General features: G+C 44.4%; 3 protein-coding genes across 6 annotated transcripts; 2 read left to right on the top strand and 1 right to left on the bottom strand.

Annotated features, from left to right (window-relative positions):
• Positions 1-34020: 34020 nt before the first annotated feature.
• Positions 34021-41246, bottom strand: CCDC32 (coiled-coil domain containing 32). The gene is made up of 4 exons (XM_073348775.2): positions 40677-41246; positions 39552-39807; positions 38145-38301; positions 34021-37031 (listed from the first exon to the last, which is right to left on the bottom strand). Exons 2-4 carry the CDS (start codon positions 39793-39795, stop codon positions 36893-36895), a joined length of 540 nt encoding a protein of 179 aa, XP_073204876.1. The 5' UTR covers positions 39796-39807; positions 40677-41246; the 3' UTR covers positions 34021-36892.
• LOC140913078 (protein-L-isoaspartate(D-aspartate) O-methyltransferase) lies at positions 40857-54770 on the top strand. 4 transcript variants are annotated; one of them, XM_073348771.2, is made up of 9 exons: positions 40857-41025; positions 46974-47121; positions 48096-48200; positions 50622-50653; positions 51209-51313; positions 52357-52477; positions 53607-53692; positions 53912-54081; positions 54440-54770. In XM_073348771.2, the coding sequence occupies exons 2-9, from the start codon at positions 47004-47006 to the stop codon at positions 54450-54452; spliced, it is 750 nt and encodes a 249-aa protein (XP_073204872.1). In that variant the 5' UTR covers positions 40857-41025; positions 46974-47003; the 3' UTR covers positions 54453-54770. The 4 variants fall into 4 exon arrangements, with proteins under 4 accessions (XP_073204872.1, XP_073204873.1, XP_073204874.1 ...); XM_073348772.2 differs by lacking the exon at positions 40857-41025 and adding an exon at positions 41076-41448; XM_073348773.2 differs by lacking the exon at positions 40857-41025 and adding an exon at positions 41606-41948.
• A 2880-nt stretch (positions 54771-57650) lies between these two features.
• RPUSD2 (RNA pseudouridine synthase domain containing 2) lies at positions 57651-64363 on the top strand. Its single transcript, XM_073348770.1, has 3 exons — positions 57651-58121; positions 59273-59569; positions 63153-64363. The coding sequence occupies exons 1-3, from the start codon at positions 57651-57653 to the stop codon at positions 63933-63935; spliced, it is 1551 nt and encodes a 516-aa protein (XP_073204871.1). The 3' UTR covers positions 63936-64363.
• Positions 64364-70878: the final 6515 nt, after the last annotated feature.

Raw genomic sequence — 70878 nt, 5'->3', positions numbered from 1 at the left:
TACATGCTATTATAGTGTATGTATAATCTGAAGAAAATGTGAGATGCAGTGTGTATCTGCTTCCCAGTGGCCACTCCAGCTACTCAGAGGCTGCCCCCTGGAAAAGACTGTTTATGTGCACAGGGATGGCTTGGGAATCTTCCCTGGAGATCAGTAGGAAGCTTTCATGGAGGTACTCTGCAATCCTTTGCAAAAAGTTTCTGGGGAGGGCTGCCCATTTCTTCTACCACCGTAGGACACTTTCCCACGCCACTCCAGTATATTAACTCTTCTGGCATCATTACAGCACACAGCATGGTAGCATAAGGACCAGGTCTGTACCCAGAACCTTGCAGCACCTGTTCCCTTACCACTTCTGTTATCAGTCTCCAGAGGCTATCACATAGCATCACCTAGGGGAAACAGGAAATTTTCATTACAAGTGCTCATACCAGAAACAATAGAGTCTTTGATCTCCCACCCATGGTGACTTCTAGGTCTCTCAACCATGCTTTTCCCTAACATGCTGGTGGTTTGGTTGGCACGGATTGGCATTGACCACAGATTCTGCAAGTCCAGGGTGACTATTACCAGCAGCGTTAAGGGAAGGAGGTGGATGGGCTTCCTGTGTTCTTTTGTAGCCGCAAACCCCACCTCCTGGAGTCACCTGGGACAAAGACCACAATTTGGGAGTCTTAACGCTGGTCCGTAGTCTCAAAGCAACGTATTGCTAGGGGGAGGGGGCATTGTCCACCTATGCTCCCAATGCAGATTTCCCCAAGTTGTCCACCATGGCTGGAACAGCAAACCTGTTAGTTGAATAGCTTAGGAGTCTGATTATGGCCTGGCTTGCACTTTAGTGTAATAAGGGGAATATTTTTTAAATAGGAACCTTGCACTAGACCCAGGGTATGTGCTGACAATGGTTGCCTTGTGCTTTGCATGCCTTACAGTGGAAACCTTGTCCTTCAGCACATCCTTCACGCCAGCACAGAGGTTTTCGCGGATTAGAAGATAGGGGAAAAAAAGGACAAGTGGTGACATATTCAGCAAGATAATGAACACCTCTTGGACAGCTGAGACGAAGCTAAGAGCCTGGAGGATTTCATTGTCTGAAAAACTGGATATGGACGTGGAAAGCAGGAGAGCATCCCAGGAACATGAGATGCTGTGGAATATGAAGGACCAGTCAGACATGTTGAGCTTCAAGAAAATACACTTGAGGCTAGACTCCCTCTGCAGCTCCTGCAGAACTGCCAACAAGCATCATCCTGTTCCAAATTCCCCTCCCGCAAACATTCCAGGAGGTGGGGGAGAAGTTCAGCATCCTTTCCACTCAACACCAGGGGAGGGTACCAAGAACAAAAGGCAGCCATTTGAAGGCGATTGATGGTCAAGACTACTCTGCTGTCACAGACAAGCTGACTTGGTTTCTCCCCTCCCAATTTTATCACACCATTTGCCCCAGGTTAAATTATTTTAGTGTTCTTTAAGTTTCTTTGTGTGTGCAATAAAAGTAAATGTTTCAAGAATGAAATGCTTTCTTTATTCCAATCAAGGGGATTTGGGTGTGGGGAGGAGGTATAGGGAAACTGATGTAACTGAGGGGATGGTATGGGAAGGCATAACACAGATAAGGGGCGCACGTTACTGTGGTGGCCGGCGTACGGCTTCATGAGTCATGGGAGCAAGGGGAAAGCTGGGTCTCCCAGGATCATGATTGGCATGTCAACATCATCAATAGTTATTTTGCAGTCTGGAAAGCAAGTCCCGGATTGTGGCTTTCTGAACAGACCAGTGTTCCTAAAGATACCCGCGTTGTGCACCTTTCCTGTCCATCCCATGTTGATGTCTGTAAAATGCCCCCTGTGATCTGTTAAGGAAAAGTTGGCACATGTGACTCCATTTTGGTTTGGGGCCCACTATTGTCTAAAAGCAAGCACATCATGCACCAGGAGGAGTGTTCCTTAGATACTGCAGTCCTGTGAAAATCCTCCTCCTCCTTGTCTCCAGCCTGCCTTGACTCCCGGTATCTGTTCTTTGTCAGTCCCTAAACTCCCTATCTCCTGGCCTTTGATGTGAGGCCTCCCATCCTGATAATAAAAGTTACTGATGCATGGCTTTAGGACCATGCTGTGTAATTAACATACTAGTTTAGCACCGAGGAATGCACCAAGCAGGGATAGGTGGTAGATAAGAAAAGGGTTTGTTTATTGGCTAAGGTTTCCGATGCACGAGGGCAACATGCTTTGCTAAAAAGTATATAACCTTTGTATAATCTGTATTCGGGGTCCCCTCCTGGCTAGCAGGGGGGGCACCACGCTCGAGCGTAATAAACTTAGTATTTTTTGGGAACTCTGCAGTTGTGGACTTTGTTTATGTGCCTCAGGGTATGTCTACACTATGGAATAAGGTCGAATTTATAGAAGTCGGTTTTTTATAAATCGGTTTTATATATTCAAGTGTGTGTGTCCCCACAGAAAATGCTCTAAGTGCATTAACTCGGCGGAGTGCTTCCACAGTACCGAGGCTAGAGTTGACTTCCGGAGTATTGCACTGTGGATAGCTATCCCACAGTTCCCGCAGTCTCCGCTGCCCATTGGAAGTCTGGGTTGAGATCCCAATGCCTGATGGGGCTAAAACATTGTCACGGGTGGTTCTGGGTATATATCGTCAGGCCCCCGTTCCCTCCCTCCCTCCGTGAAAGCAAGGGCAGACAATCATTTCGCGCCTTTTTTCCTGAGTTACCTGTGCAGACGCCATACCACAGCAAGCATGGAGCCCGCTCAGGTAACCATCACCCTATGTCTCCTGGGTGCTGGCAGATGCGGTACGGCATTGCTACACAGTAGCAGCAACCCCTTGCCTTGTGGCAGCAGACGGTACAGTACGACTGGTAGCCATCATCGTCATGTCCGAGGTGCTCCTGGCCACGTCGGATGGGAGTGCCTGGGCAGACATGGGCGCAGGGACTAAATTTGGAGTGACTTGACCAGGTCATTCTCTTTAGTCCTGCAGTCAGTCCTATTGAACCATCTTATGGTGAGCAGGCAGGCGATACGGATTGCTAGCAGTCGTACTGTACCATCTTCTGCCGAGCAGCCATGAGATGTGGATGGCATGCAGTCCTTCTGCACTGTCTGCTGCCAGCCAAAGATGTAAAAGATAGATGAAGTGGATCAAAACAAGAAATAGACCAGATTTGTTCTGTATTCATTTGCTTCCCCTCCTCCCCCTCTAGGGGACTCATTCCTCTAGGTCACACTGCAGTCACTCACAGAGAAGGTGCAGCGAAGTAAATCTAGCCATGTATCAATCAGAGGCCAGGCTAACCTCCTTGTTCCAATAAGAACAATAACTTAGGTGCACCATTTCTTACTGGAACCCTCCGTGAAGTCCTGCCTGAAATACTCCTTGATGTAAAGCCACCCCCTTTGTTGATTTTAGCTCCCTGAAGCCATCCCTGTAACCAGTGTCCTCAGTCACCCCTCCCTGCGTCAGAGCAACGGCAAACAATCGTGCATCTGAGAGTGCTGTCCAGAGCAGTCACAATGGAGCACTCTGATGGGGCTAAAACATTGTCGCGGGTGGTTCTGGGTACATATCGTCAGGCCCCCATTCCCTCCCTCCCTCCGTGAAAGCAAGGGCAGACAATCATTTCGCGCCTTTTTTCCTGAGTTACCTGTGCAGACGCCATACCACGGCAAGCATGGAGCCCGCTCAGCTCACCGTCACCCTATGTCTCCTGGGTGCTGGCAGACGCGGTACGGCATTGCTACACAGTAGCAGCAACCCCTTGCCTTGTGGCAGCAGATGGTACAGTACAACTGGTAGCCGTCCTCGTCGTGTCCGAGGTGCTCCTGGCCACGTCGGCTGGGAGCGCCTGGGCAGACATTGGCGCAGGGACTAACAAGAAGGGTTTCTTCAGGTATGTTGGCAACAAGAAGAAAACCAAGGAATGTGTGGGCCCCTTACTGAATGAGGGAGGCAACCTAGTGACAGAGGATGCGGAAAAAGCTAATGTACTCAATGCTTTTTTTGCCTCTGTCTTCACTAACAAGGTCAGCTCCCAGACTACTGCACTGGGCATCACAACATGGGGAATAGATGGCCAGCCCTCTGTGGAGAAAGAGGTGGTTAGGGACTATTTAGAAAAGCTGGACGTGCACAAGTCCATGGGGCCGGACGAGTTGCATCCGAGAGTGCTAAAGGAACTGGCGGCTGTGATTGCAGAGCCATTGGCCATTATCTTTGAAAACTCGTGGCGAACGGGGGAAGTCCCGGACGACTGGAAAAAGGTTAATGTAGTGCCAATCTTTAAAAAAGGGAAGAAAGAGGATCCTGGGAACTACAGGCCAGTCAGCCTCACTTCAGTCCCTGGAAAAATCATAAAAAGAAAAGGAGTACTTGTGGCACCTTAGAGACTAACCAATTTATTAGAGCATAAGCTTTCGTGAGCTACAGCTCACTTCCTCAGATGCATATCGTGGAAACTGCAGCAGACTTTATATATACACAGAGAATATGAAACAATACCTCCTCCCACCCCACTGTCCTGCTGGTAATAGCTTATCTAAAGTGATCATCAGGTGGGCCATTTCCAGCACAAATCCAGGTTTTCTCACCCTCCACCCCCCCCCCACAAATTCACTCTCCTGCTGGTGATAGCCCATCCAAAGTGACAACTCTTTACACAATGTGCATGACAATCAAGTTGGGCTATTTCCTGCACAAATCCAGGTTTTCTCACATCCCCCCCACCCCCAGACACACACAAACTCACTCTCCTGCTGGTAATAGCTCATCCAAACTGACCACTCTCCAAGTTTAAATCCAAGTTAAACCAGAACATCTGGGGGGGGGGGGTAGGAAAAAACAAGAGGAAACAGGCTACCTTGCATAATGACTTAGCCACTCCCAGTCTCTATTTAAGCCTAAATTAATAGTATCCAATTTGCAAATGAATTCCAATTTAGCAGTTTCTCGCTGGAGTCTGGATTTGAAGTGCTAATAAACAATGGTCACATAAACACCACCCTATACCGGAAACCTACTGACCGCTATTCCTACCTGCATGCCTCCAGCTTTCACCCTGACCACACCACACGATCCATCGTCTACAGCCAAGCTCTGCGATACAACCGCATTTGCTCCAACCCCTCAGACAGAGACAAACACCTACAAGATCTCTGTCAAGCTTTCTTACAACTACAATACCCACCTGCTGAAGTAAAGAAACAGATTGATAGAGCCAGAAGAGTTCCCAGAAGTTACCTACTACAGGACAGGCCTAACAAAGAAAATAACAGAACGCCACTAGCCGTCACCTTCAGCCCCCAACTAAAACCCCTCCAACGCATTATTAAGGATCTACAACCTATCCTAAAGGATGACCCAACACTCTCACAAATCTTGGGAGACAGGCCAGTCCTTGCCTACAGACAGCCCCGCAACCTGAAGCAAATACTCACCAACAACCACATACCACACAACAGAACCACTAACCCAGGAACCTATCCTTGCAACAAAGCCCGTTGCCAACTGTGCCCACATATCTATTCAGGGGACACCATCACAGGGCCTAATAACATCAGCCACACTATCAGAGGCTCGTTCACCTGCACATCCACCAATGTGATATATGCCATCATGTGCCAGCAATGCCCCTCTGCCATGTACATTGGTCAAACTGGACAGTCTCTACGTAAAAGAATAAATGGACACAAATCAGATGTCAAGAATTATAACATTCATAAACCAGTCGGAGAATACTTCAATCTCTCTGGTCACGCAATCACAGACATGAAGGTCGCTATCTTAAAACAAAAAAACTTCAAATCCAGACTCCAGCGAGAAACTGCTGAATTGGAATTCATTTGCAAATTGGATACTATTAATTTAGGCTTAAATAGAGACTGGGAGTGGCTAAGTCATTATGCAAGGTAGCCTGTTTCCTCTTGTTTTTTCCTACCCGCCCCCCCCCCCCCCCAGATGTTCTGGTTTAACTTGGATTTAAACTTGAAGAGTGGTCAGTTTGGATGAGCTATTACCAGCAGGAGAGTGAGTTTGTGTGTGTCTGGGGGTGGGGGTGGGGGGGATGTGAGAAAACCTGGATTTGTGCAGGAAATAGCCCAACTTGATTGTCATGCACATTGTGTAAAGAGTTGTCACTTTGGATGGGCTATCACCAGCAGGAGAGTGAATTTGTGGGGGGGGGGGTGGAGGGTGAGAAAACCTGGATTTGTGCTGGAAATGGCCCACCTGATGATCACTTTAGATAAGCTATTACCAGCAGGACAGTGGGGTGGGAGGAGGTATTGTTTCATATTCTCTGTGTATATATAAAGTCTGCTGCAGTTTCCACGATATGCATCTGATGAAGTGAGCTGTAGCTCACGAAAGCTTATGCTCTAATAAATTGGTTAGTCTCTAAGGTGCCACAAGTACTCCTTTTCTTTTTGCGAATACAGACTAACATGGCTGTTACTCTGAAACCTGGAAAAATCATGGAGCAGGTCCTCAAAGAATCAATCCTGAAGCACTTACATGAGAGGAAAGTGATCGGGAACAGTCTGCATGGATTCACGAAGGGAAGGTCATGCCTGACTAATCTAATCGCCTTCTATGATGAGATTACTGGTTCTGTGGATGAAGGGTAAGCAGTGGATGTATTGTTTCTTGACTTTAGCAAAGCTTTTAACACGGTCTCCCACAGTATTCTTGTCAGCAAGTTAAAGAAGTACGGGCTGGATGAATGCACTATAAGGTGGGTAGAAAGTTGGCTAGATTGTCGGACTCAACGGGTAGTGATCAATGGCTCCATGTCTAGTTGGCAGCCGGTGTCAAGTGGAGTGCCCCAGGGGTCGTTCTTGGGGCCGGTTTTGTTCAATATCTTCATAAATGATCTGGAGGATGGTGTGGATTGCACTCTCAGCAAATTTGCGGATGATACTAAACTGGGAGGAGTGGTAGATACGCTGGAGGGGAGGGATAGGATACAGAGGGACCTAGACAAATTGGAGGATTGGGCCAAAAGAAATCTGATGAGGTTCAATAAGGATAAGTGCAGGGTCCTGCACTTAGGACGGAAGAACCCAATGCACAGCTACAGACTAGGGACCGAATGGCTAGGCAGCAGTTCTGCGGAAAAGAACCTGGGGTGACAGTGGACGAGAAGCTGGATATGAGTCAGCAGTGTGCCCTTGTTGCCAAGAAGGCCAATGGCATTTTGGGATGTATAAGTAGGGGCATAGCGAGCAGATCGAGGGACGTGATCGTCCCCCTCTATTCGACATTGGTGAGGCCTCATCTGGAGTACTGTGTCCAGTTTTGGGCCCCACACTACAAGAAGGATGTGGATAAATTGGAAAGAGTCCAGCGAAGGGCAACAAAAATGATTAGGGGTCTGGAACACATGACTTATGAGGAGAGGCTGAGGGAACTGGGATTGTTTAGTCTGCAGAAGAGAAGAATGAGGGGGGATTTGATAGCTGCTTTCAACTACCTGAGAGGTGGTTCCAGAGAGGATGGTTCTAGACTATTCTCAGTGGTAGAAGAGGACAGGACAAGGAGTAATGGTCTCAAGTTGCAGTGGGGGAGGTTTAGGTTGGATATTAGGAAAAACTTTTTCACTAGGAGGGTGGTGAAACACTGGAATGCGTTGCCTAGGGAGGTGGTGGAATCTCCTTCCTTAGAAGTTTTTAAGGTCAGGCTTGACAAAGCCCTGGCTGGGATGATTTAATTGGGGATTGGTCCTGCTTTTGAGCAGGGGTTTGGACTAGATGACCTCCTGAGGTCCCTTCCAACCCTGATATTCTATGATTCTATGACTAAATTTGGAGTGACTTGACCAGGTCATTCTCTTTAGTCCTGCAGTCAGTCCTATTGAACAGTCTTATGGCGAGCAGGCAGGCGATACGGATTGCTAGCAGTCGTACTGTACCATCTTCTGCCAGGCAGGCAAGAGATGAGGATGGCTAGCAGTCGTACTGTACCATCTTCTGCCGAGCAGCCATGAGATGTGGATGGCATGCAGTCCTTCTGCACCGTCTACTGCCAGCCAAAGATGTAAAAGATAGATGGAGTGGATCAAAACAAGAAATAGACCAGATTTGTTTTGTACTCATTTGCCTCCTCCCCTGACTAGGGGACTCATTCCTCTAGGTCACACTGCAGTCACTCACAGGGAAGGTGCAGCGAAGTAAATCTAGCCATGTATCAATCAGAGGCCAGGCTAACCTCCTTGTTCCAATAAGAACAATAACTTAGGTGCACCATTTCTTATTGGAACCCTCCGTGAAGTCCTGCCTGAAATACTCCTTGATGTAAAGACACCCCCTTTGTTGATTTTAGCTCCCTGAAGCCAACCCTGTAAGCCGTGTCGTCAGTCGCCCCTCCCTCCGTCACAGCAACGGCAGACAATCATTCCGCACCTTTTTTCTGTGCGGACGCCATACCAAGGCAAGCATGGAGGCCACTCAGCTCACTTTGGCAATTAGGAGCACATTAAACACCACACGCATTATCCAGCAGTATATGCAGCACCAGAACCTAGCAAAGCGATACCGGGCGAGGAGACGACGTCAGCGCGGTCACGTGAGTGATCAGGACATGGACACAGATTTCTCTGAAAGCATGGGCCCTGCCAATGCATGCATCATGGTGCTAATGGGGCAGGTTCATGCTGTGGAACACCGATTCTGGGCTCGGGAAACAAGCACAGACTGGTGGGACCGCATAGTGTTGCAGGTCTGGGACGATTCCCAGTGGCTGCGAAACTTTCGCATGCATAAGGGCACTTTCATGGAACTTTGTGACTTGCTTTCCCCTGCCCTGAGGCACATGAATACCAAGATGAGAGCAGCCCTCACAGTTGAGAAGCGAGTGGCGATAGCCCTGTGGACGCTTGCAACGCCAGACAGCTACCGGTCAGTTGGGAATCAATTTGGAGTGGGCAAATCTACTGTGGGGGCTGCTGTGATGCAAGTAGCCCACGCAATCAAAGATCTGCTGATATCAAGGGTAGTGACCCTGGGAAATGTGCAGGTCATAGTGGATGGCTTTGCTGCAATGGGATTCCCTAACTGTGGTGGGGCTATAGACGGAACCCATATCCCTATCTTGGCACCGGAGCACCAAGCCGCCGAGTACATAAACCGCAAGGGGTACTTTTCGATAGTGCTGCAAGCTCTGGTGGATCACAAGGGACGTTTCACCAACATCAACATGGGATGGCCGGGAAAGGTGCATGACGCTCGCATCTTCAGGAACTCTGGTCTGTTTCAAAAGCTGCAGGAAGGGACTTTATTCCCAGACCAGAAAATAACTGTTGGGGATGTTGAAATGCCTATATGTATCCTTGGGGACCCAGCCTACCCCTTAATGTCATGGCTCATGAAGCCGTACACAGGCAGCCTGGACAGTAGTCAGGAGCTGTTCAACTACAGGCTGAGCAAGTGTAGAATGGTGGTAGAATGTGCATTTGGACATTTAAAGGCGCGCTGGCGCAGTTTACTGACTCGCTTAGACCTCAGCGAAACCAATATTCCCACTGTTATTACTGCTTGCTGTGTGCTCCACAATATCTGTGAGAGTAAGGGGGAGACATTTATGGCGGGGTGGGAGGTTGAGGCAAATCTCCTGGCTGCTGGTTACGCACAGCCAGACACCAGGGCGGTTAGAAGAGCACAGGAGGGCGCGGTATGCATCAGAGAAGCTTTGAAAACCAGTTTCATGACTGGCCAGGCTATGGTGTGAAAGTTCTGTTTGTTTCTCCTTGATGAAACCCCCCGCCCCTTGGTTCACTCTACTTCCCTGTAAGCTAACCACCCGCCCCTCCTCCCTTCAATCACCGCTTGCAGAGGCAATAAAGTCATTGTTGCTTCACATTCATGCATTCTTTATTCATTAAATAGGGGGATGACTACCAAGGTAGCCCAGGAGAGGTGGTGGAGGAGGGAAGGAAAATGCCACACAGCACTTTAAAAGTTTACAACTTTAAAATTTATTGAATGACAGCCTTCTTTTTTTGGGCAATCCTCTGTGGTGGAGTGGCTGGTTGGCCGGAGGCCCCCCCCACCGCGTTCTTGGGCGTCTGGGTGTGGAGGCTATGGAACTTGGGGAGGAGGGCAGTTGGTTACACAGGGGCTGTAGTGGTAGTCTGTGCTCCAGCTGCCTTTGCTGCAGCTCAACCATGCTCCAGTGTATGGTTGAGCTGCAGCAAAGGCAGCTGGAGCACAGACTGGTTTGGTCCTCCAGCAGCCTCAGCATTGAATCCTGCCTCCTCTCATCACGCTGCTGCCACATTTGAGCTTCAGCCCTCTCTTCAGCCTGCCACTTACTCTCTTCAGCCCACCACCTCTCCTCCCGGTCATTTTGTGCTTTCCTGCACTCTGACATTATTTGCCTCCACGCATTCGTCTGTGCTCTGTCAGTGTGGGAGGACAGCATGAGCTCGGAGAACATTTCATCGCGAGTGCGTTTTTTTTTCTTTCTAAGCTTCACTAGCCTCTGGGAAGGAGAAGATCCTGTGATCATAGAAACACATGCAGCTGGTGGAGAAAAAAAAAGGGACAGCTGTATTTAAAAAGACACATTTTATAAAACAGTGGCTACACTCTTTCAGGGTAAACCTTGCTGTTAACATTACATACATAGCACATGTGCTTTCGTTACACGGTCGCATTTTGCCTCCCCCCACCGCGTGGCTACCCCCTCAACCTTCCCCCCTCCCTGTGGCTAACAACGGGGAACTAATTGGAGCACCCATGGGGAAAAAATGGTGGGTGCTGAGCACCCACTGGCAGCCAGCTTCCCCACCCACCCAGCATCTCCTTCCTGCCAGCGGCCCCGCCAATCAGCACCTTCCCCTCCCTCCCAGGGCCTCCCGAAGCTGTGATCAGCTGTTCTGCTGCATGTAGGAGGCGCTGGAGGGGCAGGAGTAAGGGTGGGGTGAGCTCAGGGGAGGGGGCAGAAAGAGGTGGAGTGGGGGTATGGTGGGAAGAGGCGGGGTGGGGATGCGGGCTTGAGGGAAGGGATAGAGTGGGGTGGGGCAGAGTGAGGGTGGGAAGAGGTGGGGCGAGGGTTTGGGGAAGGATGGAGTCGGGGTGGGGGTCTGGTGCATAGCCAGGACGGGTTAAGCACCCACCACCAACAGATCAGAAAATCAGTGCCGCTGTTTCTTGCAGCTATGACAGGTTTGACCGTATCCTGGACGTTGTTTAGGTTGGTGCCTCCTTCCACTTCTAGAACATTCTTTCACATGATCATATGTTTTAACTTTAGTAGTTTCACTCTATTTTTCTCCAGAGACTTGTTTTTTTTATTTTTTCTTATTAAGTCTATATTCACATTAGTTTGTTTTCTTTCTAAAATGTTCAATCATTGTTGATTAAGTTCAGCAGTTTGGCAAATTCTCACTGTTTATTCTAGATTTAGATCTGGCTTTTCAAACAGTCTATTACACTGATATCTTTTTTTATGTCCATCACAATTTGATCTTTTATCATTAACTCGGATTCTGGACTTCTTATCTTTAGATCTCAAAAGTCTCATTCTCCATCTGACTTCTTGAGTGAAAATGAAATCTTTCAAATGTTACTTTTCCTTTTGATAAACAGAATTCCTCTTTTTTTTTTTAAGACAAACTCATAGTCAGCTCATTCTCTAACATTAAATGCCGATGCATTATATGCTGAAATTGTTTCATTACCTGCAATATTCAAAAAAAAATAGGAATCTTTTATTCATTTTCCTTATGAGTAGATCCTGATGGCCTCAAAAATAAATCAAATTCTTGTTTAAACCTTTTCCAATTTTCTGCAGCATTTCTCAACATTTTTGGAAATGTAGGAACTCTTTATTGATCCATCTTATTACATTCAAACTTGCTTTTCACTTCTGAGTAACTTTTACTTCAAGTTTTCTTCTGGGGTTTGGTTTTGTTTTTTTAACTTCTTCCTTCGCTCCTGGTACTACTTGTTGTTTTATATTCAAGTAATCCACTAGTCTTAATAATATTTCAGTGCTAGTAATTTAACAATCTTTATTAGATACATAGTTAACATATATACAGAGCATCTTAATTCAGGTCAATCTTTCAGTCTTATCTAAAACCAACTGCCTGCTCCCACTGTCAGCTCCCACACCCTGGAGACTCTGTTCGTTCTCTGAATGCCACAGAAACACCACACCTAGTACAATGCCAGATCTGAATCAGCAGCATGGAGTCAGCCCAGGTGGCCAACATGGCAACTTCACTTTTTCTCTCCAGCCTGCACCCCTCTCTCAACAGGGTGTCAGTGACAGTAATACAGTATTTCCACTGAATAAGAGAAATCGTGGTTTCAGGCAGAGGGAAAGCTGAGAGAAGCAAAGCTGGAAATGCTGTTAAGTGCAGAAGAAATGTATTTCCGGCAAGACAGTACAGTTGAATTTCCAGAGGACTTTATGGGGGTTTTATCATTTCTTTTAAATCAGTGGATCATTAATAGTGTGCACATCCCTAAGGAATCCATTTAAAACTTTCACCACACAAACCTACCTCCTGGTAGACTTCCAAGTCCCAGGCTGAGAGAGCAGGCATAGCCACGTGAGAATGAGAAAACACCATCTCTGACCAGTTCCCAAGAATACTAAATTCAGACGTTATTCCACGAACTCTCAATCAACAGGAGTTCTTTGTTCTGTTATTTAAACTAAATACAAACAGTACCACTGGCAGAGGCACCAACACATAGAAATCTGTTGTGGATTTGCATCTGGTCTTATGTTGTCTGTATAGTTGGCTTCAGAAATAATACAAACAAACAACCAAAGCACACATTTCAGTTAAATAAGTACACGGTGTAACCTTTGCTGTTAACAGTCACCATGGCAATCAATAAATTTGAAAAGCTCTCAGCCTTTCAAAGATATGCCATCAGACAGAAATGTCAGATTATTGCCCTGGACTTGTTCTTCCCCATGAAATTCAAGAGTTTTTCTCATTTTGATTTTGCTTTGCAGAAAAAACAAATCCTTGTTTCTCTTTGGGATTCACTTTGAAGCAAGTTCTATTAACTACTGAACAAGTCACTAGTTGATATTTAACTGGATCTGTGCTGAGTCATCTTCTGCAACAGGAGTTTCTTGACATTGGTGTCATTGTCCATCAGCAGCCTTGTAATGACATCAGCCTCAAGATACCAGGAGACGTCCTTCTCTCCAACCAAAACCATCCAAAACATGGAATGGCCACCTACATCAGGCTGAAACTAAAAGACATAGCCAAAGCACTGCCAACAACGGACAACAGTTTTGTGATCAGTATCGAGTTGGTGAGCTGACAATAAATAATGTGTATAAGCTGCTCAAGTGGCAGTGGCCCTTCCCAGCCCTATCAAAATCACAACACCCATCCATGAACATAGAAACAGCAATACAGAGGGGTCAAGGGACTTGCCCAAGCTCACGCAGAGCAGGTAAGTGGCAAAGCAAAGATCAGAACATAGTCTCCTAACTCCATGTCCCATCTATTAAGACACAGTGCCGCCCTAATCAGAGAGCAGGTTAGCTGGATGGATAAAAGCTGAATGATTTATGACATGTTTCCTAAGCCTTATGCTGCTAACAGAGGGTCTCCCTAGATACTGTCATCACAGGCTGTGATTGCTGCTCAAGCAGACATATCAACCTAGTGCTAATTTAGTTAGCTCAGATCCCAGAGCAGTAAAGCTACCAGCAGCATGTGTGTCAGTACAAGCTGTATGAGCCCACCCAGAGCCCAGGGTAATTACTCATGGTGCAAGGCTGCCATGAAGCACCCACTGCCACAGCCTCACTACTCAAGGCCCTGAGCTAGCTGGACAAAAGTTAATTCAGAGGTGTCTACTCTAGCTGCAGTCACTCCCTGTGATTACAAAAAGACCCAGAGACTCTCCAGTAGGGGCCTTTGCTTTTGTAGGAAGATTGGAGTTCTATCCTGATTGCAAAGGCGGAGTTTGGGGCTGGGGAGAGCATTGCCCCCCTCTCCCCCAACTGCAAGCCTCAGGCAGGCAGCCTGAGTGTGCAATGTAATGAGTTCTGCAGAGGACAGGAGAATGCTGCTTCCAGCTTGCACCCCTGAGGCAGGGAGTCCGAATTTTGTTTCTAAACAGAGTGATTAACAGGTGGTTAAGATAAGAAAGGGCTGTTAGGATGTTTCCTAAAGTTAAATGATCTGTTCCAAGCTTGGTGAGCTGCAAAAAGTAAGTAGCTTAAAAGATAGAGAGTATTTGTAGATTTTTTTTACAATTGTTTCAATTGTTGTATTCAAGAGGTAATAACAAAGTTATTAATATCTTTCTTTGCAAAGATAACTGATTTTTTAGACAAAAGAAATGCAGTAGATCTAATCTGCCTGGATGCTAGTGAGGCATTTGATACAGTTCTACATGAGAAATTATTAGTTAACTTGGAAAAGATGGGGATTAATATGAGAACTGAAAGGTGGATAAGGAACTGGTTAAAGGGGAGACTGTCAGGCTAGAGTGAGGTTACCAGTGGAGTTCCTCAGGGATCAGTCTTGGGACCAATCTTACTTAACATTTTTATTACTGACCTTGGCACAAAAAGTGGGAGTGTGCTAATAACATTTGCAGATGACACAAAGTTGAGAGGTATTGCCAGTATGGAGGAGGACCAGAATATCATAGAAGAACTGAAGGACCTTGAAAATGGAAGTAATAGAAATGGAATTAAATTTAATACTGCAAAGTCCAAAGTCATACATTTAGGGACTGTGACAGGGTCAGGCCAGATGGCTACAGGAGAGTGGTAGAAGGCAGATATATTAGCCCCAGGTTAAGTAGGTCCCTTTTCCCTGTAAGGTAACAGGGAAGGTTCCAGAACAATCAGGAACCTTCTGGAGACAATTAAGACAGACAGGCTGATTAGAACACCTGCAGCCAATCAAGAAGCTTCGAGAATCAATTAAGGCAGGCTAATCAGGGCACTTGGGTTTAAAAAGGAGCTCACTTCAGTTTGTGGTGTGCATGTAAGGAGCTGGGAGCAAGAGGCGCTAGGAGCTGAGAGTGAGAACACGGACTGTTGGAGGACTGAGGAGTACAAGCATTATCAGACACCAGGATGAAGGTCCTATGGTGAGTATAAAGAAGGTTTTGGGAGGAGGCCATGGGGCAGTAGCCCAGGGAGTTGTAGCTGTCGCACAGCTGTTCCAGGAGGCATTCTAGACAGCTGCATTCCACAGGGCCCTGGGCTGGAACCCGGAGTAGAGGGTGGGCCTGGGTTCCCCCAAACCTCCCAACTCCTGGTCAGACACAGGAGGAGTTGACCTGGACTGTGGGTTCATGAAAACAGCCAAACTGAGGGCTGCCGTGAAGCTCCAAGGTGAGAAAATCCGTCAATAAGCGCAAGACCCACCAAGGTAGAGGAGGAACTTTGTCACAGGACTAACCATAAGAATTTTTGCTATAAGCTGGGGACTTATCAGTTCCAAGTGACAGAGGAGGAGGAAGATCTGGATTTACTGGTTGATCACAGGATGACTATGAGTCATCAATGTGATGCAGCTGTGAAAAAGGCTAACGCGGTCCTGGGGTGCATCAGGCAAGGTATTTCCAGTAGAGACAGGGAACTGTTACTACCATTATACAAGGCATTGGTGAGACCTCATCTAGAATACTGTGTGAAGTTCTGGTCTCCCATCTTTAAGTTGTTCAAAGAGTTGTTCAAACTGGAACAGGTTCAGAGAAGGGCAACCTAGATGATCTGAGGAATGGAAAACCTACCTTTTGAGAGGAGACTCAAAGAGCTTGGCTTGTTTAGCCTAACCAAAAGAAGGCTGAGGGGAGATATGATTGCTCTCCATAAATACATCAGAGGGATAAATACCAGAGACGGAGAGAAGTTATTTAAGTTAAGCACCAATGTGGACCCCAGAACAAATGGATATAAACTGGCCATCAACAAATTTAAGCTCGCAATTAGGCGAAGGTTTCTAACCATCAGAGGAGTGAAATTATGGAGCAGCCTCCCAAGGGGAGTAGTGGGGGCAAAAAAAACCTAACTGGCTTCAAGACTGAGCTCGATAAGTTTATGGAAGAGATGGTATGATAGGACTGCCTACAATGGCATGTGGCCCATCGACGACTGCCAGTAGCAAAAATCCCCAATGGTTGGAGATGGGACACTAGATTGGGAGGGCTCTGAGTTACTCCAGATAATTCTTTCCCAGGTATCTGCCTGTTGGGTCTTGCCCACATGTTCAGGATCTAACTGATTTGGGGTCAGTAAGGAATTTTCCCCTGTGTCAGATTGGCAGAGACCCAGTGGGGTGGGGGTTTGCCTTCTTCTGCAGCATGGGGCATGAGTCACTTGCAGGTTTAAACTAGTGTAAATGATGGATTCTCTGTAACTTAAAGTCTTTACATCATGATTTGAGGACTTCAGTAACTCAGCCAGAGGTTAGTGATCTAATACAGGAGTGGGTGGGTGAGGTTGTGTGGCCTGCATTGTGCAGGAGAATAGCCTAGATGATCACAATGGCCCCTTCTGACTTTAGTAAGAGTATCTGAGTAAGAATATACATTACAATTTAAACCTAACCAGTGTCCCTTAAGTGACTTGCCACAAGATGTCAGAACATGTTAGTATTAGAGCTGAGTGGGTCTAATATTTATTTAATTTTCTTTCTTGATGTAGGAATTAGATACAATGCTCCTATCAGATAATTACTAAGATATTATCTGAATTTGCCCCCCACAGGCGTAGCCCTGCCCCCCCAAATATAGAAGTCAAATTATGCCTATGCCTTACTGTTGCTGTGAAGTGTTTGGATCTCTATCATGTGCAGCACAGATGACAATCAAGAAGGCCCAGGTTGCTGTGGATTTGTTACAGTATGTCTCTATGCATCAGACCTGCAACAGGATAACAGAGGAAGATCAGAACAATTCGGGCCAAAATTTTCACACATGGCCTCTGCTTCTGGAGCGATGTGAGTGCTCAGCAACTCTGAAAATCAGATCCAAAGTGTCTCAAGTTGGGCACCTAAAGTCAGAGGTCACGTCTGAAAGCATTGTCCCTGAATCTCTGCATACCTCAGTTTTTCCAGCCACCAAATGACAATAATAATTATTTACCTCACAATCAAGTGTAACGCTTCATTCCTTAATATTGGTAAAGCCCATCAAGAGTCTCAGATGAAAGAACATATAGAAGTGCAAGCTTTATGATCATCATTATTATATACTGTTGCCAGTCCATGCATTAATTATACTGATTTGGGCTATTTAAATACACGGTAGCTATCTTCTTTTCATTTCTTGGTGGATAAGCATTTAGTTTGTTTGTTTGTTTGTTTAAGAAAATAGAATCATCACTGGAAACCTGCAAGTATTCTAAGAGCACGTACATGGCATGCTAATAGTACAGTTCATTTATCAACAGGGATCCTAGTTTTCTGTGATTTAAAAAAAAAACAAATTTCTCTTATAAACAAATATCTACATATTTCCATGATTAAAATGAAACAATGAACTTTAGTTTCCCTCGCTACAATATATATAGGTATCAGCTGAACACAGCGTTTTACTGATATACAGTAGAACCCTATTTATCTGAGCCTCTTTTATCCAGCTCTCCATATTAACCAAACCACCAGCGGCCTGGGGATGACTGCGGCGGGGGCTCAGGCAGACCACCCCAGGTGGCGGGGACTCAGCAGGCTGTCCTGGGTGGCAGGGACTCAAGCAGACCACGCCAGCCATGCCACTATCAGATCCGGGCTGTTGGTGGTTAAGTTAGTACAGAGAGATGGATAATGGAGGCTCGGGTAAATAGGGTTCTACTGTACATGTTTTTATTTTTTCACAAAATGTACCCAATTTTATTGTGTGCAGCTCCACTGCTCGAGAGATCACTTTCCCCCACCTATCCCCCAATTAGTTTTTATGTAGAAGTCAGAGACAGACGCTGTGTTGTGCTAATTTGTTTTTAGTCAAACACCGCTTTGCCTCCTACTTATGTTTAAAAAATTCTCATCAAATAAAGCAAATTAATTTAGAAAGGATTGTTGAATAATGAATCACGTTAGCTTTGTAAATATGACCACCTCTGCCATGAAGCCATTCATTTGTCTTTAAGCGTGATGTATTGTTGTATAAGCTTTTCTGTATGCATGCCCTTTGCCAACAACCTAGTGCTTTGCCAACAACCTTCCTGTTTACCAGCCATAGATTATATTTTGCTTGACTGTTGTTTTCTCTTGGTTATTATTACAGTTCTAGGGATGTTTGAGAATGTGAGCAGGCTAGTAAGCAAGCTACTTATTCACTGGCAATACGTCTCTTTGACAGTTAACATGGACTAGGCATGTCACATTAGTAAATGAAGTGCCATAGCCAACTGCAGTTTACCCCACTGGGCCTGATCTTCCCCTCACACTGGTTTTACACTGGTGTAACTGCACTGATTTCAATAGAATTACTTCTTATACTGTTGTGTGAGAGAGCAGAAACAGACCCAGTGCAGGAATTCATCTTTGGTGCTGGAGGCAACGGGGCCAAAGGCAGGAATAAGCACACTCAGAGATTTGTCCCTGAACAGAACACCATCACTCTGTTCAGAACAGGCTCTGCCAGCTCTGTTCCCCCTGCAAAGCCCCCTGGAGCAGGGGGCAAGAGAGATGTCAGAAGTAGATCTGAGTGGGCCGGAGGAGGCAAGAAGAGGCATTGCTGTGCCAATCTTACACCCTGATGATTCCCACCGCGGGGGCCATGGCAGTGATGAGGAGGGAGCGTTTACAAATTAGAGCACCCCTGAGGGCTGCTCTAGCCTGCCCCAGGGGCTGAACCAACTAGCAATCCCTGAAAAGAGGTGGAACAAATTACCTCCCCTCAGTTGGTGTGTCAGCCTATGGAGGACCCTCAGCCAGTAGGGAAAGAAGGCTGAATATTCCAAGGTGAGTTCCCAAAAGAAGTCTGGATGTTACGAGCAGCCCAAAATGATGCTCCTACAGAACATTCCAAATGACTCAGAGGACCAGGGTCAGGGATGCCTTGTGTTCCTTTCTGTAGGCCAGGGTGTACTAGTGGTACAGCAATGTACTGTAACAAGGAAATGAATGAAATGTGGGTTCATAAACACTTTGATAGTATGAGGGAAAATGTATTTTGAGATCAGGGTGTAGTGGTGTCTTGTAACCAAAGTAAGAAATGAAATGTGCTGATGAAAACACTTTATGAGGAACTGATGTGATTGAGGGGAGTTGTACTGCAGTGACATTTTTTCAGATGAATTTTGCATCATAAAAACTTTCATTGATTCAACATAAGAGTGCAAACTTCAGATTAGTGGAGCTGTGGCAGAACATGTTAAGTTAGTACATGTTTGCACTGATGGGCTCACAAAAATGGGTAGGTGGAGGGTCAAAACTGTTCTCCTTATCCTGGGGTAGAGGGGGCAGTTGAATGGTGTAGAAGGGCCTGATATTTGAGGGAGAGTGAGGGGGCTCCAAGTATCCTGTGTTCTCCACAAGTGCATGACATGGCTATTGGGGGCAGAGCATGAACATGTTCTCCAGCAGAATTGTTGGCCTCTGCATCCTGTCCTGCATGTCCTTTTCTTTGTCCAGGTGCTCCCTTTCTGTGTCCCAGGTGCTCCCTTCAGAGCTTCTCAGACTGCTAAGGGAAACCTTCCCTCTGCCCATCTGCTTCCTCGACTGCTGAGGTACACTCACAAAGTCAGCAAACATCTTTTCCCTGTCTTCTTTTGCTTCCCTTGGACTTTTGTCAGATGCAGACCACCTATATGGGCAGCCCAGGGAAGGCTGCATTGCTTCGCAATGTGTGTGCCAAAATAGAGCATTCTCTTTGCCTTACATTCTCTTTTTTTTATAACTCCTACAGATCAGCTCAAAGTGCACTGCAAAATAAAGAGACTTTTGCAATAATTACTTTGAACCCAAAGAGTAAACGAGCCTGTGAGGAGCTGATTCAAAATAGCCATGAATGCCTGATAATCTCTATTTCAAAATGTCTCTGTAGCCTAATTTTGGCAACTTACCTATAAAATGTAAAAGTAGCTAACGCTTCAGGGCACTGGTCAAACTGTGAGCCAAAGTACCTTTTCAATTGCTTTTTCTGTGTCTGCGGTTATGATAAACATGCCTGCTATGCAGTGTGTTTGATTTTTAACCCCCACGGTGCCACCATCTTGAATGGAGGGACAGAGGGACACAGACAAGGAGAGGGAGACTTATGCGGCATGGGAAGTGGGGTGGGAGGGTGGCACATGTGGCCAGTGGTTGTAAGATTTGATACTTTAAGGAGAGAAATCCAGTGGAGCTTAAGATCTCTGGTGTGGACTTTTGAGCATACTAAGTGCAGGGGAGCAGGTGGACGGAGCTCATCGCTCACATCCGTCCAACATGGCAGTGCTCAGCAGGCAGCCAGAAGAAAGTTGTTTAAATCTCCCTATACAGTTGTATTGTAATACAGCACATAATACTTAGTAGTAGTAACACTCCCCACAGCAGTTTCCTCCTGGTCTGGGTCTGGGTTTGTATAGGTGCCTTACATGTTCAACTCCAAACTACCCAGCACCTCATGTCAGGTTTTGGTGGTGACCTCCCTTGCAAAAAGCCGGTCCAGTTCCTCATAGTTTGGGCAGGTTATGGGAGCGTTAACGGAGGTCATGTTCTTGTCCCTCAGATTCTTGTAGTTCTGCTGGAGCTCTTTTGCTTTGAAGCTGGATTGGTCCTTGTCCCAGAAGTGCTCCTTCTCCTGCCTTTGCTCTACCAGCAACTTGCAGCTCTTTATTTTCCAGTGACTGCTGTTCAAATGGAATTGGACATGCTCCTCTCCCCAGAGGGCAAGGAAGGTCAGGGCCTCCTGACAGGACCACACAGAAGCACTGGGTATGGCTACAATCATGGGTATGTGATTCTGGGCGTATGGACTTGCTACAAGCTGGAACTGCAAAGGCGTGCACCTGGCTGGGCTCCAGCATTTAAACAGGGTGGTGACTCTGTGTCAAGATATATAAATGGACGGGCCGATCCAGACATAAGGCAGAGTGGCGCGCAACTGCAGTAGGAGGACTGCCAGAAGCAGAATAACTAATCTGCACTACAGAACTTCACCCTGAAAAAAATGGTTCCAAACTAATAATTTCACTTCCAAAGTGGATTAATTAAAACACCGCCAGCGGCGCTACTGCTGATCCCTGTAGTACCCCTTCACCTGCATTCCCCCAGGCAATCTGCTCGTGGATGTCCAAGTTTCTGTGACTGCTTTGTAGCTGTGCCTGCACAGCGTTTTCTCCACACAGGCCCAGGAGACCCAATACCTCCAGGCAGAAGCATGTCTGGAGCATATAGCCAGAAAGAAAACACACAACAGAGGAGGAGCGGCAGAGGAGCCAGCAAACAGACCTGAAACCTGGCAAGTTTGAGTGGGAGTTCTGTTGGAGAAGAAATGAGGAGGCTAGCTCCTGTTCCTGAGGGGCAATGAGTGAATTCTCAACAGTTTGTTTCCTTGCTAACTGGTTTGTGTTTGTTTTGTTGTGGTGTTCTTTTCTTCACTTTGCAGAGGCTGGAAAGGGGCAGTGTGCCACAAGAGAAGAAGAGCCTTTGATCACAGCAGAGCCCTGATTAGGGGACAGGGCTTCTCTGATTAGGGGCCTATAAACATAGTGAAGCAGCCAGGAAACAGCTGAAAATAGGGGAGTTTGAGTGGAAGTTTGTAAGGTGAGTTTGGTGGAGGAGTGTTCTGTTTTTGTTTTGTTTTTTCCTTGACAGGAGGTGAGGCAGGAAGACTTATGACCGATATAGAGGCAATAGTTGTAGTGACCCAAGGAATGGAAGAGACAATGAAGATGACCGGATGTGGAAACTGCAAGATGTACATTATCCTGGAGCAGGTACCCAAAAAGAGCTTTATTTGTATGAAGTGCTACCTGATAGAGCTGATGGAAGAGAATATCCAAGTTTTGGAGATGCAGGTGCAAACAATGATTGAGTTTTGGAGGGGATTCAAGCAGATAATGGAGGGAAGGTGAGAGAAGACAGAAGGGAAAACTCAAGACTCACAGATACAAGCTGGACTAGAGAACTGTGAGAGTAGACAGCTGGATGAGGAAAGTGGCCAGTGGAAGCATGTGACTATGCAAACTAGGCAGAGGAAAAGTCTGGCTAGAGAAGGAGAAATAAAGCTGAGCAACAGGTTTGCTGAGTTGGTAAATGAAGAAGGGGCACAGCAAGCAGTAACAGAAGATGGGAGGGCAAGGAAGAAGAGAAGAGCGGGTAATCCTACAAGAAGAGGGGAAGAGTCAATGGAGATAGCCAGAGTGTTAAGCCCCAGGAGGACAGAGGATGACTTGCAGAAGATTGCAAGGGAGAACAAAAGACAAGAGAACTTGCAGTCAGCAAGAACAGGAAGAAGGCCAGAGAATCACACAACATGAGGAAGAGGCAGGTCAATGTGATTGGTGACTCCCTACTAAGAAGAACAGACAGGCCTGTCACCAGAGATCATCTGGAGAACAGAAGAGTGTGCTGTCTGACGAGATCTAAGATATGGTATGTGGACCTGAGGCTGAAGAGGTTCCAAATTGGAGCAGGAAAGAATCCACTGATTGTCCTTCACATGGGAACAAATGATAGCACTAGATTATCAATGGAATGTATCAAGGGAGACTATGCCAGGCTGGGAAGACTCTTAAAGAAATGGAAGCCCAGGTGATCTGCAGTGGGATTCTATCTATCCCTAGAGGAGGAGAATGAAGGAGAGACAAGATTATGATGATCAACAGATGGCTCAGGCAGTGGTGCTATAAGGAGGGCTTTGGGATGTTCAACCACTGGGAGGCATTCATAGACAGAGGACTGTTCTCATAGGATGGACTCCTTCTGAGTAGGGAGGGAAATAAACATCTGGGAGAGAGGTTGACACACGTGATTAAAAGAGCTTTAAACTAGGAATCTGGGGATGTTTGGGAGATGCTCATGTAATCTCCATGTCCGATTCTAATATTGACCAGGAGGAAAATCAAGAAAGAGAGAATACAGCAATGGAGAAAGGAACAGCAGTGTGTAGGAGAATGGACGTTAAGAGAAAAGATTGTGCCAAACCAATGACATCAACAGTCAGGTAGGCAATATTGGCAGTAGAATGATTTTATCTAATTGGGTGAGGAATCTGGGCAAAGTCAAGCAGAAACAACTAAGAGGTTTGTACATTAATGTAAGAAGCCTGGATAACAGAATGGAGGAACTAGAACTCCTGCTACAGGAAGTGAAACCAGATCTTATAGGGAGAATAGAAATATGGTGGGATCATAGTCATGACTGAAGTACAGGTATTAAAGGGTATGTGCTGTTCAGGAAAGACCGAAATAAAGGTAAAGGTCGTGGAGTGGTGTTGTATATTAATGATGAGATAGACTGTAAAGAAATTAAAAGTTTTATGGAATAGATAAAACAGACTCTGTTTGGGTCAAAATCACTTTGGGGAAGAAAGACACAAAGTTCAATCTTGTAGATGCTAGGGGTTGGCAACCTATGGCACACGTGCCAAAGACAGCATGCGAGCCAGTTTTTAATGGAACGCTGCTGTCTGCCAGACCCCAGCAGACAGCAGCGTGCCATTAAAATTCCTGCCCGGCCCGGCCCGCTCTTTTCTGCCCCCCGCCCACCACTCTCTCCTTGCAGGGCAGGCAAGCTTCCCCCTCCCCCGCCTCTTCCCCCAACACGCTGGGTTCCTGCCCCTCCTCCTCTCCCTCCCTGCTGCCGATCAGCTGACGGCCCTTGCTACAGTGGGGGAGAGGGAAAACGCAGCACGGTCTCTGCTCCAGGGGCCTTGGGAAAGGGGGTGGAATCGGGCACATCCCTTCCAGCCCCCTGCCGTGAGCCACTCAGGGCAGGGGGCTGGGAGCACGCCCACACCCCCAGCCCTCACCCCCACATCCTCCCCCACACCCCAGCCCCATGCCCTGACCCCTGCACCCCCCCACAACCCCAGTCCTGACTCTGGCACCCCCCACACATACCCAGCCCCCTGCCCTGAGCACCAAACGGGACCTCCTGCACACACACACACACCCCACATTCCCACCTGCACCCCTCACACCAAATGGGAACAGCCCAAGTAAGCGCTCCACACCCAAACCTCTTGCCCCAACCCTGAGCCCCCTCCCTCATGCTAGCTCCTGGCCAGACCCTGCACCCCAACCTGCTCCTTCACCCCCAGCCCTGGTCTCTGTGCTCTCTCACCCTCATCTCAGTGCAGAGAGAGGAAGAGAATGGCTAGAACCAGGGAGAAGGTAGGTACCTACTCTACATGGACAGGTCCAGGACCCCAAACCAGCAGCCGGCTGAGCGGGGCCAGCAGCCGGGACCCTGGCAGGCAGAAGCCGGCAGACGGAACCCCAGACCAGACAATCTTGGTTTGAGTGATCATGAGCTAATTCTATTAAAACTAAATGGAAGGATAAACAAAAATAGATCTGCAACTAGGGTCCTTGATCTCAAAAGAGAAAACTTTAAAAGTTAAGAGAAATAGGGATGTAAACTGGAATGAGGAACTTAAGGATCTGAATGTGAAGGAGGGAATTACTTTAAGTCAAAGTTGTGGAAACTATCTGAAGCCTACATCCCAAGCAAGGGGGAAAAAATTATAGGGCAGGGTTGCAGATCACGCTGGGTGAGTAAGCATCTCAAACAGATTATTTAGAGAATGTGGAAAGCCTAAAAGGAATGAAAAATGTGACTGATCAGCAAGCAAAGCTACCTCTTGGAGGTCAGAAAGTGCAAGGAAAAAGTGAGAACTTCCAAAAGCCAAGCAGAGTTGGATCTTGCAAAGAAAATTAAAACCAATAGTAAAAGCTTCACCAGCCATATAAATAAAAAGAAAACAAGGAAAGAAATGGGACTGCTAAACACAAAGGATTGGGGGGAGATTAAAAATAATCTAGGCACGGCCCAACATCATCACAAATATTTTGCCTCAGTTTTTAATAAGGGTAATGAGGACCTTAGGGGTAGTGGCAGGGTGACTAATGGAAATGAGGATATGGAAGTAAAAATTACCACATCCAAGATAGAAGTCAAACTCAAACAGCTTAATGGGACCAAATCAGGCCCCCTGATTATCTCCATCCAAGAATATTAGAGAAAGTGGCACTTGAAATTACAAGACTAAGGGCAAGGATTTTTAATGAATCCATAAACTCAGGGGTCATACCCTATGACTGGAGGATTGCTAATATAGTCCACTGGACCCTCGCTAGAACGCGGGATTTGGGATCCATGCGCAGTACCGCGTTAACGCGGGGACCTCGTTAAAATGAATTCCAGTTAAAGTAATTAAATTTGGGATCCATGGCCACGACTGCGTTATATGCGAATTCATGTTATATAGACGCGCGTTCTAGTGAGGGTCCGGTGTACCTATTTTTAAGAAGGGGGGAAAAAAAGTGATCCGGGAAACTACAAGCCTGTTAGTTTGACCTCAATTGTATGCAAGATCTTGCAACAACTTTTGAAAGAGAAAGTAGTTAAGGTTATAGATATAAATGGTAATTGGGATAAAATACAACAACGTATTACAAAAGGTAAATCATGCCAAACCAACCTGATCTCTTTCTCTGGGACAATAACTGATTTTTTTAGACAAAGGAAACGCAGTATATCTAATCTAACCTGGATTTCAGTAAAGCATTTGATACAGTTCCACATGGGAAATTATTAGTTAAATTGGAGAAGATGGGGGATTAATATGAGAATTGAAAGATGCATAAGGAACTGGTGAAAGGGAAGCGGGTCATACTGAAAGGTGAACTGTCAGGCTGGAGGGAGGTTACTAGTGGAGTTCCTCAGGGATCTGTCTTGGGACCAATCTTAACACTTTTATTAATGACCTTGGCACAAAAAATGCAAGTGTACTAATAAAATTTGTAGATGACACAAAATTGGGAGGTATTGCCAACATGGAGGAGGACCAGAATACCATACAAGATCTGGATGACCCAGAAAACTGGAGAAATAGAAATGGGATGAAATTTAATAGTGCAAAGTGCAAGGTCATTCACTTAGGGACTAACAATAATTTTTGCTATAAACTGGAGATTTATCAGTTGGAAGCGACAGAGGAGGAGAAAGACCTGGGTGTATTGGTTGATCACAGAATGACTATAAGCCACCAATGTGATGCAATCCTAGGATGCATCAGGCAAAGTATTTCCAGTAGAGATATGGAAATGTTAGTACTATTATACAAGGCACTGGTGAGATCTCATATGGAATACTGTGTGCAGTCATGGTCTCTCATTTTTAAGAAAGATGAATTCAAACTGGAACAGGGGCAGAGAAGGGCTACTAGGAGGATCAGGGAATGGAAACCCTACCTCATGACAGAGGACTCAAAGAGATTGGCTTGTTTAGCCTAACCAAAAGAAGGCTCTGGGGAGATATGATTGCTCTCTGTAAATACAACATAGGGATAAATAACAGGGAGGGAGAGAAGTTATTTAAGTTAAGCACCAGTGTTGACACAAGAACAAATGCATATAAAACTGGCCATCAACAAGTTTAGGGTTGAAATTAAATGAAGGTTTCTAATCATCAGAGGAATGAAGTTCTGGAACCGTCTTCCAAGGGGAGCAGTGCGGGCAAAAAACCTAACTGGCTTCAAAAAGGAGCTTGATAAGTTTATGGAGAGTTGATAAGTTTATGGTATGATGAAACTGCCTACAATGGCATGTAGGCAATCTGCAACTGCTAGTAGCAAATATCTCCAATGGCCAGTGATGGGACGCTAGAAGGGGAGGGCTCTGTGTTACTACAGAGAATTCTTTCCCAGATGTCCACTGTTGTGTCCTGCAGAAAAGCTCAGGTCTAAATGACCACCATATTTGGGTTCAGGAAAGAAGTTTCCCCCAGGATCAGATTGACAGAGACCCTAAGATTTTTCACCATCCTATGGAATATGAATCACTTGCAGGTTTAAACTAGAGTAAATGGTGGATTTTCTGTAACTTGAAGCCTTTAAATAATGATTTGAAAACTTCAGTAACTCAGCCAGAGGTTATGGGTCTCTTACATGATTGGGAGGGTTAGGTTCTATGGCCTGCAATGTGCAGGAAGTCAGATGAGATGATCATGATGGTCCCTTCTGGCCTTAAAGCCTATAAGTCTATGAGAGCTGCTAGCTATGCTTGCCAAACTGGGCAAGTCAGGAAAAGGCATTTCAAAAATATGTGGGGGTTTCAAAAGTGGAGGTGGGAGGTGGCTTCCAGTTCCATGATCCCTGGACAGAAGAGGTCACAGTTTTGACCAGACCAGTCAGTGTCAGGCATTGTCTCCAGATCACAGGCCCTGGTTCTAATGGGGGACTTCAATCACCCTGACATTTTCTGGGAGAGCAATACAGCAGTGCACAGACAATTCAGGAAGTTTTTGGAGGGTGTTGAGGACAACTTCCTGGTACGAGTGCTCCTCCTGACCTGCTGCTTACAAACAGGGAAGAACTGGTAGGGGAAGTAGAAATGGGTGGCATCCTAAGCAGCAGTGACCATGAGATGGTTGAGTTCAGAATACTGACAAAAAGAAGAAAGGAGAGTAGCAAAATACGGACCCTGGACTTCAGAAAAGCAGACTTAGAGTCCCTTAGGGAACTGATGGGCAGGATCCCCTGGGAGGCTAATATGAGGGGGCAAGGAGCCCAGGAGAGCTGACTATGTTTTAAAGAAGCCTTATTGAGGGCACAGGAACAAACCATCCCAAAGTGCAGAAAGCATAGCCAGTATGGCAGGTGACCAGCTTGGCTTAACAGTGAAATCTTTGGTGAGCTTAAATTCAAAAAGGAAGCTTACAAGAAGTGGAAATTTGGATAGATGACTAGGGAGGAGTATAAAAATATTGCTAGAGCATGCAGGGGTGTAATCAGGAAGGCCAAGGCACAACTGGAGTTGCAGCTGGCAAGAGATGTGAAGGGTAACAAGAAGAGTTTCTACTGGTATGTTAGCAACAAGAAGGTGGTCAGGGAACGTGTGGGACCCTTACTGAACATAGTGACAGATGTGGAAAAAGCTGAAGTACTCAATGCTTTCTTTGCCTTTGGTTTTCACAGACAAGGGCAGCTCCCAGACTGTTGCACTGGGCAACACAGCATGGGGAATAGGTGAGCAACCCTCAATGGTGAAAGAACAGGTTAAGGACTATTGAGAAAAGCTGGACATGCACAGGTCCATGGGTCCAGATCTAATGCATCCAAGGGTGCTGAGAGAGTTGGCTGATGTGATTGCAGAGCCATTGGCCATTATCTTTGAAAATTCATGGTGATTGGGGGAGGTCCCAGACGATTGGAAAAAGGCAAATATGGTGCCCATATTTTAAAAAGGGAAGAAAGAGAACCCGGCGAACTATAGACCGGTCAACCTCACTTCAGTCCCAGCAAAATCATGGAGCAGGTCCTCAGGGAATCCATTTTGAAGCACTTGAAGGAAAGGAAGGTGATCAGGAACAGTCAACATGGATTCACCAAGGGCAAGTCATGCCTGACCAACCTGATTGCCTTCTATGATGAGACAACTGGCTCTGTGGATATGGGGAAAGCAGTGGTTGTGATATATCTTGACTTTAGCAAAGCTTTTGATATCTCCCACAGTATTCTTGCCAGCAAGTTAAAAAAGTATGGATTGGATGAATGGCCTATAAGGTAGATAGAAAGCTGGCTAGATTGTTGGGCTCAACGGGTAGTGATCAACGGCTCAATGTCTAGTTGGCAGCCAGCATCAAGCGGAGTGCCCCAGGGGTCAGTCCTGTTGCCGGTTCTGTTCAACATCTTTATTAATTATCTGGATGATGGGATTAATTGCACCCTCAGCAAGTTCGCAGATGACACTAAGCTGGGGAGAGAAGTAGATATGCTGGAGGGTAGGGATAGGGTCCAGAATGACCTGGACAAATTGGAGGATTGGGCCAAAAGAAATCTGAGGTTCAACAAGGACAAGTGCAGACTTCTGCATTTAGGAAGGAAGAATCCCATGCACCGCTACAGGTTGGGGACCGACTGGCTAAGCATCAGTTCTTCAGAAAAGGACCTGGGGATTACAGCAGACGAGAAGCTGGATATGAGTCCGCAGTGTGCCCTTGTTGCCAAGAAGGCCAATGGCATATTGGGGTGTATTAGTAGGAGCATTGCCAGCAGACTGAGGGAAGTGATTATTCCCCTCTATTTGGCATTGGTGAGGCCACACCTAGAGTACTGCGTCCAGTTTTGGTCCCCCCACTACAGAAGGGATGTGGACAAATTGGAGAGAGTCCAGCGGAGGGCAACGAAAATTATTAGGGGGCTGGGGCTCATGATTTACGAGGAGAGACTAAGGGAATTGGGGTTATTTAGTCTGCAGAAGTGAAGAGTAAGGGGGGATTTGATAGCAGCCTTCAACTACCTGAAGGGGGGTTCCAAAGAGGCTGGAGCTCGGCTGTTCTCAGTGGTGGCAGATGACAGAACAACAAGCAATGGTCTCAAGTTGCAGTGGGGGAGGTCTAGGTTAGATATTAGGAAACACTATTTCACTAGGAGGGTGGTGAAGCACTGGAATGAGGTGGTGGAATCTCCATCCCTAGAGGTTTTTAAGGCCCGGCTTGACAAAGCCATGGCTGGGATGATTTAGTTGGTGTTGGTCCTGCTTTGAGCAGCGGATTGGACTAATGACCTCCTTAGGTCTCTTCCAACCCTAATATTCTATGATTGTGGAACAGCTGCTGGAGGACTGGTAAGGTAAACATAGGCCACACAGTGTCTACGCTCGCACTGGGTCCAGCAATCACTCACACCCCCAATTACCGTCCTTTGTTCCAGTTTCTTTCAGGCATTTTTGGGGGATGGAGAGGCCATCTCTTAAGCCAACTGAAGACAAAATGGAGGGGTTTCCAAGGCCTTTTATATTCTCTCTCTTGTGAGCAGAAACCTCTTTGTTCTTCTGTGCAAAGTCACAGCAACGAGATGGAGTTTGTAGCTACCAGGCAAGTCAAATGTTCATGAATGATTCAGTTTTTTGCAGGCCGACACCACTGTTTACTTGTTAGCTTGAACGTTCCCAGGAAAGCTCAGATGTGGATTGGCGTCTCCCAAAGTCCATTGTCAGTTAAGTGTTTCTTAATTGGGCACTTACTGAGAATAGTCCTTTCTCAAGAAGCTGACCAAATGCTTCACTGAGTCTACTTAGAATCAAACACTTTGAGATACAAGTACATAGCCAATATTCATAACTTCAAATACAAAAATGATACGCACATACAGAGTGCATAATCATAACCAGCAAACTACAACCTTTCTATAAACACCCCACTTGACCTCCTCTGTACAAGACCTGGTGTAACCATAGGACCCTGACTGCAACAATGATCTATATGATCTGAATGCATCTGATGAAGTGAGCTGTAGCTCACGAAAGCTTATGCTCAAATAAATTGGTTAGTCTCTAAGGTGCCACAAGTCCTCCTTTTCTTTTTGCGAATACAGATTAACATGGCTGCTACTCTGAAACCTATATGGTCACAGTTCATGTCAATAACGTCACAGTGGAGTTACTGCATTACCATAACATGGCATTTACATCGGTGGGAGAGAAATTTAAGCGTAGACACAAGTACAAGCAAATTTCAGAGTAGCAGCTGTGTTAGTCTGTATCCACAAAACGAAAAGGCGTACTTGTGGCACCTTAGAGATTAACACATTTATTTGAGCATAAATTTGTTAGTCTCTAAGGTGCCATAAGCACAAGCAAGGCAGCTTATATCAACCTGATTTTGGAGTGTAGTCCTGGCCAGAGGTGTCCACCTTAAACTAATTTTCCTTTAAACAGCAAGAATTCCTATTTTATTAAAATGCCTTTTTAACTTTATTCTCCTCCAGATTAAATATGAACTATTATCAGAGTAATACTGAGCTGCCACATATACCAGAATTATCCACATTTCTGGACAAATTTAAGGAAAAAAAGTCATTCCATACTGTGATTAAAGAAAAATACTAATAGTAAAAGGTAGAAGCCAAGGAGAGTTAGAAGATGTATAGGGGGGTGGAGGAGAGAATAGGAAATTTAATTTGTTTTTTTGTAGTCCAGAAACAGCTTCTACATTTCATGGTAACTGTCCTGTATTTGTTTTATCATCTGAATATTAACCTTTCACATGATGCTACTGTTAATGCTGTGGTCAAGAATTTTATTGTTGGTTTGTTCTTCCAGCAGTTGATTTGTTTCATCCATCCTTTTCCTTGTGCTATTTGCTCTGTCACGTCTCCTAGTGCACATAAGGATACGGTCATGAGGTTTTTTTCTTATGTGGAAGGAGTGCAGTCAGTGGTCAAAACAGGTAACACCTTTTTATTATTCTATAGGTCAGTATCCTGTAATCAGTATCTATTATTCTATTGACAGGTCTCAGGAGCAGCCGTGTTAGTCTGTATCCGCAAAAAGAACAGGAGGACTTTTGGCACCTTAGAGACTAACCCATTTATTTGAGCATAAGCTTTCATGAGCTACAGCTCACTTCATCAGATGCATTCAGTGGAAAATACAATGGGGAGATTTATGTACATAGAGAACATGAAACAATGGGTGTTACCATACACACTGTAAGGAGAGTGATCAGGTAAGGTAAACAATCCTTGATGATGCGTTGGAGAGGTTTTAGTTGGGGGCTGAAGGTGATGGCTAGTGGCGTTCTGTTATTTTCTTTGTTGGGCCTGTCCTGTAGTAGGTAACTTCTGGATACTCTTCTGGCTCTGTCAATCTATTTCTTCACTTCAGCAGGTGGGTATTGTAGTTGTAAGAACACTTGATAGAGATCTTGTAGGTGTTTGTCTCTGTCTGAGGGGTTGGAGCAAATGCGGTTGTATCGTAGAGCTTGACTGTTGACAATGGATCATGTGGTGTGGTCTGGATGAAAGCTGGAGGCATGTAGGTAGGCATAGCGGTCAGTAGGTTTCCAGTATAGGATGGTGTTTATGTGACCATCGCTTATTCAGGAAGTGTTCAGGAAGTAGATCTTTTGTGTGGACTGGTCCAGGCTGAGGTCGATGGTGGGATGGAAATTGTTGAAATCATGGTGGAATTCCTCAAGGGCTTCTTTTCCATGGGTCCAGATGATGAAGATGTCATCAGTGTAGCGCAAGTAGAGTAGGGGCATTAGGGGACGAGAGCTGAGGAAGCATTGTTCTAAGTCAGCCATAAAAATGTTGGCATACTGTGGGGCCATGTGGGTACCCATAGCTGTGCCGCTGATTTGAAGGTATACATTGTCCCCAGTTATGGGTGAGGACAAAGTCACAAAGTTCAGCCACCAGGTTTGCCGTGACATTATCTGGGATACTGTTCCTGACAGCTTGTAGTCCATCTTTGTGTGGAATGTTGGTGTAGAGGGCTTCTAGATCCATAGTGGCTAGGATGGTGTTTTCAGGAAGATCACCGATGGATTGTAGTTTCCTCAGGAAGTCAGTGGTGTCTCGAAGATAACTGGGAGTGCTGGTAGCGTAGGGCCTGAGGAGAGTTTACATAGCCAGACAATCCTGCTGTCAGGGTGCCAATGCCTGAGATGATGGGGCATCCAGGATTTCCAGGTTTATGGATCTTGGGTAGCAGATAGAATACCCCTGGTGGGGGTTCCAGGGGAGTGTCTATGCGGATTTGTTCTTGTGCTTTATTCTATTGTTCAGTATCCTGAAGCATATTAGATTCAAACTTGATTCTTATACAGCTCATTCATTTTCACTTTCCCACGGATGCACTGGGGTAAAATTCAAGTAGGTTTATGGGGTGGTATTTTCTCCAGTTTGGATTTGTTTTTGTTTGATTTCCTGAAAGCACTTGTTTTGGACATTTTTGGAAGTTGTTCATGGTGCACGCTAGCTTTCGTTCCTTGGTGGTTGTGTTTTCCCCCTAGCTGCAAGAAAGTCATATTTTATCACTTGTATAAAAGTGTGTATAGTAGTTTTGGTGTTCCTCTATTTATCCATGTTGTCCAGTCAAAGTACAATTTCTGTGAGTTACTGTATACACACATACATTTTTACTCAGCTGTAGTGCATCTAAATTTTTCTGTACTTTGTTTAACATATTACTGTGCCATATCAGTTTCAATGTTGATATATCAACCAATTTCCCTTGTTTCTCTGTTTATTCTCAGAAGTGGCATATTAGCCTTTCTGCCACACTGTATATGTCCGGATCAAGTCAGATGTAGAGATAAGCCTGAGACAGAGACTTTGGATTGAGGTTTTACCAACATTGGGAGGGTTGGATCTGGTGTTTTATCCGAGTCTGATCTCCAGTTAAAAGCCATTTAATAGAGAGGCTTTAAGTTTTGATAGTTTTAATTCTCTGTTGTGAAGATGTGGAGAGTTTTGTGGGCCTGATTCATCATTATCCTGAATCTTGTACACCCATTTACCTCCCTGACAATCTCGTACAGGTATGTTTTTATAAGTTTTTCTGCATTTTGTTTAGAGTTAAATTATAGCAAAGACATATTTCACACTGTCCTGCAAAAGGCTTAGTACACTAGTCAGTGGGCCTGATCCTGCACCCTTTGAAGCCAATAAACACTCCCATTGATATTATTGCATGTGGGACTCAGCTGAGTGGGACCTGAAGGTACTCTGCCCCTCACACAACTGGCTTCACTGATAGAATTGAATGGAACTATTTACAGACTACAACGGCCCACTTCCCCTTTCAGTTTTCCCATCTCTGAGGTACCAAGATTGGCTCAAAAGGACATAGGACTACATGTCCATAGTTCAGTGTGTAATCTACACCACCTTACTAATGTACACTGTTCAGGGCAGTGACATCCAGTGGGGATGCTATGTGACTGGTGGCACATCAGTGTAAACAGGAAGAGCTCAGTTGCTAATGATGTATTCAGACAACAAAGCTTTATCCACCAATCCTCCTTTTCCTTGGGGATCTCGATACTTTTTAAAATGGAAAGATCAAAAACCAAAATTGCTTGCTCTAAGCTTCCCCCTCTGGAAAAACAGAAGAGTCAATTCATATATTTAGCTTCATTTTATTATACTTAAAATTTAACTCATAGAAACTGGTTTATTTTTGCACGAGATTACCTCAGTTACTCATTCTGTAGGTTCAAATATTTAAATTTTGTTGAAACTTCAACTTAGTTTGAGACTTTCTGATTCCAGGTGTATAATCTCCTTACTAGCAGCTTTAAAGGGAAACTACAGTGTAGCATAAAATATCCTAACCACAATCTCTGATTACAAAAAAGAGGAAATCATTTACATGTTCTTGTGAACAGTATCAAATAGGAAGTCACCCTCATTATAGTCTGACAACATAGTTTCAGCTACAGAATAGAAACTCAGTATCAATGTATAATAAAGCAAGAGATTTTTAAATTTACACTTATTCTATTTTTAAATAGCATTTTAAAATTTGGGGAGTTAAATAGTGGAAATTTAATTTTAAAAACCCACATCTTATAAATCTCCTGTCCTTAATGTTGAGATGGTGCTGAATTATGAATTACTGTGGTTGACCTGGGTCTGGTACAGCTTAGTAAATATGAATTTGCTAGGGGATTTTGGGAGCAGCATTCCCTTAGCATCCGACAAGTGGTATCAAAAGTTACTGAGTGAGAGTGTTGAAACTGCATTTGTATGCTGACACAACTATGTACTTTGGATGTTTACTTGGGGCTCTGTGTATCTGTGCTGATCTGGAAGAACTGTCACGGTCAGTCAATGGTCAGACCACCTAGAAAACAGGCAGAAAACATACAGATGGTGGACTTGGTACTAACTGACTTGCATCAACTGACTCCTTAGGACAGCACAACAAAAAGAGCTCAGGTGAATGACTGATGAAAAGGTAAATGTTAGTCGGCCTTCAGTCTGTGCCTGTAGTCCCTTCCGAAAATATTAAGCAGGAAAAAAAACAAGTCATGAAATGCCAACAGGGCATATTTCGAGGACATATGACTCCCTGGAGATAAGTGTATAAGTACTGCAGAATAATCCTATGTGCCACTGCCACCCCAACTAATATCTAAGGAGGCTTGTGATGCTGTAGGACGGCCACTATAGCCAACACCCTTCTGCGAGAGATTTTTAGGTCACAGGGTTTCAGGGTAGCCAACACGCTGCCCTGGGGACATTTGACAGACCAAGTGCTTGAGAAGAAAAGGAAAAGAAGTCTTCATCTAGAACTGGTAGCTATACCTGCTTTATTTGCCAATCAGGATAATGCGTAGGGCCAGCATAGTTACTAAGAGAGTTTATGCTTGGGGAATTGAGGCTTATTAGGAAAAAGCATTGTATAACCTTTTTGCTGCTTGTCGGATTCTTTCAAATAAATAGCTTTGCACTGAAGAAAACTTAAGTCCAGGTTTTCACTGGCACTAATACTGTAAATTCTTCCCAGCTGTGTGGGCCAATAAAAGACCCAACTCTGTATGTTCAAATGATGAGCTGTATTTCTCATGACTACACAGGAAAATTTACTGACAGCACCAGACCAGTATAGTTATACTGGGAAAATTTCCCATGTAGACACTTATTCTGGAATAAGTGTGTTCATGCAGGGACTTATACTGCCATAACTATACCAGTATAGTTCTGCAGGTAAATTTCCCCATTTAGACAAGTCCCAAGTCATCCTACTGGACTTCCTGCTCACAAGTAGCAGTAAAACTATGGCTCGCTTCAAAACAAACAATAGCACTACTCAATTATGGAGACATAGAAACGGGTAGGTATTTCAAGAAGCTGTTTTGCAAGTGCATTTTCACAGATCCATATTTGCTACATAACGTCTATATCGGTATAAAGTATTAGAACTAATCACTACAGTTTTAAGTACTGTCCCCAGCAGAAGATGTAAGCCATTGCTCTCTATTGCCCTATGCTGTTGATACCATATAAGAAACTGCAGCTATACAATAATTATAAGAGTCAGTCTCATACAAAGGTCAGGATTACAGACCCTTTGAGTAATGATGGGGGACGGGGACAACTTGCTGTAGATAAAACAGATCAAGTATCTATAGAAACAGGCTTAATGTAAGACTCACAAGGAATTATTTAACATGAAAATAATCCATTGATCGGTTGTCACTGCCACTGATTTAGAATCTATCATTTAGATTTAGAATCTAACCTGCCCCTCTTGGGGGAGGGGGGGAGTGGGAAACAAATCAAACAGAAGAAAAAGGTAGAGAAACACCTCTTTTCATACAAGACTGTCTGAAGGTCCAATAAATGTGATATTCCAGGCTGGTACATTATAAAGAGAAGAATTTTAAACAGGCTTTGATAATTATCATTGGAGAGTAGAATCCCATTTAGTTTGCACCAAAACCAAACAGAGCAAATGTTTCTCATCTCTCCAGGATACCGTTTAGAGCCAACTCAAGCACAAATTGTGGAGTTTTACAGATAACTTTACAGCGGAATTGTTGTAACAGATCAACAAATAACGCCTGTGAAGCTAACAACAGGAAAGATATAGCCACAAAGAGAGGGTACAAGAAAGGAGGAAGAAATGACTCAGTCTTTTGAGTTATTAGCTGCACTACTCAAGGATATCACCTTTTTTGACCAGCTTCTTTTTGTTCAGTAATCATTTCAGTGAATTATAAAACTTTTTTTTTTTTAAACTGGAATGACTGGTTTACTACAAGATGGGAAACCACGTAGCTAAAAACAAGATTTAAGTCCAGCATGCACAAAGTTGCAGGACACTTCACTCCTGTCGATAACAAATGCAATTTTATCCTCTGGATGTCCATAGCTCTTTCCCTTGCTGACCAAAAATTGGCAATTTCCTCACCCTACCCTTTTATTACTGCCACTGAATGCAGCTCTGTCAGTCCTTGGACAGCAGCTTTGCATGGTTGGAGTGCATTTCATTGTTCTGCTGCTGGAGACTCTTCTTCAGTTTCTTGCTTCTCTATATGGAACTCTGGGGGAATCAGGTACTGTACCTCTTCAGTACTGATTGCCACTTTATCAGGCTGCAGCCACCGCTTTAAATGTTCCAGGGTGCTGAGGGAAAGAAGTAAGAAGTTAAATATAAGGCAGCAGTAAAAGCCAGTACTGAATTATAAAATCTGGTGGTGTTAACCCTCCACAGGCCTTTCTTCCATTTTATAGGCTCTCCTATGGGTACAGGAAGGATCTATTAACTGACTAATCTGTGTGCCAGAGAAGAAACAGGAATCCACTGTGCTCAAGAAGATGAATGTTTGGTTCCTGACATCCCCACATGATGTTTTAATGGCATCTGTAACACAAGTCAGGACACTGTCTCTAAGGGACTGCAGTTCAATATATAGAAAATGGCATCTTTCAGGAGATGGAACTAGGACCTTTGTGCTATGGAGGAGAACATGCAGTTCAAGCCAGAACAATTTCTGTTTCCTTTATCTGACCTACCTAATGAGGATGCTAATACTTAGCACTTATATAAAACTTTATTTTCAAGGGAGAGAGCTCACAGGAGCACTACAGACTAAGCATAGAAACAGAAGCCAGGAACTCAAGAGTTCTAATCTGAGCTCTGACACCAAGTCCTGCCCGGACCTGATCTTACAAGAAGTTCCTCACAGGTATCTCTCTTGCTGGAGCAGTGTGGACTTCAGTGGGGCTCTGCACAGAATCAGGAGCTGGCCTGCATGGAGCTTCTCACTCTAGGATTAGACCTAAATTTTTAGATATTTCCAAACGGAGACATATTCGGCCATATTTTCAGCATGCCTGAGCACCCACCATTCTAAATAAAGCAATTGAAGTCACAGCACCTATGAAAAGCAGGCGCAACATGTGTCAAGTTGGACACCCCAAAATTGAGCCACCCAAAATTAGTGGACTTTTAAAAATTCAGGCCTTACCCTCTTTGCCACAGTCATCCTATGTATAAGGTGGAGATATGGCTACTTTCCTGTCTCACTGAAATGCTGTAATAATATCAGTGAATTGCTCGGAAGAGGCAAAGCATTAAGTAACAATATTACTGTAATGCTGTAATTCCCACACACACACACTTCACTAGAAATCTCCAACAATTTTATTTTACTCTTTTAAAAGAAAGCTCTGCTCTATTTGCTAATGGTAATCCCTGAATCAGTCTGACTGGCGTTTCCTCATCACGTTTGTTACCTCTCTTCAGATTCATGTCCCTCCACATAAAATTCGGACTCAAACTTTTCCTGCAGGAACCTATCCCAGCATTCCTTCTTTGCTTGGGCCAGAGTATGCAGCATATCCTTGGAGGTCACTTCCTGAGACAAACCCTTAATTCTCATCAGTCTTCTCTCTGGGCGGAAGAAAAAGAAGTTTTACTGAAGAAAGAGAAAAAACAGGAGGTTATGGTGAGAGAGTTTAAATCCAAAGGGTTAGATTAACTCTACATGATTAAATGATATTTAAAAGTTAACTATTTTACTACTACTTGAAATCTGGAGGAGTGCATTCTTTTGTTTAAATCAATAGGGTTGTTTTTTAAAAATTCCATTATTGTGGATTTCTTCTTTATTTGGCTCATGTATTAACTTGTGCTCACTGTAGTTTTGACAGAGAACAACGTCATAGGAAGGAGTCAAATTGGGCCAGCTTGTGGTGGCATAACAGGCCAGTATTTCTTTTTGGAGGCTGTCATCTTGTGCTCCAGATGCTAAGTTGTCGTTTTAAGACATAAGTCTCTAGCCCTTGTGGTTGCAAAAATTGTGAAACCTTGCAACTCTGCACACAGGCTGAAACCGTAACTGTGAGGTACAAAGAGTTCCTATTAGCTGCAACAAGGTACTGACTCCGAAGCCTAGTCATAAGAACTTAAGTGTCAACTAACTATTTGACACCTGATCAAAGCACAAGAGAAGAACTGATGTCAGGACATGTAAAGTGTGCAAGAAAGAAGAGAGATAATCACATTATGAAGATCTGCGCAACTACTGTGAGTGACTTCTTTTTTTGGTCTCTTTAGTGTGCAGGACTTAGGAAAGTACCACTGGTATCTGTTTTAAGTTTTTCTCCCCCAAGCTGGACAGTGGTCACAGATCAAGAGTAAACTGCATTTCTCTCCATAAGCACACAACATATTTAACAGAATGATTAGAAGTGTCCCAAAATGTTTCACAAAGCAACAAATTAGATATGGGTAATTCAGAACACATTCCCCATTCATAGTTAAATGCAGTGGAAACTATTTTTAGAGGAGGAACAGTGGTTAACTCTGAATTATTTTTGAAAGAAGGTGTGGGATCTTTAATTCACCCATAGAAATACCCAGAAATGTGTAGAAAGGGCCTCAGTTTTAACCGTCCAGCTGAAGCTCAACCAAGCTAATTTTGCAGCTCCTCAGATTGCCAGTACTTCAGTGCACTATCAACATTGGGTACAAGTCAAATCCTCATGGGAGCCTGAGTCCAGAGTCTTTTAATTCAAAGGGATGAGTGTCATCCCCTGAGTTACAATTACATTAACAGAGATACAGAAGCCCTCACCATTCTCTCAACTTACTTTCTGACTGAAGCAAACTCAGAAATCAGAATTTTAATATCTACTCACCTAGCGATGCTAAATATGTCTCTGAATCTTTCAGAGGTGCCCAGGGCTTCAGATTTGCTTGGAAAGAACCATCTGGTTCTTCATCCTGGCTTTCTCTACTGATGTAAGAATCTGTGAAGCAATCTGTAAAAGCATCACTAAAGTCTTCTTTCTGATCTGGATCTGGCAGACAGGAACAGATTTCAGCCCAGAGGTCCTGGCTTGACCTAGTTACTACAGAGTCAACATTCTCAATCATTTTCATTATGCAGAAATCCTGAAAAAATACATGTGATGAATTGTAAGCGTCACCTGTAAAACAATGTTTCCATCTACACATGATTTTTTCCCCAGCCTTAAGTCTAAATAGATTTTAGATTTCTAGAAAGCTCCTTTCAGAAAATCACAAAGTCTTGTTTCTCACTTTCCATAAAGGGAAATTTGTACTAATAGATTGTATTTGCATACTGGGATTATGTGATCTATGCTGTATGAGTCATAATAGAATGATTCAGAAAAGCTTGCACCTCCGTCAGTTTCAAATAATCTCCAGTTTACACTATATTTTGTAAAGAGCCACGCTGATTTTGATAGGTCCATCCTGTGATTTACAGGCCATTCAGCTAAACCTGAAATTTTCAAACCAAACACTACTTCATAATGCAGCAATTCTGCCACAGTGAACAAAGTCTCAGGTTTGCCAGAGCCTAGTCACATGGACCAAAAAGGCATGATTACAAAAATCTTGTTGCTCAGGTTATGTAAATCCCAAAAAGCCAAGTGTGGCTTTTGCACACTTCATGCACATTTTATGCACATCCCCTTTCAGAGAGAGTCTAGGGCTGAGTAAATAACTGGGGGGAGGCTGCCCATCTTCCATGCAGGGCACATATTTTGCCTCGGGGGCATGGGCCAGGCATAAAAATAAAGGCTCAAAATCTCAGCAGGGTCAAGTCCAAAGGATGGTGGAGCCGCCAATGGCCTCATCATGGAGGCCCATCAGCCTCGGGGAGCTGCTACCACCTCTTGGGGGAACAGCCTCCCAGACCTGTCCCCAGCTGAAGCCAGAGGTGCGGTGACAGCCCCTCCCGGCACAGAGGCAGCAGCGACACCCCAATACCCGCAGAGCCCAAGACCCCCACCTACCTGAGTCCCTCACTGCTGCCCCCTCTTCCTTCCAGGGTAGGACGAATGGGGACGTACTGAGGTTTCTCTGACGTGTAGCCTGACCAATCAGCGAATGGAAGGGCAGCCCTGCCGTGCCAGCCATTGGCTACAGGAAAGTGCCTATTACTCCTCCTTCTGGAGAGAAGGGGCGGGAAACGTTGCGCGGTTCTTGGCATGACGCCATCTTGAAACCGGGCGGAACTTGTCCTCTTCTCATAACAAACGGAGCGTGGGAGGGCAAGTCGTTGTTACACATAGCACAGGGGTCGTGAAAGTGGGTCTGTCTGCGGTATGAGGGCTAGGGGGAGGCCCTAGTGCGCCTGCGCAGGTGAGGCTGATGCACTGACCCACTCCACTTCCGCAGGGGCAGCGCGGGGTCCTGGTCGGGTATGCTAGGGAGGGACGTAGCGTTGTCCGCCCCCTCCCCCGCCCTAAGTGGCCGTTCCCCGCGGGCTCGGTGGGCACCGGAGTCCCTGCTCCGCTGGGCGGGGCTGAGCTGCGCCGCGCCCTGCCGCCCATCGGAGAGCTCCCTTCCGCGGCCTCCCGCGGCGCCACCTGCCCGCCTCGATCCGAGCCCGGGGGGGGCGCCTCAGCTTCCTTCGCCCAGCGCTGGGGCCCCCAGCCAGTCCGGGGCGAGGGCTGCCAGCGCCGGCCGGTTCCCGCAGGCTCGAGCGGTGGGAGGGTTTGTTTTGTTTGCCTCCGATTTTAACTCGCTGGCACCGGAGTCAGAGGCTTGATTTTACAAACCCTGGTTAGTCGCTGTCTGCTGAGCGCACAGCCCGGGACCTGCCCCAGGCTGCGCGCCCGCTCCTGGGTGCAAGCGCGAAGGGAGGGAGGGAGGCATGGAGAGAGCTGGAAACTGTCTAGCCCTCTCAGGGCCTTGCACGTTCCCTTGGCCAGTGAGACACGTGTGTTGTTTCCCAACGGGATGTTTTTATACCCCAGTGACGTGTTGCCTTGCACTGTGCTGCAGCTGCTAATCGCTGGTGGGAAAGGTCGCGGGGGGACCAAACCTCTTCGGAGAAGTGAAGGGGCAGAAGCTGTAACACATCCGCGAGCAGCGTTTACAGCTCACTTTGAAGAGTGAATCTTTAAAAGGCCCCTGGTGTAGCTAACTTTTACACTAGGGCCTCAGCCTTACAAACACCTTGGGAGTGGAGGCTGCTCCTAACTCTGAACAAACCCTTATGGTGGTTCTTCCAGAAGTTTACAGCTGACTATTGACTCAATACAGCTCTGAAACTTTATTAGGTAGAAGAAAAGTGCTGCTTTCCCTTTATGTTTAACACAGTACTGTGCTGTATTTGTTTTTTTTTTCTTTTTTTTTTTAATCTCTGCTGCTGCCTGGTTGCATACTTCCGGTTCCAAATGCAGTGTGTCCTTGACTAGTCAGTTCCTAACGCTGGTATTCCTACTGGTTCTACTGTAATAACTTGCCACTGATCATGCTCTGATTCTTATATGCGTAAACTGATTGTGTAATTAAGCAACCTGTAGTTAGGTGGAGAACGCTGTAAGTAATAATCAGCAATATTCTCAGGGGGAATCTTCTGACAAATTAGTATGTTACATAACATCTTGAATCCCTGCTGTTGCTTTCACTTATCCCATTCCAGTGTTGCCATGTGTTCTCCAGGTGCACCCTTTAAAACTAACAAACTTTTGATTAATATTAAAGAGTGGGGTTTTTTTTAGTTATTTTAAGTTCTGTAAAGAGATGGAAAAACATTTTTATCACTTAAGTATGGAGTAGTTTGTCACACATGCACCCTTGCCTTAAGGCTTTCTCTTTTAGGAAAATTCCCACAGTCCATTAATTCTCAGCTCCACAACGCAATAGCATCTATAGTTATGCAAGTTAAAATAAGTGAGGTACTGACATAGTTTGTGATCTGAAGATTCATTGCTTGTAGGGGTATAGAAGGCATTTCCTCCTCTGCCCCTAATGCACAGCACAGCACAATTGATTGGGGTGCATTTAAGGGGCCTTGTCTTGAAGAAACCAGTTTTGGCCATTGCTGCTGGTCAGATACCAGATCAGATGGAGTCAGTGGACTGATCTTATTCCTATCTAGGGAGTGGTTGCTTTTTCACATTGACTTCAAATAAACCACAGTCATAGAATCATAGAATATCAGGGTTGGAAGGGACCTCAGGAGGTCATCTAGTCCAACCCCCTGCTCAAAGCAGGACCAATCCCCAATTTTTGCCCCAGATCCCTAAATGGCCCCCTCAAGGATTGAACTCGCAACCCTGGGTTTAGCAGGCCAATGCTCAAACCACTGAGCTATCCCTCCCCTTACCACGATTTGAGGACTTCAGTAGCTCAGACATAGGTGAGAGGTTTTTCGCAGGAGTGGGTGGGTGAGATTCTGTGGCCTGCGTTGTGCGGGGGTCAGACTAGATGATCATAATGGTCCCTTCTGATCTTAATATCTATGAATCTATAATTGTACATCAGAATTAAGGATTCATTCCCAGTACATGTCACAGTGGGACTGCCTTCAGTCTTCTCCCATCTGATTTTCTTTAACATCTTTTAAAACCAGTGGGGCAGGGGAGAGGAAATCTCTCAGCTGAACAAATGCTAGTCAACTTTCATATTGCAAGTAAAGTTTTAAAACTGAAAATAAATAATCCACCTCACCCTTGTAATATTAACTGACATCACATTTATACCATTTCAGCGCTGCATTCTGCACCATGGAGATCTGTACTTTAATCACAAAATATTATATGTTAAAGCATTAATTTCACTACTATTCAATATTAAGCTCCACTTGTGATTTCTACAGAATGAGTAAAATCTTTATGGCAAAAGGAATAACTGAAAAAATTAATAATCTCTAGAAATCCTGTATGGGTATCGATATTATTTTGTTATGAGTTTCGGGCAGAGGTAACCTGGAGTTAGCCAGATATAATAAGTCACAAAAGTAATTCTTTCTTTTACTTGCCTGTGATAAATCCTAGAGCTAGGTTATAAGATTTCATTTAAAACAACTCATGATTTGTGTGAGACTGTTCTTTCTGTAGGGGAAAAAAATGGTCTGAAAAAAGAGTTTGATGTTCTGTGAGTGAATTTGACCCTAAAGATGTCCTTGGAAGAAAGGCTATAGACGTGCAAAATATCCTCTGCCTATGGCCGTGAGCCTGGAGTTTTGGGTCACCCTTCTGCCAATCATGGTACAACCTGGAGAGAGTAATGGTCTCTCTTTTGAGGTGAGAAGGGAATTCCTCACTCTCACTTTTTTGAGAGGAAGGTGTCCTTGAAAACTAAACTTGTCTCTGGGTGGTCAATAAAGTATGTCAAGGAACAGGTAGCGGACATGGAGAACTTGTTACTAGCTCAACGCTATTTGTAATTTTCAGTTTTAACAGGATCCTGCAGTAAGCCCTGGTGGGGATGAGGGCAGAGTTGGGCATTCCCCTTGCCTTTCCCAGCATTCTGGGTCAGACCAAGGCAGAAAGCCATGTTTTAGCCTTCTCTTTGCTTTTTCCATCTCTTACTTGACTGCATGTCGCTTCCTTTTCATCATTGTTTGCATATGTAGATCACACTGGTCATGAAAGTTGAGTAATTATAGAGACCCTATGGTTTAATTCTAATTTCCCTTTGCTTTGAGGGCAGGGGATGGGAATGACTGACCAGTACAGAAGGCTGTATGTAACTGTGATTGAGAAGTACAAAGATTTAAAGGTTATTCCCCCTTACTAAATGTACAGATAGCAGAAGGTTCAGAGATATGAAAATCCACCCTGGCAAAGACTCTACATCTACCTAGCAGCCATCTATAAAGTAAAATTTGGACTCTCAAAGCTGCAATCTTTAATGGCTTCCATCAGTCCACACATCAAGAGCATTAAATCCACTTAAAGTAAAAGCTGGACAACTGATATTCTGCAAACTGTTGTGGCATGTGGGAGAAAAAAGTCAAAATCAGGATGATGTGGTGGTATTTTAGTGAAAATAGGTGTTTGAGCTCCAGTACCCTGGCCAAACTCCTATTTATCTCGCTTATGTCTTTTCTGCTTAGGTTCCCTCTGTAGCTTTGGTTGGATTCATTCTTTACTTCGTGTCCTAAATTGGTGTGTGGCTGTGACATTACACATGGTATAATCTGGACTGTTGAACAGCTGTGTCCCCTCAGTTCTCCAGCCTGAGGTGGCTTTTATACTGCTCTGCTGTGAAAGCAACCACTCTTGGTCTGGCCTCACATATATTCCCAGCTATATTATATGAGTGCCATGGCCAGCTATACTTGAATTACACTGCAGAGCAACGCCAGCAAATTCCCAGTCCCAGACTTTTCCCCAGAAATGTGCATCTTATACTGCCCAGCCCTCTCCTGGATAATACAAGCTCATATAAAATCTATCATTTTATTAATAGAAAATGATATGCAGAAATCCTTTTATCCCAAGTGAAGTTTCCTAAACACTTCAATCCAAGCATACTGATTTGAGTAAAACAACTTTATTAACTTCATGGGGGGGGATAGGTCAGTGGTTTGAGCATTGCCCTGCTAAACCAAGGGTTGTGAGTTCAATCCTTGAGGGGGCCATTTAGGGATCTGGGGCAAAAATTGGGGATTGGTCCTGCTTTGAGCAGGGGGTTGGATTAGATGACCTCCTGAGGTCCCTTCTAACCCTGATATTCTATGACTAAACTACAGAAAGATTTTAAGTGACTACAAGTAATGAGGCATAAAAATAATAATTGGATACAAATAATTTTTTATCCAATTATGACAAAATTTAGCACACTCTTGGAAAAAGGAATGAACATAAAAGTGCAGAGTGTCACAGTGGCATTGCTGTATATTGTTACACAGGGTGATAGGTTTAAGGTGTAGTTCTACTCTGAAAGGTTACTGAAATAACATTGTAGGTTTCTTGTTTGTCTTGATACTTCTGCATCAAATGTGCTTAATTTACAGGTCAGAGTCTCTTCCAACACCCAGTCCTGCAAACTCAGCGTAGGCTCTGACAATCAATCTGGGTTTTTACCATCTTGCACATCATCATTAGCAAAAATAGCTCTTCAGGCCAAATTAAGCTCAGTGACATCTGTGCACTACATTGAAGGGGAAGGGATTGCACAAGCATTGCTACCTCACAGACATCATTACAGCAGAATCTGAAGACAGTAGGTTGCACTGATATCACTGGCTGGAAGTTAGAAAAAAATTCTGGTGCATATCATGGAACAGGAACTGCAGCTCACTCTCCCATTGCTGTGTTGGCTTTGAGAGACTAAAAGGATTACAAGCTAATAAAAACTTATGTGCTGACTCTAATGTTAAAAAAAGTACAGTACAACTGACCACATATACACAAGGAGTAAGAAAATGCCATTACGCTCTTCAAAGCAGAACTGTACTTGAAGTAGCTCCCCAGTAATCAGGGGACTGTTATAAAGCCCTTAAATGACACAGATTCCTCCCCACTTCCTTGAATTTTGAGAAGCAATTTTTAGTTGCTGCAAAATATAGAAATGCAGGAGCTGTGTTTATGTGCTATAATAGTCTGTATACTTATAGACTTGTGTAGCAATAGTGTTTAGTTTTTTCCTTCTTTAGACATTCAAGTTGTGTTTGTAATGTTGGTTAATTTTTTAATTAAAGAAAATGAATTTAAGGGCTTATGTGAGTCCAGGGACATCTTCATATCTTCGGAATGGGTGAATCTTCAAAAACAGAGGTCACTGTTGGTCATAACACAGAGAAGTGCAAAAAAGTGATAACTGGATACAGAACCTTTTATTTCTATACTGCTAGTTAGAATCCAGCCCAGGTTAGTGGTGACAGAAAGCTGTTGCCATGTGTGTTTGGGCATTTAATTCCATATTCTCTGGGAATAAGTGTCCACATCATATGAACAATCATCAGTTAGCCCTAACTGACATCTCTGTTCCTAAACTGAAGTACCCTTTTATTCATGGAGGTGCTTTCTCTAGGTCCACATTAAGACGTGTTGGCAAAGAAATATGAGGAATTCTTGCATTGCAGCAATCCGTGCTCTGTCTGTTGTTTGGTCAGAGGGCTTGATTCTTCAGGGTTGGTAATGAGGCACATCATGTAACATAAATGTAGTGGTTGCTAAAATTGTTTAATGGCTATAGGATGTGTATATCATTTTAATCTTGGCCATTTGTGACTGGGAAGGATTTGAGTTTTGCTGGGTGTTATCCGAGCTTGTTTTAAAGTCTGTCTGTCTCTCTCTCTTGCTTTCTGCACCCTCTTCCCCCCCCTCCCCCAATGACTGGCATGCAAGGCCTGGGAGGCCACTGTGCATTTCTGAGACATGAGCCGTGTGCTGCAGTGTGCTATATTTACTGTGCTCATGGGACTGTTGCTCACAAGAACCATGGCCTGGACTTCAAGTGGGAAAACACATGCTGAGCTACTCAACAATCTTTACAGTGAGTACCACCAGCAGCCCCTCAGGGCTCACATTTAAAGCTGATAATGAAACTTCTCAGTACTTTAACAGTTGTAGGTTTGATTTTCACATTAGACTGAGTGGGATTGTAATCCATCATTCTAAAATGTCCTGCAGTAGTCTTGGCACTTTTATCTTCAGCCACTTCAGAATCTGGATGTCACAGCCTGAAACTGTTCTGTTTCTAATCCTAAACAGGACAGGATGCTAGGATTAGTAGGAAAAACTATCCAGACCCAAAGTCTCTCATATGTGTCACTTATTTGGGTATGTGCAAAACACCTCTTGTATGATTCTGAAATCAATTACATAGAGCATAGGGAGACTGAAGCTGATATAACTGACTTTTACAGTCAGTGCTCTATGCGGTTAACTCCAATGAGCTGTTCTGGGACTAGAATAGTTATTGGTATTCCCACTCCATTTTGGGCAAATGATTTGGGTTGTAACGGTAATAGCTTTGAATTCCCCTGTTGCTAGAGCCACACAGCTGTTCTCTCAGCGGGAGTTACTGCAGAGAAATTAGGAATGAAGGAACTGTGAACTTCTCTGCAGTCATTCTCCTTAACTTCATAATTTTACATCCTGCCAAGGTGCCTTAATATGACTTGAAGAAACCACGTAAGGGGGTCAGAGTGTAATTAAATCTGTCCATTTGGTCCTTTGCCTCTTTGCTGATACTGCCAAGTGTGTTGCTTGGTAATGCAGGCACTTGCCTGCTAGGAACTGACCTGAGATTGTCAACTTATTTGATGCAGGGCATCAAACTGCTATTGGAGGGTAGCTACTTTTACTCACTAGTTACCTGGGATAGATGTGAACCACAAACCTGGAGACATGCAAGTAGCTCTATTGCCTATCCCTCCCAAACCCTCCACTGCCTCTGTCCAAACCTGAATATGTTACAGTACTAAATAGCTGAAATCTTTCTTTCTGTGGTTTTTTTTATTTAAGAAAATGGAGTGATTAAATCTCAACGGGTCTTGGATGTGTTAATGGCCACAGATAGAGCCCACTACACCAAGTATTTCCCATACATGGATTCTCCTCAGTCAATAGGTAAGAAATTTGTAGCGGATTGACACTTTTATGGTGTGTGTAATGGCTGCACTAATCTCAGTGATTGAACAGTGGAGGGAAGACACAGGGTGAGTTTGTACGTCTTGGTTTACAACGCTAGCAAGTCTTGCCTATATGGAATAGTGTCAAGAATGGGAAAGAGGAACATTTCATGTGCACTCTTACTGCTGGCTCATCAAGAAGAGTATCAGCATGAGACTACTTGAGGGTTTCTTTGGGAGAAACAGAAAAAGGATCTGCCCTTTGGAGGCTGGGAATGCTCAGATGTGATCATGGGGCCACTATATTTAAAGAACAAAACTCTTTATGAAGCATAGGAAGATTAGCCCTGATGGTTGGTAGACCATTGTTTCTTGACACAAGGTATGTCTACATTTAGGGCAGTGTATGGTATACTGACACTTGCATGTCCCGCTGGCATGGGTGGGCAAGTAGAGTGCCCAGTATGTCTGAACTCTAGGCTATATACCTTACCAGCTCACGTCTACACGGCTGTTTTTAGCAGTGTAGTGTCCTGTTGTTGGAGCATTTCCCTGCTGTAGTGAAAGGCTCCGGCAGCTCCCCTCCACCCAAGCCTTTCTTTGCTGCCTCCCCGACTGCAGCCTTTCATTGCTGCATGTAGCTACACACTGTAGTGGCAAGTGTGGATACAGGCTGCAGTGAAAGCAGGCTGCAGCTACATGTGTAGTGAGTGTATGCTACACACTGCTCAAAAAGCCATTGGTGTGAATTTCAGAAGTGCCCACAAATCCAGTTGACTTCAGTAGGAGTTGTGTTGTGCATACTCAGTACCTTTGAGAATAGTCATTTGTGAGCCAGAAAAGAGGAAATCCTTAAAACATCTGTAGATCCAAAAATCAAATAGATAAATGCAAACAGTGTAAACTCAAAGGAGAAAATAGTAAACAGTATTTCTGTATGCCCTGAGTAAAGTATTTGGTGCTCTCAGGAACTGGATTGTGATACTTAGAGTGAAAGCCTCCTGGAAATAACTTTTTCCTTCCACATGCAAAGTCAGAAAATGGGATTTTTTTTTAAAAAAAAGGATAGCTCCAAGATAATAGGAAAAATCCTGACTCTGCAATAAAATCCATGGCACCTATCACCTTGAATCACAAGGCATGTTTGAATTGGGGGAGGGGATGTTAGGGAAAATAAAAAATTTGGGGTTAGGCTGTAGAATTCCTGCATTTGACGGATGAAGCCATTTTGTGACTTGCTCGTTCATGAATACAGGTGTCCGAGGGGTAGCCATATTAGTCTGTATCAGCAAAAACAACAAGGAGTCCTTGTGGAAAAATACAGTCCTACTGTATTTTTCCCTCCATGCACCTGATGAAGTGGGTTATAGCCCACGAAAACTTATGCCCAAATAAATTTGTTAGTCCCTAAGGTGCCACAAGGACTCCTCATTCATGAATGTCCACATTAACTGAATAGTTTCCATGAAAATATTATGAATGGTACATATAACTGATATGACTGCAGCTAAACACTACACCCACACTTTTGTTTTAGTATTACTCCGTTCTACGGGACAGGTCTTTTCCCTAAGTCACAAGGCATAGTAACCATACTTCACATTGATATTTCACCCATGCACACTCAGCCCTGAAAGCTTCCCTCGCAACGTGGTCTAAATCAACATTTTAAATAAACTGAAGCTGAAATCTCTCTCACTGCGGTATCACAGCACAGACATCTAAATTTCCTCCAGACACATACATCTGTAGCACGGGCAGATAGTGTTTGTAGCTTTTCCTCCTCCTTTCCTGAAATCTTGAGGGGTGAACCTTGAATTATTATTATCCATTCTGAGACTTCTCCCTGCTGCCTCCACTACCACCTCTCTGTTGATTTCTCAGACAACTTATTTTTCTACACCAAGCATATTGAAATATCTGTTTGATTTTTTTTTTTGGTCTTCTATTTTGAGCTTATCCACTTTGTGGCTTAATGCTAGACGATTTGTGGTATTACAGTACTTAACTATTTTTGGTGGCTATTACCTCCCCCCGCCCCTCCCCTTCCTTATGAACAAACTTGTAACAGGTCAATTCTGTGCTCAGAATTCTTATTGATTGGAGTGGTTGCAAAAGTGGGCTCTAAGCAACAGAACTGTGTTGGTTGTGAATGAGCCTGAAAAGTTGTGTTGATTGGAACACTTAGGTGGTGATTGGAACAGTCAGGACCTGAAATATTGTTTTGCTGTCATTAACACCCCCTAGAGGAGGTAGTTTAAGTCAGTACATGGTCTCAGATAGGAGGGAGAACAGAAAAGGTTTGCAATATTGAAAGAAAAATAAAAACAAACTGCTTTTAAAGTAGTTAATAGTAATTATTCAGACATGGTCATAATTTCATACTACTTGTGTTTAACTGTCAGTGGTTTCTTTTCAGGATATAAGGCTACAATCAGTGCACCCCATATGGTAAGATAAACTTTCCATTCTATTCATAGCTTTAATTTAAAGGTAGCTTTAATTTAAAAGATGTAATAGCAAGTTGACATAGGTCTTATATGCTTGAGCATTGGACACTGTCTTGTACCACATGTCATTTATTACTGGTGTCCTGTACAACTGTGTGAAATGCTTACAAACAGTTTTAAGGAAGGACAGTCAACCTTGAACAATTACTTTAAACAATAACTCTGTCTTATGAAGGCTAATAATTGAAGTTTTCTATTTTTTCAAGAGATCCTCTTCTTCACAAGCCAGATATTTTCTGCTAAACATTCCACTAGTGAAATCCATATCCCTAACAACTTTCGAAAGTGCTGTCATCAGAATGATTTTACAAACTCAACATTGGGACACCACTGCAAAATGAGTCATGGGAAGGAAAAAGTTCTGTTTTAAACATAATATGCTTGCACACTTAGCACAGTTCTGACTGGAAAAACTGGGGGAGGGGCATGAGAGAAATTAATATCTCTGTGTGAAAGTGTGCATCATGATATCATCTTGTTGGTGTTATCCCCATAGCATGCCCATGCTCTGGAGTTGCTGAAGGATCAGCTAGTGGAAGGAGCAAAGGCCCTGGATGTGGGATCAGGAAGTGGTTACCTCACAGCTTGCTTCGCTAGAATGGTGAGCAAAGTACAAGATTTGCTTCTTTGCTTGAGATAAATATGAAGAGAAGTAATCTGCTTCTTAAAGCAAGCTATTGTGGTTTTTCTCCCCAGATCAGCTTAAACAAGAGATAAATGTGATCCTTCCAGTCAGTTTGAGTATAAACAGATGGTGTATCTGCCAACAGAAGTATGATCTAGTAGACAGATTAACCCAGTATACACTGAAAAGGGAGTGAATTAAGTGCCATATACAGAAACGGTCACTTTCTGACTTTCACTTGCTTTGTTGAACTTAAGAAACATACTCTACAGAAAATGACTTAATGAAAAGAGTTTCTGAAAATAGACTCTTAGAGCACTAGAAGATTGCCCACGACACTCTCTTACCAGGGAATTGGTCACATTTTCAAAAAGAAATCCTGACAAGGAAGGCTTTTGGTTCCTCTTCCCAATCCACCTGTAGCGGATGCCTACATCTTTCCTAATGAATGCTGATTAGGAATCCCGATAGACTGGGCTAGTCATCTTTTGGGTAAGCGTGTGTGTGTGTACGTACGTGCACACATCATACACACACATACATGTTACCTGAAAGATGACAAGCCCAGTCTATGCGGATTCCTAATCAACAAGAAGCAATGGGCTTAAATTGCAGCAAGGAAGGTTTAGGATGGACATTAGGAAAAGCTTCCTAACTCTCAGGGTGGTTAAGCACTGGAATTGCCTAGGGAGGTTGTGGAATCTCCATCAGTGGAGATTTTTAAGAACAGGTTAGACAAACACCTGTCAGGAATGGTCTAGATAATACTTAGTCCTGCCATGAGTGCAGGGGACTAGACTAGATGACCTCTCAAGGTCCCTTCGAGTCCTATGATTCTGTAAACAGGATTACCCATCATTAAAACTAACTTAATACAGAATTTGCACCTCCTAATCCGATATTCCCCATAATAGACAAGTCCCTGGAAATTCTCTCTAATCCTTCCACTGCAACAGTAAAACACCCTGTAAAATGCACAATCTCTGTATGCACATAATGAAGCATCTGTCTGTTTTCAGGTGAGTCCCACAGGGAAAGCAGTAGGCATAGAACATATTGAAGAGCTGGTCCATGAATCCATTAGAAATGTCAGAGAAGATGATCCAACTCTGCTCACTTCTGGACGTGTGAAATTTCTTGGTGAGCTCTGTAGCCCATGACCTTGGTGTTTCATTTCTGTACCTGAATGCATTGTAGTCTGGCAGTGCTTAGCCCTTGCTGTTTCTGGAGACCTGCCTTTCTATGGTTGGCATAATTTTCTTAGTACTCAGGTACTGGTCACAGTAGTATTAATTAAGAAACTATTTTTCTGTTGAATAACTAAATTTCCACATGTAAGTGCAAATTAAAGGTTAGGTGGCTAATAGCACTGACTGAAGCCATATATAATGTAGGCAGGTGCCCTTCAATTGATCCTTCTCCAAGCAGCTCTTTCAATACAACTTTGTCCTTATAGGTGTGCAACAACTCTTTTATGTCAGTACTAATCTTTTAAGTAAAGATTGCAGTTAATACCAATTAACTGGGTTTGGTTTTTGACTGTATCTCCATTGGAAACTACCAACTCTGATGTGATGGGCTATTAGATGGGGTGAGATCCGAGTTACCCAGGAAAGAATTTTCTGTAGTATCTGGCTGATGAATCTTGCCCATATGCTCAGGGTTTAGCTGATCGCAATATTTGGGGTCAGGAAGGAATTTTCCTCCAGGGCAGATTGGAAGAGGCCCTGGAGGTTTTTCGCCTTCCTCTGTAGCATGGGGCCCGGGTCACTTGCTGGAGGATTCTCTGCTCCTTGAAGTCTTTAAACTACGATTTGAGGACTTCAATAGCACAGATGTAGGTGTGAGGTTTTTTTGTAGGAGTGGTGGGTGAAATTCTGTGGCCTGCATTGTGCAGGAGGTCAGACTAGATGATCATAATGGTCCCTTCTGACCTAAATATCTCTGAATCTATAACCCATCAAATTTAAACCTATGTCTCTGGAGTCCTGTGTCTGCACTAACCTCCTTTGTCACGTAGGGTCCGTCCCAGCTTTGGTTCTTCCTTCCTCTAATGGTGTTGCCTGTTTCCAAAATCTATCTTCCTTTAAAAATTAACTTTATAGAGCAGCCTGTCTTAGTAGGCTTCTTGTAGAAATCCAAATTGCCAACACAACTGACATACAAAAGCCTTCCTCGCATACCTTTCAAGTGAAAGGAAAGATAGAGGGCTCTCTAGGTTGAGTTGCCACATGAACAAGCATCTTCATTGCACATTCCCTCTCTGCAGTTGGAGATGGCAGGCAGGGATACCCTGAAGAAGCACCTTATGATGCCATCCATGTTGGAGCAGCAGCAGACACTGTACCAAAGGAGGTAAGAATGAACAGACATGTCGTCTGTCTGCATTCATTCCCTCGCACCCGTGGCTGTAACAGAACTGGAATAGCTTCCTTTCTGTTCTGTGTGAAACTGGCAAACCTGTAAATGCCTTTGGTGGACATAGTAGACCTCATAATCAGCTTTACTTTTGTCTTTCTTTCCTTGTTTAAACTGTTTCGGGTCCTTGCTGATATTGACTCTTCTGTTTGCCAGTTGCTGAAACAGTTGAAGCCAGGTGGCCGGTTGATCTTGCCAGTTGGGCCTGCAGGTGCAAACCAGGTTCTGATGCAGTATGACAAAAACAGTGATGGGCAAATCGTGGAAACACAACTGATGGGCGTGATCTATGTTCCCCTGACAGATAAGGAGAAGCAGTGGTCTCGGTAAAAAATATGTTTCCCTGATTGTAATTTGTCTTTTGTTCCACTTGCCCTTATCACTGGCATGATGTTGACAGACGCTCATTCCTCCAGAATCCGCTGGCTGAAAGATCCATCCCCAGAATCCTAGCAGGTGCAGCCAGCAAGACGAACGGAAGGGGCATACATCCTCGGGCACAGCAAGAGAACTGTGTGCATTTCCTTGTATTTTAGAGACTAAAGAATAATGGAGATTGCTAGCTTCCATCACAATCTAGCCTTTTGTTTTCATAAATATTCTATTCATGTGCATTATCATTGTAAAGGAAGATTCTGAATTTATCCATAGCAGTAACACAGTTGCCTTTTTTTCCACCCATAGGGATGAAGTCTGACAGAGTGTCATTTACAAAAAGCTCATGAAACAGTTCCTGAAGAAGCAACTATAGATGTGTATGGCTTTGCTTTATAAATCAATTTTTTTTTTTAAAACTTGGACACATCACAGAGGCCTTTTTTTTTTTTTTTTAAAGAACTCAATACGGAGGAGTGAGAGAAGAATATTCCTCCAGATCAATCAGCACCCAGTTCCTAAGCTGTGGAGATTTTGTCTGATTTCCTCCTGGACTGAGTAAAACCAGATAAGCCCAGTTGTCCTCTTTGGTCGGCTCCACATGCAATATCTATGTAAATAAAGAATGGAGAATGTGCAATACTGTCTCAGATTTGAGAATTCATTTGTATTGTACTTGATTAAATGGTAGTGCATTATATTCATCACTTGCTCATCAGATGCTTGAAGAAAAATTACGATATGTATGTGATCTGTTTAATCTTAACATACAGAACTCCTCACTTAACGTTGTAGTTATGTTCCTGAAAAATGTGACTTTAAGTGAAACGATATTAAGTGAATCCAATTTCCCCATAAGAATTAATGTAAATGGGAGGGGGGGTTAGGTTCCAGGGAAATTTTTTTTTGCCAGACAAAAGGCATTATACACATTTTAAACAAGCAATTTAATACTACAATCATTGCTGAGTATGAAGCTTGGTTGAGGTGGTGGAGTCAGAGAATGGAAGAGGGTAGATTGTCTGGCTGCTCCTCTTGCTGAACTTTCTGAACTCGAAAAAACACATCTAGAGATTGTTGTTTTGCTTTCCTCTTTTTTTCTTGGTAAATTTTTTTTTGCAAGTCATTAGATGACCAACTCCCCTAATCACTTTGGATCTGCGTTCCCGGTCAGGATCGTCATCACTCAGGATTTGCAAGCCAGCTTCAATCATTTGGAAAGCTTCAGAAAGATGTTTGGCAGTCAAATTTCGATGGCTTGGTGGTTGTTCTACTTCTTGGCCCTCTTCTTCCATTGCTCTCATCACCTCTAGTTGCATCAGATCTTCACTGGTTAGCTCTTCTCCGTGTGATTGCAGAAATTGTGTAACATCAGCTTCTTCCACCTCATCAAAACCTGCTTTCTTGGCCAAGCCAAGGATATCTTTCTTCAGAGTGGGGACAATATCTTTGTCTCCAGTGACTTAACAGGATTTAATGAGGCAGGCAAGGAGGCTGAAGGTGCTGTACGCTAGGAGAAGCACGTTGCGCAGCAGCAGTGGCAGCTTCCCCTACTCTGCAAGCACCAGAGGTAGGGGGCTTAACCCTCAGCCCACCCACCCACCCCTTTCCCCCAAGTCCCCACCCTTGACCCGCCTCTTCTTCCCCTCCTCCCCCATCTACCTCATCCCCCTTTACTTCGTAGGCTGCTTCCTTGCTCCTACCCCCTGCCTCATAGGAGGCAGGGGAGGTAAAGGAAGCCTGCGCGCCCAGTCCTCCTGCCTCCTAAATACAGCAAGCCAGCTGATTGCCGCAGGGGGGGGGATGAGGGGAAAAGCGCTGCCGGGGCTGGGGAATGCTGTGAGGCGGGGGGGAGCATAGGGAGGCTGCCCGCTGTGGAAAAAGCGGGGAGTGTAGGGAGGCTGCCTACTGTGGAGAAAGCAGGCAGGTAAACAATGTAAGAGTGGAGCATTGCTCAACTTTAAATGTGCATGTTCCCTAATTGATCAACAATGTAACAACAAAACGATAACTGGGATGACTTTAAGCGAGGAGTTCCTGTATTCTTTTCTCATCCCCTTTTTGGTGAGCTAGTTAATCAGCTGTATCAACACACAATTCCCCTGATGAAGCCAGGACTTGATGTTACCAATCAAGTATGCTTACTCAGAATTGAGATACAGGCTCCTAAGACTCTCCTAAATGAGACACTTCTTTTCAATAGAGGAAAAAAATAGGTATTCTTCAAGATGAAACAGACAGGTCCCATGTTTCATATGATGCTGATTAGCACCATTGTTGTGGAATCTTTTCTGAAATTGAATTGTGCATGTTCTAGGAGCTGGAATTATTTTCTCTCCTCAAATTGGGCCCTGAAGGGTGATGATCGAATTAATAGGGCTGAAATAAGGAAGCTCCCACTAGCGCTGTAAAAGGTTAAATGGTAAGCATTCAGCTTACCGTTAACCGACCTTAACCGTTAACCCCCACAGGGACCCCAGCTTCCCCCCACTCCTGGCCCGGCCAACTCCAGCCTGGGTGTGCTGGCTGGAACAGGCCTTGGGCCCACCTAGAGGGACTTCGGTTAACCTATATAATTGTAATTGTTTAACCAGTTAACTTTTTAAACAATATTTACATCTCTAACTGCATCCACATGAGGGTTATTGCTCCCCTAAACAGATGAGAGGCTTGGGGAGGCATGTGGGGTCATGTGCCACTCCCTACCCCTGATTTTCTGTGAGGGCCAAGCAACAGGGGAGGGGAGCTCTAGCCATCCTATGCTGTGCTGCCTCCATCCCCGCACCCACCCCCGGGCCCCTGTCTGCGCAGTGGGGCCGGGCAGGGAGCAGGTTGCAGCATCTACTCCGGGTTGCTGTCTCTGCAGCTGGATGCTGCTACCTGGGTTCTAGAGCCCACCACATCCGATGAAGTGAGCTGTAGCTCACGAAAGCTCATGCTCAAATAAATTGGTTAGTCTCTACGGTGCCACAAGTCCTCCTTTTCTTTCCACCTATTTCCTGTACAACAGCTTGGGTTGCCAACTCTGCAGGATTGCCCTGGAGTCCCCTGAAGTTCAAAATTAATCTTTCATTATAGCTTCTCCTGTGATGAAACCTCTAGGAATATGTCTCACCAAAATCGGCACCCCTACAACTGAGTGTCCATGGGGTTGAGGGGGCAGGGGGGTCGGGGACAGTGGGGGGGGAATGGGCTAGGGAAGCAGCCACATCACCGCAGCTGCCAGTGCCAGAGCAGCAGGGTCTCGCCCCCGCCCCAGGAACTGGCTTCAGCGTAGAGGGGCCCCCAGGCTCCCCCCGCAAACTGCGCCTGTGGACTCAGGGGAGACGCGCGGCGCCGCTCTGCCCACGCTCCCCCCGCGAGCGGGCGGCGGCCGCGGCGCGGAAATGGCAGAGGGGCGGTGCCTAGTTCTCGGGGCGGAGAGTTTCGTGCCGCTTGTGTTCAACGTCACCGAGAGTGGGCAGGGGTGATTGGCTGGGCTGCCGGGGCGTCACGCGCCGGCGTATCCCAGTCCGAGGCCATGTGGGCGAGGCCGGCGGTGGCTGCCGAGCCGTGGCTGCTGCTCGCCGGCCCGAGAGTCCGCTGGTCGCTCGCCGCCCTAGCGCCCGTGGGCGGCCGCATGGAAGAGCCCGGCCCGGGGGACGCGCCCCCCGCGGCCAAGAGGCGGCGGCTGCTGGCCGGGGAGGAGAAGCGGCCGGGCCACGGCGAGCGCTACGTGCCGCCCCCGAGGAAGCGCAACCCCGGCGTGAGCTTCAGCGAGCCGCACTTCGCCGAGACCCGCTACTACTTCGAGGGCGGGCTGCGCAAGGTGCGGCCCTACCACTTCGACTTCCAGACCTACTGCAAGGGCCGCTGGGTGGGCAAGAGCCTGCTGCACGTCTTCAGCACCGAGTTCCGCGCCCAGCCCCTCGACTCCTACCGGGCCGCGGCCAGCGCCGGCCGCCTGCGCCTCAACGAGCAGCCCGTGCGGGACCTCAGCGTCGTGCTCAAGGCAGGTCCCCGGCGCCACCCCACCACTCGCCCGCCTGCGCCAGACCCCGGGTTACCTTCCCGCGGCTTGGCACCGGCGGGGGCGGCCGTAGGTTACCTCTCGGGGGGTGGGCGGAAGGAGCATCGATTTGCTAGTCTCAGAAACAAGCTCCCCACCCTTGGGGGGAGAGATCCGTTCCCGCGTGGAGCTCCCCTCTCCCCCACCTGGCCCCTCGTCTACTTCACACACTCCTTCCTGCTACCCCCATGGCCCCAACTGGCCGCTCCTGGCTGCCTCCGTGGGGAGCAGCCCTGCCCTCTGGCCGGGTGGCTCTCTACAACAGTGACTGCAGTTGCGGGTTCATTGCCTGGCTCCGTGTGTGGAGGAAGGGGTATCATGTTTCCCACTCTAGAAGAAATCAAGAGCAGCTAGAGCCCCAAGACCCTATCTAGACTACAAAAAACTGATCATTAAAACAATATTTTGAAATGTGTGTAGCTAATTTGTGGTGACCTGGAGTGGGGAGGAGACTAGCCTACATAAAGAGAGCCTAGTTCTCTAACATGTCATGATGTTGTTTTTGTTCTTCTCTTCATATGGGAAAAGAAAATAATGTAATATATTTTGGCCACAACCACATTTAAACATAGTAGTTTGTATTGTGGTAGGACCCGAAGCTATGTGCAGTACAAACATCCAGGAAGAACTAGTCCTTCATCTGATGAGCACAGAGTAAGGCTTTCTCTGCCTGGGGATGCTTTTCAGCATAACTTAAGATGTGACTTTAAACCAAAAGTGCTGGATGTAATTTCATGACAGTATTTGAAGCTGTATTAGTTAAAATTGATCAAACTTTCAGGGCATAGGCTGTTCGCCTGCACGAGTCAGGAAGGCATTCATCTCCCTCAGACAGCATTGCACGCAAGTGACTTTTTGTATTGAGTTTTCCCCCTGCCTAAAGAATACTAGGCATGCGAGCAGTGCTTGAGCTAGGATTTGATAAACTAGTATGCTTAATGATTATAATACAGTCCTATTTCCTAGTATATATTTAGCTGGTTTCTTAATGTTGGGTCCCACTTTGTTCTTGACCTGTGCTTTCTGTCCCTTATTTCTCACAGATAGCTATTTGGGGAAATCCTATCTACTCTAATAATCTGTTTTGCTTGTAGAATAATGATTTTCTGAGGAATACAGTGCATCGCCATGAGCCTCCAGTCACTGCTCAGCCTATCCAGATTTTGGTGGAGAATGACGAGGTGGTTGTCGTGGACAAACCCTCGTCTTTACCCGTACACCCATGCGGCAGATTTCGACACAACACTGTCATCTTCATCTTGGGCAAAGAGCATAACCTGAAGGAGTTGCACACTATTCACCGGCTTGATCGCATGACTTCCGGTGTGCTCATGTTTGCCAAGACTGCAGAAGTGTCTAAGAGGATTGATGAGCAAGTTCGGCAGAGACAGGTGAGGGCTGAGGACTTAAGTGTTTTTTAAAGTACATCTTTAAAGAGCTTTCGAAGCAGGTTTGGTCCAAGTACAGACTGTTGGGCAAACACAAGTTCCCAAAGTTTACAAGCAGCCTTCTTTAAGATGAAGACGGGTACAAATTACATGCACCCCTTGTGCTCCTGGTACAATGCTAATGTGGTGCTCCACTGAGCAGAATTTGGGTGCCTTAGTAGGTTGTATAGTGGATAAGTGTGCTAGTTTGTGAGACAATAATTGAGAGGTTATTGATGTTTTAATAAGTCTATTTCAATTTTGAAGGACTCAAATTTTCCTGTAAATGTTCTATGCAATATCCTGTTTTGACATTCCCCAGGGTGCATGCTGAATTGCTATGGCCCCTTAGCTCTCCAGCCTGGGATGCCTTTTACGTTGCTTTGCTAGTAAACAGCAAACCTCCGGGCTCTGATCACTCTCAGCCACCAGCATGCAAAGTCTCTCTCAGCTGAGTACATTAATGATATGCCCTGCCATCAATAACTAGATACAGGGAGACACCCGCATATCCCTGAGTCCCAGCTTTGTACCTTCAGCAGCCCACTGGACCGTACAAGCTCATAAACTAGTCCGTCATTCCTACAAAGCCTTTGTTGTCTCAAGTGAGACTTTCCAAACACACTGGTTTAGATAAAACAGTATCTTTCTTAGTTAATAAACTTGTTTTAGATTTTAAGTAGGGCTGTCTATTGATTGCAGTTAATGCATGCAATTAACGCAAAACAAATTAATTAGATTTAAAAAAAGTCACAATCGTGGTTTTAATCACACAGTTAAACAATAATAGAATACCAATTTAAATTTATTATATTTTTGATGTTTTTCTACATCTTCAAATGTATTGATTTCAGTTACAACACAGAACATAAAATGTACTATGCTCTCTTTATATTTTATTACAAATATTTGCACTGTAAAAAAGATAAAAGAAATAGTAATTTTCAATTCACCTCATACTAGTCCACTCAGTTCTTCTTGTTCAGCCAATCACTCAAGACAAACAAGTTTGTTAATATTTACGGGAGATATAATGCTGCCTGCTTCTTATTTACAGTGTCATTTGAAAGTAACAACAGGCTTTTGCATGGCACTGTTCTAGTCGGCAGTACAAGGTATTTGCGTGCCAGATATGCTAAACATTTGTATGCCCTTCATGCTTCGACTTGTAGGCTCTAAAGCTTTACATTTGTTTTGTTTTTGAGTTCAGTTATGTAAAAACAAAAAATAATAATTCTACCTTTGTAAGTTGCATTTTCATGATAGAGATTGTGCTACAGTACTTGTATGAAGTGAATTGAAATACTATTTTTTTACAGTGCAAATATTTTTACTCAAAAATAATAGAGAGCACTGTACACTTTGTTCTGTTGTAATTTAAAATCAATAGATTTGAAAATGTAGAAAAACATCCACAAATATTTATTATAAACTTAAATTGGTATTCTCTTGTTTAACAGTGCAATTAAAACGCAACTATTTTTAATCTTGCAATTGTGATTATTTTGTTAATTGTTTGATAGCCCTAATTTTAAGTGATTTACAAGTGATAAGACATAAAAGTCAGAGTTGGTTACAAAAGAAGAAAAAAGATAAACACGCAAGCAAATTCCTAAACTTTACCAAGGTTAATAAGTTTAAAAGCAAAAAGTTTGTCTCACCCAAAAACTTTCAGTAGTCTTACTGGCTGGAAAAACCTTCAGGCTAGGACCACTCTCCCTCATAGGTGCTGGAGCTGGGGGGTGTTTCTCTGAAAATATCCACTCAATGTGCAGCGGCAGTCAAAAAGGTGTTGGGACAGAATGTTGGGAAAACATTAAGAGACAGAATGTTGGGAATCATTAAGAAAGGGATAGATAATAAGACAGAAATCCATAGTAAGCGCACATCTTGAAGACTGCGTGCAGATGTGGTGCCTCATCTCAAAAGAGATATATTGGAATTGGGAAAGGTTCAGAAAAGGGCAACAGAAATGTTTAGGGGTCTGGCATGGCTTCCACATGAGGAGAGATGAATAAGACTGGGACTTTTCAGCTTGGAAAAAGACAACTAAGGGGGGATATGATAGAAGTCATCTATAAAAAATCATGACTGATGTGGAGAAAGTAAATAAGGAAACGTTCTTTACTCCTCAACACAAGAACTAGGAGTCACTAAATGAAATTAATAGGCACCAGGTTTAAAGAAACAAAAGGAAGTATTTTTCCACACAACGCACAGTCCATCTATGGAACTCATTGCCAGAGGATGTTGGGAAGGCCAAGACTATAACAGGGTTCAAAAAAGAACTAGATAAGTTCATGGAGGGTAGGTCCATCAATGGCTGTTAGCCAGGATAGGGAGGAATGGTGTCCCTAGCCTCTGTTTGCCAGAAGCTGGGAATGGGCAACAGGGGCTGGATCACTTGATGATTATCTGTTCTGTTCATTCCCTCTGGGGCACCTGGCATTGGCACCTGTTGAAAGACAGGATACTGGGCTAGATGAACCTTTGGTCTGACCCAGTATGGCCGTTCTTATGTTGAAGTGGTTTCCATTATATACAGGGTTAACAGCTTAGTTCAGTGACTCTCAGCACCCCCACTATAAAAATTGTTCCAGCACCCCTGCTCTCCTTAGTTTAGTGATGCACGTTTTGTCTTTCAAGTGATCTTCTGTGAGTAAAGATGGGCGAAAAGAGGTCTCTAGAGGCATTTTTTCTCCCTTCTTATACTCTGACTCTTTGTACTGGAAAAGTCTTTGCTGGGTCATGGTGTCGGCAGTTCCATGGCGTATGTGAACTGCCAACTGTCCTTCAGGTGAATTATCAATTTCTTGTTAACAACTTTCCTGCTGGTGTATCTCAGATTAAGCAGGTAATGGCCTTTTGGCACCTAGCTGGCGTGCCAGTGTGCCTTTGTCTTTGAGAAAATAGTGTGTGGGCATTACCCAGAACTACAGCATATTTCAGTAACAATCATAAAGTAAAATCTCAAAGCTCCATATACAATGTTGATACACAAATTTTGACAGGACAGTGTTCTGTAGATACCTCACAAGGCATGCTTTGTTCAAAATATATCATAACCATCTAAAAATGCTGAACGTCTGATACAGGGTGTCACACCCGCAACCTGCCAATCCCAGTGTGGGACTCTGGCTTTTAAGATTTGCAGCAAGGGCACAAAAGTAAGGGATATAACACAAATCTGAGAATAAATCTTGAAATAAATTTGGGTTTAATGTTAAAATAGTTTCCTAGGTCTTAGCTGAAATGTTGAATTATGAAGTTATCAAATTCCATTAATAAAGTACACCTGAATGGAACAGAAGCCGCTGTAGGTCTAAATCGAAGACTTCACTTTGTAATGAGGTACACTTGAGATGCTTGTTTGCTTCTCCTGTTTAGCTGCAATCCTATAACTGAAATGTCTGAACTTCCCCACATATCTGTAAGTGGAGGGGAGGGCAGGAATGGTTAGTTTTAGCTTAATGTATTTGGAGCTCGAGAGCGATTTACATTGTCTGGATTGATGTGTTTCTGATATTCACTCTGTTTTCCCCCGTAGCTGGAAAAGGAGTACGTCTGCCGTGTGCTTGGGGAGTTTCCAGAAAATGAAGTGACCTGCGAGGAACCCATCCTGGTTGTTTCTTACAAAGTGGGGGTGTGTCGTGTGGACCCCAAAGGCAAATCCTGTAAAACTGTCTTCCAAAGGCTTAGTTATAATGGCAAGACCAGTGTGGTCAAGTGTTTTCCATACACAGGTCGCACTCACCAGATCCGGGTCCATTTGCAATTCCTGGGATATCCTATTGTCAATGACCCCATCTACAATATGGAAGCCTGGGGTCCTACTAAGGGTAAGGGTGGTGAGATTAATAAAACAGATGAGGAGCTTCTCAGGGCTTTAGTGGAAGAACATCGTTCCAAACAGAGCTTGAGCATCTTGGATGTTTCAGAGGAGGACCTGAAGCCCATTGTGGGAAGTAAAGAATGTGACCATTCAGGTTACTGTACTAAGCCAGTTGAGATTATGCCTATAAGCGCAGACTCCTGCAGAACTGAGGACTCTAAGGATCAGAAAGAAGCTGAAATACAGGCTTGTTTGCAGAATTCTGACACCAGACCAGAAACACATGAAGCAAATCCTGAAGGAGCTAGTTCAAGTGGGAATCAGGATGGACATACAGAAGAAAAGGACCCTCTGTGTGAGGAGTGTAAAATAGTGAGGCAGGACCCATCTCCTAGGGAGCTTGTGATGTACCTGCATGCCTTACGCTACAAGGGAGCAGAGTTTGAATACAATTCCAAGATGCCAGACTGGGCTCTAGAGGACTGGGATGAGAGCTAAGAATAGATACTGAGATTTTTTAGTTTCCTTCCAACAAAGCTAAAATGAAAGTATTTGGTAAAGTCCTGAACTTGTGTGCGGTAAAAATATCTCATTGGAGCTACTGCGATCTTCCATCATTATTTATTGTGTTGTGCCTGGATTGCTTGTGAATTTTGAGGAGGTGGGAAGAGTTCTTCCTGATTAGCGTTGAGAACTCTTTCCTAATAATGAACCTGCTGACAGCTACTGAAGGGAGAGATGGTTAATCCAAGACACTTTAACTATGTTTTCCTTTAAGATGGTAACAGTGATGGGTAAAAAATATTACTCAAAGGTGGGAAGCTTGGAACAATTGCTTCCTCTTCTCACCACATGGTGTTCAGGGTGCATCCTTGTTTGCAGATTGAATGCAGTTGCTTACTAAATGCATACAACTAAGACAATCAGCATCTTGGCCCTTTTCCTGTGTCTGTCATCTAACTCCCTTGTCTTTCTGGGTAAGGGTTGGGGAGATGTTAGTCAATCTAAAATACTTCAGGTGTCACACCCAGATCACTTTCAGTTATGTTCGTAGTTTTGTTTATACCAAGGCACTGTGCAGGCTGGTTCTTTTCCTGGCAGGTTAATCTTCATTCATTTTATTTGGAGTTCTGTTGCATTGTGCAGTTCTCATTAAGACGTTTCCATCCTTGTGTGTGTTTCCAGATTCCGTTTTTTGTTTGTTCTAGATGGAGTATAGTCTGTCCTTAAATCAGCTTTGCAAAATTCCTTGGAAAAGCATACTGCTCCAACTAAAAATTCAGTAGCCCAAAGAAATTGTCATCTTTGCTGTTAATGAGTCCATATCTGTAGGTACTCCCATCCAAAACAATCTCTACATATTTTAATCAGTCTCTGTTTCCTTTCCCTATATTTTTTAACTCCTCCCATATAGTTTCTCTCCTTATTACTTAACGCCCATTATGCCTTTTACTGTACATCTTGTACTGTGCATATCTTTTCTAACATATCTTAACCACCCCCTTCCATGTACCCACACACAGGGCTTAGAAAGTATGCCAAACATATAATAGCCAGAAAGCTAAGTCTGATATGGAAGGTGGCAGGGGCTTGCTGTTTCAGGGATGGCTCTACTCCACCCTCTTGACTTTTTGGTTGTTCTAAGTAGGGGTGTTTCTACTACCCTAGCCTTCATTTTGCAGCTCCCAGCCTCCGTAGAAGGAGTTTCAGTATCAGCCTCTGCTATTACTCAGAAACTTTGTGAGCTGCCGCAGAATGAAACACCTGATTGCAGCAGTGATAGGGTTCTGAATAGTAGAAGTAAAACTGAAAATACTTTGGTTAGTTTTCACTTTGCTGCAGCTTGTTCTGAAAGTTCTAACCCACACCTGAGGCATTTCAAGAATTAGAACACTCCATCTGTTTGTGTGTGAGACACTTTAGGATGTAAAAAAATGTTAACCTTGTGTGGGGTTTTTGTTTTGTTTTTTTGTGTTCATTTTTTTTATTTATTTTTTTTTTTGAAGGGCAGGACAGTGATGTACTCACTGGGACTTTTCCTGTTTGCTATGGCAAAGTGGATTTTTCCATCCCAACCTTAAATAATAATGCTAATGTTGGTAGATGTGTGCTAGCTGCTTGTACTTGCCCTGCATTAGACAGTAAACCCAAACCTGTACAAGCCAGTGCATTGCTGGTAAGTTGATATTAGGAAGTCTAGAATGTTATCGGCTTATTCTGACGATGCCAAGAGTTCATCTAGAATAGAAAAAAGTGTGTGTGGATTTTGGCCAAACAAAAATCTTCGCTCACTACCCAGTGCTATGTTTGATCAACATACATAGTCCCTTTATTATTATAGCAGCATTTAGAGGCCTTGACGAGAGCCTTACCATGGTATGCATTTCCCACACCTAATAAGAAGGTAGCCCCTGCCCTGTTCAGGTTTACAGACTAACTGTGAACATTCGCATCTAGTCTTCTATATGCCCAAACAGGAGTGATATCTTCAAAGAGGGTTTCTTCAGGATTCATGATCTTGGCCCTGTGAAATACAAAGATGACTTAAAGTAAGAAACTGCACAACTGCCACTTTCCCTAGTAATTTGTGTGTTAATGCTAAGTGCTTTCTTTATTATTCTGTGGCTATAGTGTGTGTGGTGGGGGGGGGGGGGAGTACAGAGGCTCCATGGTTTACCAGCTAGTATGTCACAGTGCCCCATTCTGCAAAATGAAAGATCATTAGGGTAACACCACCAGGGGAAGGGGTTTTTTAACTCTGGTTTATCTTTGCTGACTGACACGTTGAAGAATGTGTTGAATTTATCATTCTGCCACTTGAATAAACACATCCAGCACAGAGGTCCTCTAGCAACACCAGGAAAGACCAGAGTTGCTGAGAGTGCATGCACACATTAAAAAAAAAAAAAAAAAACCAGCCCACCCTACATATATAATACACACACACACTTTAAAAAAAAAAAACCCTTGGTGGATCACTGCATAAAGTTGATGGTAAAGAACAAAGTGCTGTTTTATCAATATAGGCAAACTCTTCTGTCCATCCTTTGAAGAAATGAATTTTGAGGTCCCAGCTCTACAGCAGAGAGCCTGGAAGCCGTGAAAGCTTCAGCTGGAGCTCTCAGGGTTTCCATGATTCCTAATGAGGGCATGGCAGGCCTACCTCAAGCTGTTGCTCTCAGGATCTGGACTCCCAGTACCATAGGGAGCCTGGAAGCTCGGAGAGCCACATCTCCAGCTGGGGCTTCCAGGCTGTCTGCCACTGAGCCAGGCTCCCTGGTCAACTTGCGCCCCAGATGCCTATACTCTATTAGCTCAGGGAGCCAGCTGGCATGGGAATTTGGTAGCCCTAGGGTTGCCAGCCTTGGGCCATCCATGTGGTCAGGCTGTCATGGGGCTAGTGGACCATGGAATCCCTGGCAGCTGCTGACCTGGTTCATGTCCATTTCATGGCTGCTCAGGACTGAATGGTAGCCTTGAAAATGACAGTTTGATAGCTGCTATTCAGTGAGGGGAAGTAGTGAAACTGACGCGAATCATTTCAGTTTCACTAAGCAATTACCTGGGAGCATATTTCCATAGGTGCTGGATCTAGGGGTGATATTGCACCCCCAGCCTTGAAATGGTTTCCATTATATACAGGGCTTACAGTTTGGTTTAATGACTCTCAGCACCCCCTTCATATTTCATTTTGAAAATACTGTTTTAGTGTTTCTGAAACACAATTTTTCAGAATCTCCAGTTCATGAGAAATTTTTAATGTTGAAATTTCCCATGACCTGGAAATTCCAAATTTCAGCCAACTGTAATCCCAAATTTAATTCTGCTGCCTTTTCTATCTCTTCTGTAAGAAGACTACCACATGAAGCAAATACTTTATAATGCTAAAGTGTGGAAGTAATTTATGTTCCTATGTGGAGAACGGAAGACTGAAAGACCTATTGTGGAAAATTTGGGGGAAGGAGTAAGTACAGATAATATTTTGAGTGCTATATCTCCACTTCATTTTTTCTGGCCATGCTTAACAGTTACTATTAAGGCCTTCATACACCACCACATTATTTATTGTGTCCCATTGCTGATAGAGAAACTGCCTGTGATTACTGGCCCCAAAACAACTTGAACTGTGGGAGGTTACGGTTTTTTTATTCAAGCATCCTCCCTGTGAACATTGCAATTCATTGTTTTATTTGAGTTAAAAGCTGCTGTCTACGTTATATTGTGTGTGTATGAGTTGTAATTTGTATGCAGATAGCCAGATTTGTGCAGTCCAATCTGTTTCCTTTTTGTAAAGATAATTGAACATACCAAAGGCAATTACAAGGTAGTATAATTAAAGATGTCAACATGTTTACCATAAACCCTGCTCTATGACTGATTCAAGCAAAAAAAAAAAAAAAATTCTAAGCTAAAACCATGGGGTAGCGGGCCTTCGTCATGGAGTGATTCTGTGCATGTTTCATGTAGGTGGATATGATGCTCGGGGAAAGTGAAGATTGTTGAGATTGCTATACCTGTTCTTTGTAGAGAGAACTTCAGTGACAACAACAGTACAGGCTTTTTGCCCATTTGCTAATGTGCCTTAACCATAATCTAAAGAGGCTGCTGGCTGGTCAGTCTCTTGTGACTCATTCATTCCTGGCCCTCTGTGCTAAACTGACAACAAGGGGGGCTAATTGTGATATTTGTGTGTGTGATGTGAATGCTACAGGCTCTGGTCTTAATGTGGATGAGGCTCTTTGGGTGGGTTCCATAGATTGGACTTGGCCAGCGTGCTATCTTGGCATCATGCACTGTCAGGCAGCAGCTTTTAGCTTGGGGCTGCTGAAGGCAAATACATCCCTTGCTCCCTGGGTCAACAGGGACTAGAATATGTGGCAGAGGAGGCTGGTTACCTTTACATGCAAGTCACCACTTATTTGTGTTGCTGTAGTGCACAGGAATCCCAGTAATGAACCGGGACCTGTAGAGTGATGGCCACACACCAGACCAATATGCGTGAACACGCTACTCTTGGGGGAATTCTGCATGTGTGCATAATTAATGTGCTGCACGTACTTTTATATTTTTTCTGCAAAAAAATAGTTTCTGCCAGAAAATTGCTGCAGTTCTGCCTTTTGCCCACCCAAGGGAGCTGTGGCACTAGAACAGAGCAGTCAGCTAGGGAAGAGAGAGAACTTGCAGTCTCTTCTTCACAGGGCCTGTCGGGCCAGGTCAGGAGAAAGGGGATATGGGGAGACAGACAGCATGGGGCTGCTTGGGGGTCAGACAGGGGCTCATAAGGGCTAGTGGGGGAGGACAGACTGGGGCATGGGCTGAATGGAGTGGAGGCACAGGGCCACATGGGGGAGGGGGGGTGGCTGAGTTGGGGCACAGAGACACAAGGATGGGGGAGGGAGTGCAGGGACACATGGGGATGAGGGGTGGGGGCTGTCTGAGGGGGTGCAAGGACACAGGATGGGTGCAGAGCTATATCGGGATGGGGAGGGGGCTGGCTGAGGGGTGTGGGACATGGGGATGGGGTGTTAGGGCTACATGGAGGAGGGGAGGTAGGGGGAATGCGGGGGCACAGAAATACATAGGGATGGGGTGCAGGGACACATGGAGACAGGGGAAGATGTGCCTGAATGGGAGAGGCTGGGGTCAGCCAGGGTCTGCATGGGGGAAGCTCCCTAATAATCCCACCCTGCTGCCCCCCCCCCAAAAAAAACCTGTTCCATACTTTTCCCACCCATACCCAACAACCCTCCAAGTTCACACCCAGACTTCTTTCAAGCAATTATTTCCCTCTCCCTGAGCTTCTCCATTATCCCTGACTCCCCCAAGTCTTTGCACTGCTTCTGGGGGTGTGGGAAATATAGTTCTGTATTGTAGTTTGAATGAATTATTACTCAGAGTTCTGTATAAATATGCCTAGTATAAGTATGCCTAGAATCTATTTGTCAAAAATTCCTGAATCTTTGTCTTCTCTATTGTTAGACATACTTGCTGACAGGTGTTTTGAAATAAATTACCAAAATAATTGAAACTGGTGTGATTATATTGTTTGTTTTGACACACAAAATCTGCAGAATTTTAAAATATTATGCACATGATTTTTAATTTTTTGGCACAGAATTCTCCCAGGAGTACCACAGCGATAGCCCCTGCTGGCAGCTCTGTTAAACTCTTCTGGGAGCTTTGCTTTACTACACCTGACCCAGAGAATGCATCAAGGCCTGGGAAGCAGGAATTTAACAGAGAATGAACCTCTAAAATGTGTCCAAGATCTATGTAGTCATATCTTGCTTACCTTACTAACTCATCAGCCTGCCAATGTGCCTCTTTGCATAGATAAAGATATTGTGAATAGGCCAAGAGAGAATATGACAGAGGTCTATAAAATCATGACTGGTGCGAAGAAGTGTTATTTACCCCTTCACATAACACAAGAACCAGGGGTCATCCAATGAAATTAATAAACAGCAGGTTTAAAACAAACAAAAGGAAGTACTTCTTCACACAGCACACAATCAACCTCTGGAACTCATTACCAGGGGATGTTGTGAAGGCAAAAACTATATCTGGGTTCAAAAGAGAATTAGATAAGTTCATAGAGGATAGGTCCATCAACAGCTATTAGAGAAGATGGACAGGGATGCAACTCCATGCTCTGGATGTCCTCAAGCATCTGATTGCCAGATGCTTGGACTGGACAGCAGGGGACGGATCACCCCATGATTGCCCTGTTCTATTCATTCCCTTTGAAGCATCTGGCATTGGCCACTGTCAGAAGACAGGCTATTGGGCTAGATGGACCGCTGGTCTGACTCAGTATGGCCAGTCTTATGTGCAGCTGATTTTTGCTTTGCACTAATGTGTTCGCTTTATATCAGGTTTCACTGTGCTTAGTTTACAAAGTACTTTGGAACCCTTCAGATGAAAAGTATTATTTACATGTAAATTATTAACACAAATTTGATCTCTCCCAGTTTCATATTTTTTAAAAAACCGCTAAAGCAAATCCATCAGTTCCTCTGATTTCCAAGGCATTTTGCCCTTTAAAGATAACCTGTAAGGAGTTTTTTTAATTGAATTTCCATAGTTTTATTTTTGTGTTTTGTTTTACTGCTTTATCATGTCTAAAGAAGACTGAATCAGTTTGTTTTCCTGCTTCTATTTTGCTGTGGAAATATCAAGATCTCTGTGATAGTTATTGTGACCTCTCAAACATTCATTGAAGGGGTGCGGGAGGTTGAATCTTTTAGCAAAGACATCTTCATTCATCATTATCATCACCACCAAAGCAAATCCCAAAGGGATGTAGCCTCCTTGCAGATCAAGCACAACTCCAATCAATCTTTAGCTAGGTTCCTAAGACAGTCTGGCTGGATATTCAGTCTTTGTCCATCATTGGTAATCTTATCGCATCACCCAAGCTTTTGGTAACCATATGATCACT

This window comes from Lepidochelys kempii, chromosome 6 (assembly GCF_965140285.1).
Source record: "Lepidochelys kempii isolate rLepKem1 chromosome 6, rLepKem1.hap1, whole genome shotgun sequence".
Taxonomy (NCBI): domain Eukaryota; kingdom Metazoa; phylum Chordata; order Testudines; family Cheloniidae; genus Lepidochelys; species Lepidochelys kempii.
Note: the sequence above shows the minus strand (reverse complement) of the source record. Positions and strands in the feature narration are given on the sequence as shown.

Excerpts from the sequence above, each read along its gene's own strand:
- CCDC32 (XM_073348775.2), bottom strand. The coding sequence starts at position 39,795 with ATGAAAATGATTGAGAATGTTGACTCTGTAGTAACTAGGTCAAGCCAG. Across the intron at positions 38,302-39,551 it reads GACATATTTAGCATCGCTAG|AGAGAAGACTGATGAGAATT; the intron begins GTGAGTAGATAT and ends TCTTCCGCCCAG. Across the intron at positions 37,032-38,144 it reads GGACATGAATCTGAAGAGAG|CACCCTGGAACATTTAAAGC; the intron begins GTAACAAACGTG and ends TCTTTCCCTCAG.
- LOC140913078 (XM_073348771.2), top strand. The coding sequence starts at position 47,004 with ATGAGCCGTGTGCTGCAGTGTGCTATATTTACTGTGCTCATGGGACTG. Across the intron at positions 47,122-48,095 it reads GCTACTCAACAATCTTTACA|AAAATGGAGTGATTAAATCT; the intron begins GTGAGTACCACC and ends TTTTTATTTAAG. Across the intron at positions 52,478-53,606 it reads TGGACGTGTGAAATTTCTTG|TTGGAGATGGCAGGCAGGGA; the intron begins GTGAGCTCTGTA and ends CCCTCTCTGCAG.
- RPUSD2 (XM_073348770.1), top strand. The coding sequence starts at position 57,651 with ATGTGGGCGAGGCCGGCGGTGGCTGCCGAGCCGTGGCTGCTGCTCGCC. Across the intron at positions 58,122-59,272 it reads ACCTCAGCGTCGTGCTCAAG|AATAATGATTTTCTGAGGAA; the intron begins GCAGGTCCCCGG and ends TTTTGCTTGTAG. Across the intron at positions 59,570-63,152 it reads AGCAAGTTCGGCAGAGACAG|CTGGAAAAGGAGTACGTCTG; the intron begins GTGAGGGCTGAG and ends TTTCCCCCGTAG.